This window comes from Drosophila obscura, unplaced genomic scaffold (genome assembly GCF_018151105.1).
Source record: "Drosophila obscura isolate BZ-5 IFL unplaced genomic scaffold, ASM1815110v1 contig_191, whole genome shotgun sequence".
NCBI lineage: Eukaryota > Metazoa > Arthropoda > Insecta > Diptera > Drosophilidae > Drosophila > Drosophila obscura.
The window spans coordinates 156288-223075 of NW_024542780.1; the positions used below are offsets into that span (position 1 = coordinate 156288).

The 66788-nt window shown below is 43.8% G+C and overlaps 1 protein-coding gene and 1 pseudogene across 1 annotated transcript; both read left to right on the forward strand.

Moving 5' to 3' along the window:
- The first annotated feature begins 30641 nt into the window (after positions 1-30641).
- LOC121404247 lies at positions 30642-38620 on the forward strand. Its single transcript, XM_041593527.1, has 2 exons — positions 30642-30654; positions 37566-38620. Exon 2 carries the CDS (start codon positions 37581-37583, stop codon positions 38457-38459), a length of 879 nt encoding a protein of 292 aa, XP_041449461.1. The 5' UTR covers positions 30642-30654; positions 37566-37580; the 3' UTR covers positions 38460-38620.
- On the forward strand, positions 32294-37572 carry LOC121404246 (annotated as a pseudogene).
- Positions 38621-66788: the final 28168 nt, after the last annotated feature.

The window sequence follows — 66788 nt, forward strand, 5'->3', positions numbered from 1 at the left end:
CGACAGTGCATCACCCGATCCGGGATAATGCAGTGCCCATTGCCCGGCCGGCACCCTCGGGGCGGGTTCAGCTGGAGGATTTTCGCCGGCAGATGGAAGTACACAAAAAACCACGCGAACATTCCTTACCGGAGTAGAGCTAGGAGGCCAGGAAACGACATTATCATTTTTAATAATGGAGGGGCTACCAGACACGCCACTACTCGGAATGGACTTCTTAAGGGACGCAGGAACCATCATTACATGCGGAAACAGTACCGTAGTGATCAGTGGAAGGGAGAAAAAACAAAGACACGAAGAGAGGGCAAGAAACTCACAACCGGAACCAACGGACAAGGAAATCGAAAAATGGATATCAACAGAGGTCCAGAAATTCGACAACCTCGGCGGAGTAAGTAACATAACAACTCATCGGATATTCCTCAAGGACGATAGACCGGTCAAACAGAGGTACTACCCAAGGAACCCAGCACAAATGGAGATCATCAACAGGGAAATAAACGAGCTGAAACGTCAGGACCTAATAGAACCGTCACGAAGTCCATACAGCTCACCAATAGTCTTAGTCAAGAAAAAAGCAGGGGATTGGAGACTATGCGTCGACTACAGACTACTAAACGAAAAAACCGAGAAGGACGCATACCCGGTACCACGGATAGACTTCATATTAAACCAACTAAGAGAGGCGAAATTCATCAGCACACTAGACCTAAAGTCAGGCTACTGGCAGATTCCGATGGAGAGGCAAAGCCGACAGTACACAGCCTTCACAGCCCCTGGGCGAGGCTTGTACCAATGGAAGGTAATGCCGTTCGGACTCACCACAGCACCCGCAACGTTTCAAAGGGCATTAGATTCGGTTATAGGACCAGACATGGAGCCGTTCGCTTTCTCATACCTAGACGATATAATCGTCATTGGGCGAACGAAAACAGAACACATGCAGAAGCTTCAGGAAGTGCTGAACCGATTAAGGAGAGCAAACTTGCGCATCAACGCAGCGAAATGCCACTTCTTCCAACAGAAGTTGAAATACCTGGGACACATGGTGAGCGAGGAAGGAACACACACAGATCCGGACAAAGTATCAGCCATCAGAGAACTGGTTGCACCAACAACACTAAAACAACTACACAGTTTTCTGGGGCTAGCATCGTGGTATCGAAGGTTCGTACCGACCTTCACCGAGAGAGCGAAGCCACTACATGAACTACTGAAGAAAGGACAGAAATTTACGTGGGGAGAAGCCCAAGACAGTGCTTTCAACGATCTGAAACACTGTTTAACAGAGGCACCCATTCTGGCCTGCCCAGATTTCCGAAAAACCTTTATCCTACAAACAGACGCAAGCGATTGCGGACTAGGAGCGGTTTTAACACAGGAGGATGCAGACGGAGAACACGTAATCTCATACGCAAGCCGCAAGCTAAAAAGCGAAGAAACTAAATATTCCGCTACAGAGAAAGAATGTCTCGCCATCTACTGGGGAATTCACAAAATGAGGATGTACCTCGAGGGATACCAGTTCGTAGTGATAACGGACCACTTAGCCCTGAAATGGTTAAATTCCATCGAAAGCCCATCCGGCCGAGTAGCAAGATGGGCGTTGGGACTACAACCATTCACATTCGAAATACGCTATCGGAAGGGGAAGCTCAATGCAGTGGCGGACGGATTATCCCGCTTACCACGCGAAGAGGTGAGAATCACAGAGCTGGTGGAATGCGCTTGGTACGAAGCAAAGTGGAAACAGATACAAACAAACCCGAAAACAGCAGAAGACTACACTATAAAACACGGACGATTATACCGACACATACCAAGCCAAACGGATGAAGACATCCAACCATGGAAGCTGTGCGTGCCAAAACAAGAAAGGCATAGGGTATTAACGGAAAACCATACGAACCCAACGGCAGGCCACCTAGGGATACGACGCACAAAAATAAGGATCCGACAACGATATTTTTGGCCAGGGATAAGCAGAGATGTAACAAAGTTCATCAGAAAATGTGAAAGCTGCCAAAAATTCAAAATCTCGCAACAAGCAGCGGCGGGAAAAATGCTAACAAAAATCGCAGATGCCCCGTGGGAAACGATATGTGTCGATTTCGTAGGACCCCTACCAAGAACATCACACGGGAACACAATACTCATCGTATTCATCGATAAATTTTCGAAATGGATAGAGGTGACACCAGCGAGGAAAGCAACCGCCGATACATTCATAAAAGCGTTCCGAGAAAAAATACTAGCACGAGGAGGAACACCAAAACAGCTGATATCAGACAACGGCGTGCAATTCACAAGCAGAAAAACCAAACAGGTAATGCAGTTATGGGGAATTAAGCAGCAATTCACGGCACCATACACGCCCCAAGAAAACCCGACCGAAAGAGCGAATCGAACATTGAAAACCAGGATAGCACAGTACGCGGGGGAAAACATAATAAATGGGACGAGCACTTACCAGAAGTTACACTCGCGATCAACAGCAGTCGATCAGAATCAACAGGATTTACGCCAGCATATTTAATGTTCGGACGGAGAGCTACGGCTACCAGGAAATCTGTTTGACGAGGTAACATTAGGATCAGGGCTCACAGAACTAACGACACAAGAAAATGCAGAAGCGCGACAAAGCGCGGAAGCATTAGCCAGACAAAACATGGAGGAAGCAGCAGCAAAACAGACGAGACACTACAACTTAAGAAGACGAGACTGGAAACCAAAGATAGGGGACATAGTATGGGTTAGAACTCACCCACTCTCAAAAAAGATCGACAAAATAACAGCAAAACTCGAGCCAAAATACAACGGTCCTTGTAAGGTCCTCGAACTCTTGTCCCCAGTAATAGTAACAGTCAAAGACACCTCTACTAACAAAAAAAGTCGAGCGCACATATCACATCTAAAACCCGCAGCAAAGAAGAGCAAGAAACAGTCACAATAACGACACCTCTCTTTCTTTGCAGAATCATGGACAAATTTAATAATAGCGCACGGAAATTCAAGCAACAAATGGAAGAAAGTAAGGCGAAACAACGCAAGGTGGAGGTCATACCAGCGCCGCCACAGCTAGGAGGAAGGATGAGGGTGTCCGGCACCAGAGTTGTGGCACCACGAAGAACAGCAAAAGCCAGCGAGACCACGACCAGTCCAGCAACCATGGCACTAGAGGCGGCAGGGACCGAAGGGACCAGGAAGAAAAGAATAAGCTGGGCCAACAACACCAGACCCGAGCCGGCTCAACCAAGGGCCACTGAGCGGATCAGCTGGGCACGACAAGTAGAGCTGGAGGAAATAGACAACGATATATTGGACATCGGAGGACCAGCCAAGAGTCAAAACGCAGAAGTACGGAGGACGGATCCAACACCAAACACTGCGTCTCAGGGTCAACCACCACGAACAGCAGAGGCACAGACATCCGGCCAGGCGACAACACGGACCCACACAACATGCCTAACGGCCACCATACCCAGCAACTGGGAGGTCCCCCAAGGGTGCAAACTCAGCAAAAACGAGAAGGAACGTGTGAGTCGCTTCTGGGGACGCGACTCTACTTATACCCGGTACTCAGTCTGTATATACATTTTTGAGCTAATGATTTTTTAGAATTAAAAAAAAAAAAATTTTACATTTTACATTTTTTTGCTACATCTGTTATCTACATCTACATCTACAATGTATATTCCACATCTAACATGTAGATTGTACATGTACCATTTATATTCTACATCTCCTCCGCTAGGGGTTGCTCGCGCACTGAACGCGGCAGAGTGTGCGAGCGAGAAAGAGAATCAGAAGCGTCAGCAGCGCTGGAGAAGGAGAGGGAACCAACAGAAAATTCATTTCTTCATTCTGGCTATAATTATGATCCGATCTGATTCAGATTCGGCAATCTGGTAGATATGGGCATTCTCTACGATACTGCGTTTTTAGTTTTATCGTATCTTTAAAAATGTGCCTGCCACAGATTTTCTTTCTTTGTGGGGGCGGAAGGGGGCGGGTCGAAATTTTGAAATACACTTGTAGCAGTGGGATATCACATGAGTCTGGAAACCAAATTTGGTTGCCCTAGCTCTTATAGTCTCTGAGATCTAGGCGCTCATCGAGACAGACAGACAGACAGACAGACAGACAGACAGACGGACAGACAGACATAGCTATATCGACTCGGCTATTGATGCTGATCCAGAATATATATACTTTATGGGGTCGGAAAATTTTCCTTCTCTGCGTTACACACATCCACTTTTACCACAAATCTAATATACCCCTTAACTCTTTTTTGAGTACGGGTATAATCAAGTGGCGACCGTCCAACGGGCGATCGACGACCGGAAAAGCCACCACCAAAGACGATTCAAGCTGTGGAGCGAGGAAATACCAGACCAGGCATGCTGGGTGAAAATCGGCCGATCGGGAGACGTACGACTAGGCAGCTGGTTCAACGCAGAGGGGACATCCGGACGACCCACCCTAGAAGGGGAGGGGGGAGTGTGACGCCCAGCTCAAACCAGCGCCAAGCGTCACAAAAACAACAACATTCCGCGGAGTATTATGATTTCTTTTCCACTGTTATTATTTCATTTTCATTTCATTTCCACTGTTCAATTACTTAGACATAAGAGAAACAACATGAAGACTAATTTAATTAAAAAAGAAAACAAGCAAAAACAACAAACAACATGACTTTTAAATCTTCGCGCCGACAATGTGACCAGCGATCAGAACCACACGACCACACTACAAAATTCAAATCTACGCGCCAACAGTGTGCCCAGCCCTCCGAACCAAACGGCCACACTAGCAGCTGATCATAACAACGCGTTAGTACCAGAGACCGGAGCCAACAGCTGACTTTTGGCAATAAAAGCAGCCGCAACAGAGCCATCACCACCATTCCTGTCTTGGACTGCCAAGGGTGGATTCGCTCCCCGAGGCTTTGGTAAGCATTGAATGGTGTGGTTCTTAGAGCGTACGATTCCTCTATAACCCCACTATCCCTGCTTTATACCGTCCATTTCTTTGGAATGCATTGATCACCGTGTTAGAGCGTACGATTCCTCTTCCCGGTAATCTTTGCTGTTTTTCTCCAAATTCATTCTCGGAGTGCATTGTCCTCTGAATTTCCCCTCCCTACTCAGAGCGCATTTTCCTCTGTCTCCCCAACATTCTCCTCGGAGCGCATTGTCCTCCGCACCGATCACTTCTCCTCGGAGCGCATTATCCTCCGCAACGACCACTTCTCCCGGAGCGCATTGTCCTCCGCACCGATTACTTCTCCTCGGAGCGCATTATCCTCCGCACCGATCACTTCTCCTCGGAGCGCATTATCCTCCACAACGACCACTTCTCCCGGAGCGCATTGTCCTCCGCACCGATCACTTCTCCTCGGAGCGCATTATCCTCCGCAACGACCACTTCTCCCGGAGCGCATTGTCCTCCGCACCGATTACTTCTCCTCGGAGCGCATTATCCTCCGCACCGATCACTTCTCCTCGGAGCGCATTATCCTCCGCAACGACCACTTCTCCCGGAGCGCATTGTCCTCCGCACCGATTACTTCTCCTCGGAGCGCATTAGCCTCCGCACCGATCACTTCTCCTCGGAGCGCATTATCCTCCACAACGACCACTTCTACCGGAGCGCATTGTCCTCCGCACCGATCACTTCTCCTCGGAGCGCATTATCCTCCGCACCGATCACTTCTCCTCGGAGCGCATTATCCTCCACAACGACCACTTCTCCCGGAGCGCATTGTCCTCCGCACCGATCACTTCTCCTCGGAGCGCATTATCCTCCGCAACGACCACTTCTCCCGGAGCGCATTGTCCTCCGCAACGACCACTTCTCTCGGAGCGCATTATCCTCCGCAACGACCACTTCTCCCGGAGCGCATTGCCCTCCGCACCAATCACTTCTCTCGGAGCGCATTATCCTCCGCGGCGACCGATCTCTACCAGGCACGACCTGCACGCTGCGAGCAGCCACGTGCGGCCCTGACGACCCTGAAGGAGGACATCGAGGACGATCCAGTGAACCATTTGAGCCATATATCAACTCTGTATGCCTAAGCTAAATAAACATCAAAAAACCCTACTTTTGCTACCCTACCCGTGTCGCCTTCTTCTTGAACCTAGAGCCTTTTCTTTCAGCTACCACATCCAGAGATCAAACAAATTTCTGTGAACCCCGGCGCGGCGAGCATACCCCGGTCGAAGCGCCGTCACACTTTGCAAGGCCCGCAGATTGGCATTTACAGTATCTGACAATGACCGGAGCTGGGACACAGACGAGGTCTCAATACGCTGCACACCCAAAATGTCGGTGACATGTGCCTGAAATATTAAACGCTTGAAATTGAATCGTTTATTAAGAATGTCTAGGGCGATGGGATAGCTGGCGTGGCTGAATTCTAGCGAAGTGATTGTGTCTAGAGCAGGTCCTTTCAGGCAGGATCGTAGGTGCTGCAGCTTCTCCACATTCGTTAGGTCAGAATCCTTGTCAATTATGGAGGCAAACATGCCCCAAAACTCAGCATATTGCGCGTAGCCCCCGCTGAATTCGGGAAGCTTTAATTCCGGCAGGCGAGGCCGACTCTGCACTATGACTGTAGCTGGGGCCTCACCAACATGATCCGTCCGCATTATTGAGCATGCGAGCATTGTGGTCTGCCGCTTGTTCAACTCACGCTTCATGCGAATTTCCAGCATGACCACGTATTCGTCAAACTCCTCCCTCAAGGGACTGCCAATCTCATCGAGATCAATCCTGTCCAGGGCATTATGGTGCTCGTTGAACGAAGCGACCAGATCCGCTAGCAACTTTAGTCGCACATTTAACTCCTCCTCACTGAGTTCGCCAATCCTCTCCTTGCCGACGGCAGTTTCCATTCTCCGTGCTGCTGCTACCATGGATTGCACCTGGCGCTTGTTGAATGCAGCTTCCGAATCGACGAACAAAGGTGAGGGGGGCGAGATTGAAGGGGTGCTATTAGAAGTCATCGTGTATGCTCAGTAAAAAGCTGGGTTTAGAGTCACTGAGCGAGGGTAGAGGTTAACAGCCGGTGAATAACCTCGAGCAGTTTTACATGAACTGTACAATCGATCGCAGCGTTCAAAACACACGGTTTTGCAGTTTTGCAGATCAGCAGCGTGAGCTAACAGTTTGAAACGCACTGCACTTGTGCATCCGACAACAACAAAGGCATGCACGCTGAGAGCACGAAACCGAAACAAAACAGCAGCAAGCAAGCAGACCGCAAAGCAGATGACGCGAGAACCGTTTCTGTTGCTTGTGCACATACGACAAACCGAAAAAACCGTGGTTCAAAGCAAATTTATCCAACAAAAATGTTATGTTTTTTGTGATAAAATCTAACGAGTTTATGTTTCTATCACGTCGGGGTCACCAAATGTTGAGCTACTGAGCTTCAGTAGCGTTGTTTTGCAAGATTATTTAAGAGACGATGATTGTTCAGTTAATATGTTCACAGTTCATTGTACTTAAGTTAATATATATGTTTTATCCAAAACTAGCGAAAGGTGTTCGGATTTGATAACGAGAGTTAACGATGGGTCGATTGAAGACGCGGGGGCCGGTTCAAGACTGTTGAAGTTATTAGGTTTATGTAAGGTTTAGTTTAGAACTCTGTGGCCGGCAGGTCACTGTGCCAGACAGCAAAACGTTTAACTACGGTGATGATCGAATCTAAAGTGTCTTCTGCTTTCTCTGACGAGCCTCCCCCACAGCGGCTGTCGAACGCCGACAGAGAGCAAAGCACCAGATAGAGCATAAGCAAAGCAAACAAAACGGTAATAAAGAGAGACGTTACATTTAAGAGATGTTACATATGGTCTCAATGCTCATTGTGCTGCCATGGGCCGGCGCTTAGCCAAACACTGTCTACGGTAAAACGATGGAGAATGTAGAAAAGCGACGTGAGGTCGCATTAATTAAACATTATAATTCAAGACAAAATTCCGCAGGGTTTAGACAACGCATAGCTAGACATTATTTTCACAGTGTTGAAATCTTTGGTGAAAATTTAGCTGCCATTGAGTCCACTAAATCAAGAATTTTGTATGATAAACCCATATACATTGGAGTTTATGTACTAGAACTTTAAAAATGGTTAATGTATGACTATTTCTATAATTTTCATTCTCTAAAATGCCCATCATCAAAAATACTCTACATGGATACAGATTCATTTATTATATCTGTTCGCAGCGGAACGCCATCTGAATATATTAGATCTCTACCTCTTAAAATCACGACATTGAAGTCACACACTATTATTTTTAAATATCATTGTAAATTTCACCACTAATCTATCGATAGGTTTATATAAAAAAGTTCGAGAAGTAAAACACAGTACAAGCAGTCAAAAGGCTCTTTTGGTTTTTAATGTTTATAAATTACAAAAGGGGCCGAAGTGGGGTGCAAACCAGCATCTCCTCAAAACATTGGTGACCCCGACGTGATCTTGCTTCTCGTCTTGCCGCAAATCTCACTTTCGTTATTCATCACTCTCTTGCCGCTGCAGCAGAGACACTAAATACATGTACAGAAATATGTACATACATATTTCGTACACGGGCTCGAGTGAGCGCTACTCTCTATCGATCTTATCGCGTTATTTAGCAGATCGGCTATAATAACCAAGCTGTTTGGTGCATATCAGTGCCAAGCACAACCGTTTGCTTAGAAAAGAAGCCGTCGAGCCGATACCTACATACTTACATACATACATATGTGAATGCAAGTGCCGCTACAATCGATCTCGCAATACATACACATACACAAGCCGCAGCACGCATAAAAACGGTAATCGCATTCTCGCACTGCCCACTCTGTGACATTCGCAGTGGTCAAGGGCAAAGCTCTCCTCCATAAGTGGAGTTTGGTGACAGGCCGGAGTACATCGAGCACTCAACAAAACGTACCAACCTAACATAACCTCGCCAACAACAGAATGGAAAATTCGACAAGTGAAAAAGACTTTTGCAAAGCCAAACGCGCTTCTGTTCAACGTCAACTATTAGCAATGAACGAATTCTTCAGCGCCGGTGAGATGATCAGCTTTGACGAGGCGGACTTGATGGTGCGTATAGAATCTGTGGAGAGCATGAAGGTCGAGTTTGAAATCAGTCAGTCAAGGCTAGAAAAATTAGATTTGCTCGAGCTTTCAACGGACTCCCGCTCAGACTTCGAAAAGGTTTACTGGAAGATCAAAGCCACTCTCGCTCGTCAACTGGATGTACTCACTAAGGGACATATGACGGACGCCAACTCAACAACTATACCACGCTTTACTGAAAGTACGCACACACTTGCTCACTCTTTCAACCGTAGGTCTCGCCTGCCGGAATTGCAGCTGCCCAGGTTCAGCGGCTCCTACGAGGATTGGCCGGATTTTTACGCCATGTACAAGACTGTCATAGGCAGCAATGAGGACCTGAGTAAGATTGAGAAATTTCAGCATTTACGTGCGTGTTTAGATGGTGTTGCTCTCAACACAATCAAATCGTTAGAGCCTGTCGACGTAAATTACGACAAGGCGTTGGAGTTACTCATAAAGCGTTTTGATAATAAGTTGCTACACTTTCAGGGCCACGTGCGAGCTATAATCGGGCTGTCAGGTGTTGAAAAGGGATCAGCAGAGGCGTTGCGTGAGTTGAGTGACAAAATTAACTCTCATCTTCGGGCGCTTAGCACCATGTCAACAACTGAGGAGCTGGCTGATGGATTACTTATACACACAATATCGCACAAGCTCGATCAGCACACCCAGGAAAAGTGGCAGGAGGCGCTTGCAACGGATAAGCTACCCAGGTGGACGGATATGTCGGCGTTCTTAGAAAAGAGATGCCGCATGATGGAAAACTTGAAAGGCGCTACGGTACCTACACCTAGCCACCAGGTGGGCAGAAATCTACAAAAGTCGAACCGTAACACATTCATTGCATCTTCATCCAACAATTACCAGCAAATTTGTAATTTTTGCGACTCAAAAGAGCATTTTCTTGCAAAATGCCCGTTGTTTTTGAATCTGTCCCCAAGTTTGCGCCACAAAGAGTCTTAGCGATTGCATCTTTGCCTAAACTGCTTGCGCAAAGGCCATGGCTTGCAGCAATGTCGCTCAGGTCACTGCAGGCACTGTCAACAAAAACATCATTCGTTGCTGCACATGACCCCACCACAACTCAATCATCTGCCCTGTGTACAACAAGCTTGCAGTCTGCAACCACGATCCAGCCTCACGCATCGTCTACAGGAAATCCATCATCTTCAACTCTCGTCAGCACTACGCTTGAATTCACACCTGAAGCCACGAATGCCCAGCCTGCAGACTACGTGGTGCTTCCAACCGCCATCATATTTGCCAAGAGCCACTCAGGTTTATTCGTACCCTGTCGTGCATTACTTGATTCTGGATCTCAGCTCAACTTTATCACTGCTCGTCTAGTTAAGCACCTCCAACTCAAAACTCATCATGTTGCCGTATCAATATCTGGTATAGGTGAATCAACCCTATCTTTTAACATGTCCACTGACATCTCAGCGCAGTCAAGTGATAGGAGCTTCAGCACATCATTTTCAGCAGTCGTTACTCGCACTATAACGGATTATCAACCCCATTTTGGATTAGACATCTCTGGGTGGAATATCCCCAAAAACATCTCGCTCGCGGATCCAACGTTTTTCAAATCTCAGAGAATAGATTTATTACTTGGTGCCGGACTATTTTTCGATCTCCTCTGCATCGGCCAAATTCGAATGGCGGATAACCTACCAACTCTCCAAAAGACCAAGCTCGGATGGATTGCGTCTGGCGGTCTCTCTCGCGTACACAAAAAACACACATCCCTATCAGCCCTTTACAAGGAACCTAATCCATGGGAGGATTCACTGTCGGATATTGTAAAACGATTCTGGGAAGTCGACAATTGCTGCGGTACAACCCCTGCGCTCTCTGATGAAGACGCGCTATGTGAGCAGCTATTTCTCCAAGGTTACACGCGAAATAAGTCAGGGCAGTATTCAGTTAGGCTTCCAGCAAAGCTCAGCTTCGACACGCTAGGAGACTCATATCAACGTGCTCTACGACGTTTCAAGTCGCTGGAAAACAAACTGGCCAAAAATCACCAGTTGAAGGAGAGCTATTCTGCATTCATGCGCGAATACATCGACTTGGGCCACATGTCTTTGGCGTCCAAGCAGGCAATTCTATTTACCCCACCACTGCGTAGAAAAGCCAGATAGCTCAACCACCAAATTACGCGTCGTTTTTGATGGATCAGCCAAATCCACATCAGGCGCATCTCTGAATGATCTCTTGCATACAGGCCCAGCAATTCAACAAAAATTATTTAACATTTGTAGCAGTACTATCCCCTAATACCACTGTACATACATATAATACTAGCCATTAAGCCCACTGTAATCGTGTTCTCAGCACCAACACATATAGAGACACTCTCAATGTAAAAAGAGCGCAAAGAATACGAAGGAGAAAAGGAGAAGAATAAAATGAGAGCGAGATCATTTTTGGATCGAGCAGAGACGAGAAAGCATGCGTTGTGAATTGCTGCCCAGACTACAATTTCAGAAGTGGTTCAGAAGCCCACTAAAGTTAGAACTCCCACTCAATTAAAAGCTACTGACTAAAACAATAAAAATGGATAATCTCGACATCAACAACTATACAATTATCGGATTGAAGACTTGGTGTGCTCGATTAAATCTGCCCACAGAGGGTAGTAAGGCCAGCTTGATTGCAATGCTGAATGAAATTCCTGCATTTGAGCGTGGACCTGGACCAATAATCGACAATCAAGGCGCAGTTCCAAAACACAAAGAAAATAACGCAATCAACTACGCATTAAAAGGCACTGGCGAAATTTCTGGAGACTCCGACAACGGCACTGTACCCACAGCTTCAGCTAGCAATGTATCAGACAAGGACGGATATACTGACCTGCTCGTTGAGTTCGACGCACACAACGAAACGTTGAGGAAAGAAGAAACGCCGATTGAAGCAATAGTGCAGACCACAAAAAAGATGTCGTTGGTATTCGAAAAAGACAACAAAGAAGAAATCGGAACATTAATAAAAGTTGGCAGCTCCAGCCCCACTCCGATAAATAGTAATTTTGCAACACTAGAACAAACCATCGAAAACCTGCAACACGAAAACGAACAGCTGCGCAAAAAATCAGCTGTCCCATTTAATGTAATAAAAGAATGCGTTCCTGAGTTCAATGGCGAAGGTGATATTGATGTTTGGCTAACCTGCATAAAAAATGTTCAAGCCGTTTTCAAAGTTGAAGATGACATTATGCGCTCACTCATTTGCGCACGCATTAAAGGCAAAGCCAGTGCTTGGTTTTTCGCATTGCTTCAATGTTTTGTCTCGGCAGAGGCTGGCATTCCAGCACCTCAAACCCACCTAGATGCGTCCTTCCTTGGCTGACGTTAAGATCTACACAGGACCCAAGTCAGATGTAAGCCAACCAGGGAGCACAACTACATCGTCACAGGCCATGAAATGTTACAATTGCCATAGCTTGGGTCATTCCGCAGCCGAATGCCGCAAGCCTGTACGCCCAGATGGAGCTTGCTATGCCTGTGGTGAATACGGGCATGTGGCCAGAGATTGCAAGCTGTATAAGAAGAACCTCAAAGAAACTAAAAACGATTACGTAAGATATTTTAATATAAGATTTCTTCATTTTTCTGACAAAGTATATTACATAGAGTGCCTTCTAGACTCGGGAAGTCCGATCTCATTTGTTAAACAATCAATAGTTCCTGAAGGACTTTAAATTCGTAACACTGAAGACCATGAAGATTATGTTGGAATAAATAATAGTAAATTATTCATTTTTGGAAAAATATTTTGTAACATTATAACTTCAAATAAAACTGTTAATATTGAAACAATGGTCGTGAACAATGAGTCTACAAGGTACAACATGGTACTAGGTAGAGATTTCTTAGAGCTATTCAATTTACAATTAATTTCAGTGAACGATACTAAGACCAGATTGATCGATGTAAAATGGTATGATAACTATGAACAGCCTGTAAGGGTAGGCATCAAAGAAACAACAAAGAGTATAAGACAACGTAAAGTCGCAACAGAAGAGTCAAAAGTAGAGCCAAAAGTAGAGTCAATAGTAGCGGAAATAGTAGAGCCAAAAGTAGAGTCAATAGTAGCGGAAATAGTAGAGCCAAAAGTAGAGTCAATAGTAGCGGAAATAGTGGAGCCAAAAGAAAAAGTCAATGTAGCGAGCTATCACAAAGTTAAATCAAACAATAAAATTAATATTACAAATTCAAAGCCAGAAGTAGCGAAATCGAATCCTTTTAAAAACAATGTACATATACAAGGCAATGAAAACATAGACGTCAACGTAGAAGGCGAGCCAAACGATTTTGATAAAGAAATGTTAGCCATCAATGTTGTGCAAGAAGGCAACGCTACTTTCAAGGTGGGGAAGAAATTAATTATAAAGTAAGAGAACAATTCAAACGTATGTTCGAAGAACAATATTTGCTAGCCAATAGATCACCAGAACCCAAAGTAAAAACTGTAATGAAAATCACGGTAGAGAGTGATAAACCATTCAATTGTCCACCACGGAGATTATCATATATGGAAAAAACAGAAGTACAAAAGATTCTAGATGAAAACCTAGAATTAGGTTATATACGTCCCAGCGAATCAGAGTTCGTGTCACCAATAGTTCTAATTAAAAAGAAGACTGGTGAGCTAAGATTATGTGTAGATTATCGTAGGCTGAACAAAGTAACTATAAAAGACAACTATCCAATTCCCCTGATAGATGATCTGATAGAAAGGTTAGCGAACAAGAAGTTATTTTCCAAACTAGATCTAAAAAATGGGTTTCATCATGTATTCATGCATGAGGATTCTATCAAATACACCTCGTTTACAACGCCTTTAGGACAATTTGAATACACAAGAATGCCATTTGGGCTAAAGAATGCATCTCCTACGTTTCAAAGATACATAAATAAAATTTTTTCTGATATGGTCAAAGATGGTAGAGTAATCATTTATTTAGATGACATAATGATTGCTTCAGAAGATATCAACACCCACTTTAAGATACTTAAAGAAGTTTTTAAAAGAGTAGTAGACAACAGTTCAAATCTTCGACTTGATAAATGCGAATTTTGGCAATCGTCTGTAAACTATCTAGGCTATACAGTAACAGGAAATGGCATATGTGCAAATGAGACGGGCATAGACGCCATAAATAGTTTCCCGGTACCCAAAAAAGTGCACGAAATTCAAAGCTTCATTGGTTTATGTTCTTACTTTAGGAGGTTCATCAAAGATTTCGCATTAATAGCAAAGCCATTATATGATGCAACAAGAAAGGATAGAAAATATGAGTTTGGAGAAGTAGAGATAGAAGCATTTCAAACGCTAAAAAATAAGCTGATAGAAACTCCGATTTTAGCAATTTATAATCCGCACGACGAAACCGAGCTGCACTGCGATGCAAGCTCTTTAGGTTATGGAGCCATTCTTCTTCAAAGAAAGAATGATAGTAAATTCCATCCAATATTTTACTTCTCCAAGAGAACTACAGATGTCGAGTCGAGTTATCATAGCTTCGAGCTAGAAACATTAGCGATCATAAACGCACTCAAAAGATTTCGTGTCTATCTACAAGGTATTAAATTCAAAATAGTGACCGACTGTAATTCATTAACATTAACGTTAAATAAAAACGAGAAGGAACGTGCGAGTCGCTGAAAGCCAACTGAAAATTAATTTCGTCATTCTAGCTATAATTATGATCCGATCTGATTCAGATTCGGCAGTCTAGTAGATAGGGTCATTCTCTACGATAATGCGATAATTTAAAAATGTGCCTGCCACAGATTTTCGGCCTTTGTGTGGGCGGAAGGGGGCGGGGCGAAATTTTGAAATACACTTGTAGCAGTGGGATATCACATGAGTCTGGAAACCAAATTTGGTTGCCCTAGCTCTTATAGTTTCTGAGATCTAGGCGCTCATCGAGACAGACAGACAGACAGACAGACAGACAGACGGACAGACAGACATGGCTACATCGACTCGGCTATTGATGCTGATCAAGAATATATATACTTTATGGGGTCGGAAACGTTTCCTTCTCTGCGTTACACACATCCACTTTTACCACAAATCTAATATACCCCTTAACTCTTTTTTGAGTACGGGTATAAAGAGCTAAACCCTCGTATAGCGAGATGGGCACTCGAATTGCAAAATTATGATTTTGATCTCGAACACAGATGTGGAAAAAGGATGCAGCATGTAGATGCACTCAGTCGTAACAATAATATTTTAATATTAGAAACAAATACTTTCGAAGATAATTTAATAATATCACAAAGTAGAGATGAAAAGTTAAGAAAAGTCAAAGACATGTTATTAGAAAGGGAAAATGAATATTATGAAATGCGCAACGGTGTAATTTATAAAAAACACAACGAAGGACTCTTATTTTGTGTACCAGAGTCAATGATCGAAAGTGTTTTATACAAGTATCACGATGAAATGGGACATGTAGGTGTTGACAAAGTAACAGATTTAATAAACAAAAGCTATTGGTTTCCGCAAATAAGAAAAAAAGTCGATGTACATATCAAGAATTGTGTGAAGTGTATAGCCTTTTCATCTAAAACCGGAAAAAAAGAGGGATATCTACACTCAATACCCAAAGGCACAACGCCGTTCAATGTCGTCCACATTGACCACTATGGTCCCATCAAGAGTAGTGAATCTAAGAAAAAGCACATACTCTTGGTTATAGATGCCTGCACAAAATTCATAAGGCTTTATCCTACAAAAACAACAAGTTCAAAAGAAGCAATAGATGCTTTGCAAAATTATTTTAAGGCGTACAGTCGCCCTACGCACCTAGTTTCCGACAGAGGCTCTTGCTTCACCTCCCACGAATTTCAATCATTCATAGAATCACAGAACATCAATCACATAAAAATAGCAACAGGGTCTCCGCAAGCTAACGGGAAAGTGGAAAGAATTAATAGAGATTTAGGACCAATGATTGCCAAGATTCGAGACGTAAGAAAAAATGAGCAATGGCATAAAGTTTTGGACAAAGTGGAGTTTGCAATGAATAACACAAAAAATAGAAGCATAGACGAATACCCGAGCGTTATGCTCTTTGGTGTATTACAAAAGGGCAATAGTATAGATAGTTTAAAAGAAAACATAGTCGAAGAAAATCAAAGTAGCGACCAAAGAGACTTAGAGTATACAAGATGCAAAGCAGCAATAGTTCAACAGAAAGTTCAAGAGTACAATAAAAGTTAAGTTGATACAAAGCGACAGAGACCCAGACTATATTCTATTGATGATTATATTATGATTAGAAATTTCAACTCACAACCAGGAACGTCCAGTAAACTAGCTCCAAAGTTCAAGGGACCGTATAGAATTTCAAAAGTTTTAGATAACGATAGGTATGTTGTGCAAGATATAGAAGGATTCCAACAAACTCAAATCCCCTATTCAGGAATATGGGCTGTCCACAATATTAAACCATGGGTTTATGATCAAAATGTAAACAAAGAGTTAAATGATGAAGAAAATGTAAACAATGAGTTAAATGATGAAGAAAATGTAAACAATGAATTAATTGATGAAGAAAATGTAAATAATGAATTAAATGATGAAGAAAATGTAAACAATGAATTAAATGATGAAGAAAATGTAAATAATGAATTAGATGATGAAGAAAATGTAAATAATGAATTAGATGATGAAGAAGATGTAAATAATGAACAAAATGTAAATACTAAATTAGAAAGTGATGAACACGAAAGTAATTTAAATAAGAATGAAGAGGATGTAGCTGATTCAAGGAATAAGATCATAGCAAGCGAAATGCAAAGAAAAAATGTAAGAAAGAAAAATGTTAGAAAAATGGCTGAGAGCAGCATAATAACAAGAAACATGGCAAAGAGAATCAGGAGATCCTCACTGTCAGGATAGGCCGAATTGTAGCAGTACTATCCCCTAATACCACTGTACATACATATAATACTAGCCATTAAGCCCACTGTAATCGTGTTCTCAGCACCAACACATAAAGAGACACTCTCAATGTAAAGAGAGCGCAAAGAATACGAAGGAGAAAAGGAGAAGAATAAAATGAGAGCGAGATCATTTTTGGATCGAGCAGAGACGAGAAAGCACGCGTTGTGAATTGCTGCCCAGACTACACATTTTAATTAAGTTTCGATTCTTAAAGATTGCCATGTGCGGTGACATCTGTAAGATGTACCGCTGCGTCCGAATAATGCATCCAGACAAATTCCTGCAATGCATCTTATGGCGTGATCATCAAAATGAAAATATAAGGACGTACACCTTGGATACAGTAACGTATGGAACCAAACCCGCTGCGTTTCTAGCAATTCGAGCGATGCAGCAGCTGGCCCACGACGAAGAGCCTACCTTTCCACTAGCTGCAAAAATAGTTTGTCGCGACTTCTATGTAGACGATTTAATCTCTGGAGGGGACTCAATAGAAGAAGCCATTCAGATCCGACAGCAAGTAAAACTGCTACTGGCAAAAGGTCACTTTCCAATCAGAAAGTGGTGCTCAAACGAGCCTGATGCATTAAAAGGAGAAAGCGAATCTGATTGTGAGCAGCTAATGGAGTTCAAGGATGCACCAACATTGCAAAGACGCTTGGTTAAGCTTGAAGCCCTAGCTCTGATAGCCTGCTTTTCAACTTTGCTGAAATCGTACCTCAAGGATCAGTCACAAAGCGGAGCATATTATAAATGATAGCTAGATATTACGATCCGCTCGGATTGATCGCTCCCATCGTTACCAGGTTAAAGGTATTTCTCCAAGCACTGTGGAAGGAAAAGGTCAATTGGGACGAATGCCTGTCGCAGTCGCTGCACTCCGAATGGATTAAACTCATATCGCAGCTCTCATTTGTCAGCAGCTTGAAATTTTCTCGTTTTGTATTGATGCCGCTGGCTACGTATGAGCTGCATGGATTTTGCGACGCCAGCACAGCCGCTTATGGTGCATGCGTATTTGTCAGATCCGAAATGCAAGGGGTATTTTCATCACATTTGCTATGCTCTAAATCAAGGGTCGCCCCGTTAAAGACGCTGACAATCCCAAAGCTTGAGCTGGCAGCCGCACTTTTATTATCAGAGCTCATCGCGAAGTGCATTCAGTTCGAATGCAAATATTATTGCTGGACCGATTCAACAGTAGCGCTTGCATGGATTCGTGAATCACCTTCAAATTTTAACGTCTTTGTATCCAAATACAGGAGCGGACAGGGGGCATGACCTGGCGTCATGTACCCTCTCAGCTGAACCCTGCGGACATCTTATCACGTGGATGCACACCGCTGGAACTTATGGACTCACAGCTATGGCATAATGGACCCCCATTCATACAGGCCGCTAGCTCGACTTGGCCTCAAAACGTCGCCTATCCCTTTGAGCTTCCAGAGCGACGCCAGAAAGCGCTGGTACTATCAACGAAGACGGACCTATCGGCATCTTGCAAATTCAACAACACATTTGCCAAGTTACAGCGTACAGTCGCATACGTATATCGATTTATAGCACTAAAAAGATCTGATTCGACGAATTCAAAAGGCCCACTCACTCCAAATGAGATAAAGTGCGGAACGCATTTACTTATAAAAAACATTCAACTTACGCACTTCGCAGAGGAATACAAAGCACTCAGCTTAGAAAAGCCGCTTCCAACAAGAAGCAAACTTCGTTCTTTGTGCCCACTGTTGGACGCTGAGGGACTCTTGCGCATCGGCGGGCGCCTTCAGAACTCAGACTTGGAATATGAAGCAAAGCATCCGTTATTGTTGCCTAAACGCCACCCGGTTACAGCAGCTATAATCACACATTATCATTTGGAATTTCTTCATGCTGGTCCGCAATTCCTTCTAGCAACACTCCGCCAGCGAGTAAAGTGAGCAAAATATCACTTTTACCGCGTCGTTGGAAATTATCTTCTCTCATTCAACGAATTCCAAACTCTCATCTGTCAAATATCCGCAATGCTTAATTCAAGACCGCTTTGCTCTATTACAGAAAACCCGAATGATTTTGAGATACTCACGCCTGGACACTTCATCTGGGGCAAAGCTAATGCCACTATCGACGAGCCAGACATAACGCACCTAAGCATAGGTCGCCTCAGCCGTTGGCAGCGAATATGTCACATGCAGCAATCATTTTGGAAGAAGTGGAGTACATCGTATTTGTCGTTGCTCCAAGAGCGCGGGAAATGGCGATCGTGCAAGCAAAATCTTCAGGCCGGCAGCATCGTGCTGCTCAAGGAGAACAATGCACCACCGCTCAGGTGGCCGTTTGGTCGAGTCGACAGCGTCATCACTGGTGACGACGGCATTGTGAGAATAGCAATTATTCGTACACAAAATGGTCTGGTCAAGAGAGCCATTGCCAAAATCGCCGTTCTGCCAATCGAGACCACATCGGTTGAAAGCTTGTATCTTCCAACGGGGGGAGCATGTTCGCAGCAGAACGCCATCTGAATATATTAGATCTCTACCTCTTAAAATCACAACATTGAAGTCACACACTATTATTTTTAAATATCATTGTAAATTTCACCACTAATCTATCGATAGGTTTATATAAAAAAGTTCGAGAAGTAAAACACAGTACAAGCAGTCAAAAGGCTCTTTTGGTTTTTAATGTTTATAAATTACAAAAGGGGCCGAAGTGGGGTGCAAACCAGCATCTCCTCAAAACAATATCATCAAAAGAAGATTTTTATGGGTTAATTAAAGACAACCCTAGTCGCTTTGATACCTCAAATTACCAAGAGTCAAACATTTTCGGGATAAATCGGGCCAATAACAAAGATCTAGGTTTAAAGAAAGACGAAAATGCGGGTCGTATAATGACCCGCGAAAGCATACTCTTATTTAGTTGCCAAAGATAATAGCACTGACCATAACGTCAAAAAGATTAAAGGAGTAAAAAAGTCGGTAGTTAAACGATTATCGCATGCTCAGTATATTGAATGCATTAAACATAAAAAAACATATTATGGACAGCCGAGAGTAATCAGAAGTAGAGGTCATAAAAGTTATACTGAAATTGTAAATAAGATAAATCTAAATTATAAGGATGACAAAAGAATTATATTACCCGATAATATTTCAACGTTAGCACATAATCACTTTAAAATTGTAAATATTACAGATCCTAGTAATAATGCGCATATAGTATAAAAAAATGTAAATTAAAAATATTTATAATTATTATGTAATTTTAACTATTTTGAATGTTATAAAAAAATAAAACGTGAGAAAAAATCAATTTTTCTTTCTGTTTAATTATTTTAATAACCTTTTTTAATCTATCCAGGAATTGTGTGTTTCATCAAACCCTAACCATTTAACAAAAACTTGATCCTTCTTTCGTCGGATTATTTTTTCCACTAAGAAAGCATTTTCATCTTTCACTTTTTGAAGTTCTTGTTCATAAAATGATCCTTTAATCATTTCCCCCATATAGTCTTTCAGTTCATATGCTGCTGGACTGGTAGACTTTACTTTTGATATTTTAAAAACCTCGGTTGTCCAGTTCGGTTCATATCCCTTTGTAAAAATACCTTTATATTTACTTATTCTAACAGGATCATCAATGGAACTCTTGTGTTTAGGGAAAACCTTACAAATATTTTAAGCTGTTTTCAATATAAACTCCTCATTTTGCTTGTTGACATCTTGACATCTTTCAAGTTATGAATCCAGGTATGATTTCCCTGCATACTAAAAATTTTCCACATACGATTTTTTAATGTTCTATTAAAACATTCGCAAATAGATGCTTTTAGGTGTGTATATGTATGGTAATGGTTTATGTTATTTGTTTTCATAAGCTCAGTTAAGGAAGCATTAAAAAACTCCTTTCCTTGATCAGATTGAATATTTTTAGGTTTATGGTTAGATAGTTTTAATATTTTCTTCATTGCTGATAGCACATCTAATGCTGTTTTCGACTTAACGGGACCTGCATATGCATACTTTGAGAATGTATCAATCACGGTTAGCAAATATCTAAATCCTTTATTTTCCTTACAATAGGGTATCATTTCAACTAAATCGATTTACCAAGTATCATTAATGCCAATCTGAACGAATTTACGTCGGATAAAGTTTTTTCTGGCAGGCTTATGTATTTCATTCACAACTTGTTGCTTACTCATTTTTATTTTTATTTTTTATTATTGTTTCTGGATGATTGCGTATTCAAAAGTGATTGATTATACTCAAGAATATCGCGTTTTATTTGAATATACATTTTTTTTTTAAGTTCAAAGCATAAACGCGTTAAATCTATTTGAACATTTTTATCATAAGTACCGTCTAAGTCAGAGAGTTGAATATCAAATTTTTGTAAAGCAGCACATTTAGGAATAATATTATTATAGTACAGGAATGTAATTTGTTGTTTAAGTATCGTATTCCAACATAAAAATGTTGTAAAAAATATACCTACTCATAAAAATGATCTCCAGGACTCGCTATCAAATTCAATCTTATTTCCAAACTGATTTATTATAAAAACATACTGCTTATCGGATTTTCTGAATCTAAAATTACATTTAATAGTGGTCAATAGGGGATGATCCATAATTGTATCAGGCATCAAGAAATCATACTGATCAAGTTTAAATTGAATATACTCCTTGTACGTAATCAACTGCATCCATTTATCTTTGTCTAGTCCAATGAAATTGTTTTTGCTTTGTTGCATCCAGATCAATGGTGTGAACTTTCTTGTAGTTGAAAACCCGCATTTTAGTTTTAAATTATGTACTATGTATTCGAGCCCGAAAATGACTTCGTGGTCTTGCTTCTTTCTGGTAGACCTAATTCTTTTTGATTGAATGATTTTTTTAAGCTAAGAACTCTTGCGGAATTGGGCTGTATATAAAGGGGATAGATATCACTGACTCAGTTTCTTACAAAATCTTAGGCCGACATGAACTCGATCAACAGGAATTCAAGCGTGATAGTTGATTTTCAATATCTCTTTGGGAATAATAAACAACTTTTATTAAAGAACTGGCGTTTATGCAAACCGGAACAGTAACGCCAAACTTCTTTCATTTCAAACCACCATATAATCTAAATGAATTGGATCATGAAATGATTAAACCGCAGAACATGTACCGTCAGTCCATAAATGGATTGGACTGGTCAGATGGTGAAATATCGTATTTAAGTTTAGGTGGAATACTATCACCACTTAACAGATTTAGCACCGTAATAGTACGTGGTGAAATTAAGAAGAAGTTCTTGTCTAAGTATTTAACAAATAAAATTATTGATATTGATATAGGAAAAAGTCTGACCTTATTTCCAAATTTTTTTACCAACTGTAGAATTCACAAAAAAGTTCCTCTTAGATGTGCACTAAATAATGTATTCAAGCTTTTTGTTATCTTGGAAAATTCGAACTATGATGTATACTGTAATGGTGACTCATATGTATAGAATATAAAATTCCAGTATGGATAAAGCGCTTGCATAAAGTAGTTGTTTAAAATGGATCAACGCAAAAGAATATACACAGAAGTTGTTTACTGCAATTATTGTGGTTCTAATACTCATTATGAAAAGAACTGTCACAAAAAAACGCGATCAGGAGAAACCTAAATAAATTGTTTTAAAGGATAGAAAATATTATATAAATCTTCTATATATATATAAAAGAAAGTCGTGTCTGTTACAACACTTATAACTCGAGAACGGCTGGACCGATTGCCATGGTTTTTGATTTGTTGGATTTGTTTCCGTCCCGAATAGCAGAATACATCTTAAAAACTCGATATGCGCAATGAATAGATGCATTTCAATAGATTTTGATTTTTTTATTACAAATATCGAGTTTTCATTGATTTTCTTTCTCCATGTCAAACATTTGTTGTCCAATCCTGTCAAATAGTCAAATTCCCGAAAATAATACCTAAGATTTATTCTACAGTATTCTACATAAAATCATCGGAAAGGAACGGAATTTAGGGAATAAAAAATCTGTTTGGTGGTATATTTTAATAACAATGCCGCGTCCTAGAAGATCTAATCTAATGCAATTAGGCAACGTAATAATTCGGCCAGATCAAATAGATGACATCATATGTGCGGAGATTCCTGCTCCTGAAACCGATCCAGACCTACATGATGTTGTAGTCACGAATATGATTCATGGACCGTGTGGCACTATCAACCGACAATCACCGTGCATGGTCGACGGCAAGTGTTCCAAACGGTATCCACGAAAATTGACGGCAGAGACCATTACAGACAACGATGGTTATCCATTGTATCGGCGTCGATCACCCGATGATAATGGTAGAACTATCACAACTAAAGTGAAAGGAAACGATTTCCTAGTTGACAACAGTTGGATTGTTCCATATTCGCCACTTCTTTCCAAAACATTCAAAGCACATTGTAATGTTGAGTATTGCAATTCGGTCAAGTCAATTAAATACATTTGCAAATATGTCACGAAAGGGAGCGACATGGCGGTTTTTGATATCCAAACATCCAATACCAACGATGAAATCACGCGCTATCAAGTTGGTAGATATGTGAACTGCAATGAAGCAATTTGGCGTATATTTTCATTCCCTATTCACGAACGTCATCCCACTGTTTTACATTTGGGGGCGCATCTAGAGAACGGTCAGAGAGTATATTTCACAGCGTCGAATGCTGCTCAACGTGCCGAAACACCTTCAGCGACAACACTGACCAGTTTCTTTGCGATTTGTCAAAGCGATCCGTTTGCACGAACTTTGCTTTAGTCAGAAATGCCACGTTATTACACTTGGAACGCTACATCGAAGAAATTTCAACGTCGGAAGCAAGGCGATGCAGTTCCTGGTCATCCAGATATGCGTTCTACTGATGCTCTTGGTCGTATTTACACAGTTCATCCGAAGAATGATGAATGTTTCTATTTGCGGTTGTTGCTGGTACATGTTCGAGGGCCAACATCATTTGAATCACTACGAACTGTTAATGGTATTGTGTGCCCCACATTTCGTGCAGCATGTCAAGAGCTAAATTTGCTTGCAAACGATACTCATTGGGACACGACAATCGCAGAAGCAATTATTTCTGCATCTCCAAGTCAGATACGCACATTATTTGCTATCATCATTTCAACATGCTTCCCATCGAACCCACGTGATCTGTGGAACAAATACAAAGATAACATGTCAGAAGATATTTTACATCGAATTCGCGTCAGCTCAAGAAATTCCGATCTTGAGGTGAATGAAGAGATCCATAACCAGACTTTGCTCTTGATCGAAGATATGTGTTACCTCACGTGCGGCAGTTTGTTAGTTAGGTTAGGAATGCCAGCGCCAGATCGCGGAATGAATGACGCATTTAATAGAGAATTGGAACGTGAACGTGAATATGATCCACATGAACTAATCCAATTAGTTCAAACGAATGTACCTCTGTTGAATCCTAAGTAGAGGGAAGTCTATGATACACTGATTAATGCAATTGATGATGGAAATGGCGGCTTATTTTTTTTGGATGCCCCCGGTGGAACTGGGAAGACATTCCTCATGTCATTGATTTTGGCCACTGTCAAAATTGCGTTAAAATTGCCATTAAACCTTCAAACTACTGAACAACCGACATGTAACATTTCGAAACACTCCGCAATGGCCAAAGTTTTAGTAGCATCAAAAATCATCATATGGGACGAATGCACAATGGCGCACAAACGCGCATTGGAAGCACTAGACCGAACATTAAAAGATCTGCGCAATGACTCGAGATGTTTTGGTGGTGCAATGATTTTATTATCTGGCGATTTCCGACAAACACTACCAGTCATTCCAAGATCTACTGCTGCCGACGAAATAAACGCTTGCCTCAAAGCATCAAATCTGTGGCGATATGTAAAGAAACTTCAACTGTCTGTAAATATGAGAGTTGCATTGTTGAACGATATATCTGCTGATGATTTCTCGAAGCAATTGCTGACTATTGGTAATGCTGTTGACAAATCGAGCGGTTTGATTTCATTTCCTCCAAATTTTTGCAATTTCGTATCATCAAAAGACGAGCTTATCAACAAAGTATTCCCGGATATCATTGCTAACCACAAAAATACTAAATGGTTAAGTGAGCGAGCAATTTTGGAAGTTTAAAAATAAAGATGTATATGACCTCAATATTATAATTCAAAATCAAATCGTAGGTACTCCTATATAAATATATTATTTTGTATCATTGTTTTACGTTCATCAAAGCCTAAATTAGTTCAGCTAAAAAGTAACACGACATTCATTGACTGTTAGGCGGTACGAAGTTTGCAGGGTCAGCTAGTTTTCAATAAATAAAACTTATTAAAAAAAACATCAGCTTTGTTTAAACAATTTATACATCTTTTTACAATGCTAATTTGTGCTCCTTCAGGGTCTGGAAAGACAACGTTTTTAGAAAATTTAATAAACAAAAGGAATGAAATGCTATGTATGTCAATTGATCGAATACTGTGGTGTTATGGTGAGGAACACGCTAAGCCAAATTTCAATAACAATAAAGGAATTCCTGAAACAATTGAAAATGAAGCTAATGAACCCATTCTTTTAATATTAGATGACTTGATGATGGGTGCATTTAATAAAAATGTATGCGAGCTTTTCACGAGAGGATCTCACCACAGGAACTTATCTGTAATAGTAGTTACACAAAACAACTCTAAACACAAAATACATTGTTGCATTCAAAAACCCCAGAGATAAGCTGCAATTTCAATGCTTTGCAAGACAAATTTATCCTGAGAACTCTCAGGAACTATTTAGAATATATACAGATGAGCCACATGGTTATTTACTTATTGACCTTACTCAGGGAATAAATGATCTCCTGAGATTTCGAACAGATATTTTTAATTCTGTGTATACAATTTGCTCTGCTGATGAAAATGGTTTACAAAAAGAATCTAAATTGATTGAAAGCGAACAAACATATATTGTATTTGCTCAAAAGAGCCAACCACAAACTGCGAAATGCTATTATAAGTAATTGTGATATTGAGTTAGTGAAAGCATTATTGGAAATAGTGTTGAACACATTACAAGGAAATCATAAGATATCAAAATCTCAACTATATGCTCTCAAAAAGTATAAAAATGCATTACGTTATGTTTCATGTCCAAAACGTTCAATCAATTCCAAGAGAAAAGTTCTAATCAGTTCATTGCTTTCGGGGGGCCGGCGAAAATCCTCCAGCTGAACCCGCCCCGAGGGTGCCGGCCGGGCAATGGGCACTGCATTATCCCGGATCGCGTGATGCACTGTCGCTTGCTCTGTCCGGGGTAATGCAGTGTCTAGCCAAGGCCGGGTCCAGGTCCTCCCGACCAAAAAATCGGGGGAACTGAACCATGGCCATGGCTGGAGGTGCCTGGCGGGTAGGCATAAAACGCTAGGGGGTGGTTCCCCCGATAAACATCAACTACGTATGGACCTTCGGGCCTAGTATGGAGCGGACAGACGGTCAAACACGGGTTGGGTGGAAAGCGTGACTGCTACCACCGGCGGGCACGGGGAGGAGCAATCCTCTCTGCGTGTCGCCAGAGGTCACACCTCTGATATGGCGGGAGCAGGTCATGTCAGTTGCAATGCCACTGCCACAAAACGGACTCACTCCAAGCTGAGCCGCACAGGTGCCTTAGTCGAGACAGACTCGGACCTGGAGAGCGTGCTCTCGGTCAGCAAGACGGAGGAAGATAGCCTTCTCCGCTCGCCTGAACCAGGTTCCAGCTCCCTGCGTAGGGAAGGGCCGAAGCGTTCTAGGGAGGGGATGAAGGCTAAGGCCCAATACAAGGCGGCGCTCAAGATCCGAAGCCGGCTCCAAGGCAGAGAAGACATCTCCCAAGAGGAGAAGTCCAAGCTAGCCTGGGCCGATCAGAAGGTAGAGGAGGGCCGCCTACACTTTGCACAAATGCTGCAAATGAAAGCGACGAAGGGGGAATTTGCCAACAAGGTGGAGGAGATTCTCGCCACCAAAAGGCAACGCTCGACCGAGAGCGTCAGTAAGGACACTCCGGCGAGCAAGCGGCAACGCGGACCCAAAGGGGTGGGACCTCCACCCAAAACGGCAAAGAAGCCCAAATCCAAGGCGAAGGTCAATGAGGTGACCAAACGACTCCTGATCGTGGCACTCATTGACCGGAGCGATGAGAATGGCAAGATGACGGAGGCGCGGTGGAAGATGGTGCACGCGCAGCTCGTGAAGTCGCTGTTCGGAAGAATGGAGGAGGACCCAACAGCCCCCATGCCCACGTTTGATGGTGCTGGCGAAGGTACTCTTCCCCATCGCAATCCAAGGAGACCGTGCGCTGAGGCTGCTACAGCGGCAGAACCCAGACGTGCCAACGGCGAACTGGAGGATCTTGCACATTGGGAGCCCACTACCCAACGGGGCCCAGAGTGCGATCCTCCAAATCAGCAAGGAGGCAGAGGACCTGCTGTACCCCAGATTCGGGAGGATGGCGTGGGGCCACCCAGAAGACAAGGACACGCACACCCTGCAGGCAGGCGAGGTGGAGAAGGACCTCGGTCTGGAGTCCATCGTGGAGGCCGCTCAGGGTATGGCGCTGGACGACTCCGAAGAGGAGGAGGACGGAGACCTGACAGTAATAGTCAACCCGTCGAGTGTAGTTGAGCCAGCCTCCCATGTCAGTGAGGGTGCTGCAGCTCAACCTACATAAAAGCAAACTCGCGTCGACGGAGCTCTTCATCGCCATGGAGCAAGGGCCCGTCGACATAGCTCTGGTCCAGGAGCCATGGATTGCCTCTGGCAACGCTGTGGCCGGACTAAAGTCCTCTAACTAAAACCTTTTCCACTCACCATCGGTAAGCAGGACCAGAACCGCCGTACTCGTACGGAAGGGCATCCATGCTTACCTTTTGTCTCATTACAGCACTGATGACCTGACTGCTGTGATGCTAGAAAGCGAGGAAAAGCACCTTATGGTAGCTTCCTGTTATATGGCACAAGACAGGCCAGCTCCACCGGAAGAGCTAAGGAGTCTGGTGACGGATGCCAGCCCGAACGACCAGCAACTTTTCTTTTTGGTACGAACGCCAATGCCCACCACAGCGTGTGGGGAAGCCCCGACATCAACGACAGAGGTGAGTCACTTCTAGACTTCATACTATCAACTAACCTAGATGTAGCAAACGTAGGGGAGGAACACACCTTCGTAGGTCGCACCTCGTCCAACGTACTAGATCTAACACTCGTAACGGGAAAGAGTACTTTGGTATCTGGCTGGAGAGTCCTTGAAAGACCATCCTTCTCAGACTACAAGTACATTCAATTCAAGTGCGAATTTAAACACTCTCCGCAGATAACTGTTTATAGAAACCCCGGAACACAAACTGGAAAAAGTTTAAAAAAACAGTTACTTCGAAGCTCGCGACTCGCCCGGGCACAGTGAAATCCCCGGAAGACATAGAAACGTCCCTAGAGACCCTGTCCAAGGAACTACTGGATGCGTACCACCGCTGGGTCACCGCTTCCATGGTGAGGGGGGCGCATAGAGGCACACCACAAGGTGGGGTCCTGTCGCCCCTCCTGTGGAACCTGGTGGTCGACGACTTAATAAAGAGATTCGAGAGGAGAGCCCCAAAAATAACAGCCTATGCAGATGACATAAGCATAATTATTACGGGAGTATGTCCATCGACCCTCAGCTCCATAATGGAATCAACACTCAGGGAGATATGTGAGTGGGCAGGAATAGTAGGACTCAGTATCAACGCGGACAAGTCGGACCTCATCCTCTTTACCAAAAGATACAAGGTACCGGCATGGATCCCCCGAAAATTGATAAAACCAGGCTGACCCCGAAAGCACAAGTCAAATACCTCGGCATAGTACTGGATAGCAAGCTGGCATAGAGGCCCAATGTAGTGGAAAGGGTGAAGAAGGCCACCATTGCGCTATACGCATCCAAGAAGACGCTTAGCAGCACATGGGGCCTGTCACCTGCTCTAATGCACTGGATCTACATCTCGGTGGTGCGACCGACTCTGCTGTACGGAGTCTTAGTGTGGTGGCAAGCGACAGAAAAGAAGACGTACAATAAGCTTATGGAAAGGACCTAGCGGCAGACACTGCTCTGCATTACGGGGGCGCTGAGGTCAACCCCAACAAAAGCTCTCGAAACCATAATCGACCCCCTGGACATCCACGCTCAGCTGACTGCAGGAAAGGCGGCACAACGCTTAGTAGCATCAGGCAATATGTCTCTACAAGGATTCGGGCACAGTTCAATTGGCCGAGACATGACCAGTATATCTGACTACATGATCCCCCAAACTGGCCTGGATGTAAAAGCAACCTCATACATGGGGCCCGACGATTGGAAAAGGGGTCGGGACCAGACTCAACACCTCAACATCTACACTGACGGCTCCAAGATGGAAGGAGGAGTAGGAGCAGGCATATACTGTACAGACCCTGAGATAAGGCTGTCCTATAAGCTACCGGACCAATGCAGCATGTTCCAGGCGGAAGTCTTCGCCATACGGAAAGCGGCAGTGGCTGCTCAGTCTACGGATCGTCCACACGACGTGATCAACCTGTTCGTGGACAGCCAGGCGGCGATAAGATCCATGCAGTCATCGGCGGTCAGTTCCAGAAATGTCTTGGCAAGCAGGGAGGCACTAGATATCCTAAGCACGACAAAGTCAGTGCGGATCTACTGGGTTCCCAGCCACCAAGGCATCGATGGCAACGAGATGGCGGACGGTCTGGCTAAGGACGGCGTCGGGCTGGAAAACGACAGAACTGAAAACGTGCCTGTCTCCCTTAGAACGCTCCAAAGCGATTTAGAGAAACGGGCCGACACACAGGCAAGAAGCAGGTGGAGCAGAACCACCACCTGCAGAACCTCAAAAACCATGTGCAAGGAGCGCAACAGGAAACTCAGCCACTACATACTGCACCTCCCACGGAAGGACTGCAGAATGTTGGTGGGAATACTCACAGGTCACTGTCTGGCCGCGGCACATGCTGTCAAACTAGGCATCACCAACAGTGGCCACTGCAGGAAATGCGAGGAATCCGGGGCAACTGGCATCACTGGAAGATGCCTCCAAGAGGACGCCAGGGGAACTGCTAGCCTTTGCCAAAAACACCTCGATCCTTAAGGACTTCAAAACCTCATAAATATTTTCGAAAGGGTCATACACCCCCATCCGGACAACTAAGGGCCATATTGGCCTATGCGTGGCCCCGTGAGGGCCGTCTGGGTTAACCTAACCTAACCTATTGCTTTCGGGGATTTTTGGAAAAATATTAAACAATGCTTATAAATACGCATCAATTAAGCAAAGTAATTTTAATGCGTCCGAATGCTTATTGTTGAGAGTAGCAGCAGCGAGTTGGCAGGGGGCTGTTGTTAACAGCCGGAGCGCGCTCTCTCTTGCCTGGCGCTAGCGAGTTGGCGGGCAGCCAGCTCACTAAGCGGGAGTTCAGTATGCTACCCACCCCCGTACATTCCGGTACGCGTCGATACATAGAATCGTTTTATATTCACACCCACATACATACACACATACAATCAAACAACCGCGCCGTTTCGAGTGCCCAATAAACCAATTTGTTAACGATCATACTGTGCCTATTCATTGCGGGACACTTTGGATCTGCTGAGGGCTTATCTGCAGCACTAGGAAGCGCCCTACTACAAACATTGGTCCTTCGAGCCGGATTCTTGCTGAATCGAGATTGTCCCAGCAAGCATCGGTGGATTCCAGAGAGAACTGCAGATAAGTACGCTCATATTGTGCCGCCAATCGATTCCTTCCGCGATTGGCGTTCCGCACTATTCACGTCCGAGTGTCCACTTATCCATATGTACATATATTCTTATGTACATATTGTCCGATCTCACTAACACTTTCCGTTACTCATCCGAAGTGATTTATTGGCGTTGTTTATTGTATTTATTGTGTATATCGAATTGGATATTCTTACAATCTTATTTTCACTCAATACTTCTCATAAATAATAAACCTCATTAATCCCGGTGGGAAAATACCTAAAAAAAAAAGACCGATTACTCCACATCTACATACCACACTTAGTATATGTAGGCACGAACGCGTTCGTCCGATACGCGGTACCAGCACTCCGCTGCTTATGCAAATTTCGCAATTACCAAGAAATTAAGCATTCCAGGCGCCCCTAACGTGACCCACAGCCCGAGCAATTTCCCCCACATCCGGGATAAATTCATCCAACAAGAGGCACAGCTCATTTCCGCAGTCTTTTTTGCATTTTTCCGCGCCAAATTCCAAATTGCAAAAAAACTAGAGGTGACAAACCAAAAAAAAAACCTAGTGGTGGCAAAAATAAAAATATCGCTCACGGGCCTCGTATCCATCGAGTAGTTAATATTTTTTCGCAAATCACCTTGTCCATCGCCCACTACGACTAAATCCATTCCAGTACCGATATTTAAACATATCGTAGTCTAGTGCGGATCCCGATTGTGATTCTTTTGTGCGCCAAAACCGCGGGGAACAGGAAAAATATCCTTTTTTCTTGCGTCATATCATCCGATAGTTTTCCCGAACACTTCCGTTTTCGCTCTAAGATCGTCTTACACATCACCCACTACGACGAAATAAAATCCAATACCGATATATCAAACATCGTAGTCTAGTGCTGATTCCGTTTTCGACTTTTTCGTGCATTAAAACCACTGCCAATAAGAAAATATCAATTTTCTTGAGGAATATCGTCCGATAGTCGTGCTCGACAGGAAAACAATTCCTTGTTGTTCTGCCTCTGGTGTGGTGTCCATTTCCGCTTTATCCGCACAGTCCTCATTTGGCGTTCATTTGTGCTTCCGCGTGCGGTCCTTCTTAGTATGCCAACAGGTGTGGAAGACAACAAGAAGTTTTTGGCGGTGCCTACGCCTGGTAGATCAAGGCCATCTAGCTCATCCGTGCCATCAACTCCGACCTCGGGGACTCAAAGGGCAAGGTCCTTAGGTACTCCAAGGGCTTCCACGAGTGCCACGGCGGCGACGACCAAATCGGTGCTGTTTCCTTCGCCGATCACGACTAAGGTGCTTTCGCCTCCATACCCGCAACTAGTCGATCCTCGCTCCACACTTCCAATGGCGCAGCCGATTGTCACCTCCGCACGGGCCAAGTTTGTGGCAGCCATCGATAGGCTGACCACCTTGGAGGCACGGCTCACCACTCCAGGGACCGCCACCCCATCCTCCGCGGTCTCACAGGTCCGTCGTGACCAGCTCAAAAACATGTGGGCCAAGGTGGATGCTGAATTTGAGGCATGTTCGCTGGCAATGCTGTGCGAGGCCCCTGAAGACCAAGAGGAAATTCAGAAAATGTATGGCGAGTGCTATGAGGGCTATGAGCGGTGCGTGGCGGACCTCATAGCCCAAATAGACCGCCCAGACCTCCGACCTCCCGGGCCGCAGACCTCCCAGGGCGGTTGTCGGCTGCCCCCCTGTGACATTGAAGTTTTCGCAGGGGATTACGTTCGCTGGCCGACGTTCCGCGACCTATTCACAGCGATTTATATAAACAATCCGAGGCTGTCCCCGGTGGAAAAGCTGTACCACCTCACTACTAAAACCCGTGGCGATCCGAAAGCCATAGTAGAAAAGTCCCCACTTACCAATGACGGTTTCGAGGCAGCATGGTCAGCCCTCCGTAGTCGATATGAAAATAATCGACTCCTGGTGACCAACCAGATAAATATCCTGCTATTGCTGCCTCGCGTGGGTTCCGAGACTAGTCGTGCCTTGAAAGAGCTTCAGAGCACCATTCAAGGTGTTCTAACTGCTCTGGCCCACTCCAAGGTCTACACAGACAATTGGGATAGTATTCTGGTGACCATCTGTGCATCCAAGCTGCCAAAACTGACCCGGGCTCTGTGGGAAGCGTCAGTGACTGACAAGAAGGAAATGCCTCCATGGACGGAAATCGACTCCTTCCTGACACAGCGGTACCTGACGCTAGAGGCCATGAAGAGCGACCCTTCCCAGGCTAGAAGCGATCCGCATCAGCAACCGTCCAAAGGCAGTCAAAATCCGCAATCCTCCGGAAGCCACGCCAACCCATTCCGGTCTCAAGGCAGTCCTCCTCCGAGGAACTTTCACTCCTTCAAGACCCACATTAATCCGAAGCAGTGCGATCTCTGCTCCAAAGAGAATCATCCGGTCCGGCTCTGCCCGCACTTCCTCCAAATGGACGTTGAAGCACGTTCAAGCTGCATCAAGACGAATCAGTTGTGCTTAAACTGTTTTGCCCGAGGTCACCAGCTCCGAGAGTGCACCAGCGCCCACAATTGTTTCACGTGTGGAGCCCGTCACCATACACTGCTGCATCGCGGTACTCCTGCCTCCAGTGAGTCGTCCACATCCGCGCAAATTTCCAATTCGTCCGACGCTCAGCCCACCGTGCAAAATTATTTCACCTCGGGCACCAGGCCCGTTCTTCTAGGCACGGCAATAATTAACATTTGCCACCTGGGGACAAATTTCCGCGCCCGCGCTCTAATCGACTCGGGCTCCGAGGCTACGTTCATTACGGAACGGCTTTTTAACATCATCAAACTACCATTCCGCCTTATTCAGGCACAAGTCTCAGGCCTGAGTCAGTCGGTAGCAGCTCAGTCCAAGAAGCTCTGCCACTTTTCCATTCGTTCCCCGACTAAGCCGGGCTTGCAGTTGAAAGCCGCGGCTTACGTATTGCCGGAACTAGCAGGCAATCTCCCGTCATATCCAATTCCGCTAAGTGCGTTGCGAGATTTGCCGAACCTGCCATTAGCTGATCCCACCTTCTATGAGAGCTCGCAGATAGATGTCCTGATCGGAGCCGATATCCTTCCCTCCATCCTTCTGAGCGGTTCACAGACCGACATTTGTGGCTCTCTCCTTGGGCAGTAAACGATTTTCGGGTGGTTGCTTACTGGTCCGGTGCCCAGTGCCCCCCCGAACCGAATCGCATCTTTCTCCACACAAGTGTCCAACGTCCTCGATGCTCCATTAGACAAGCTCCTCACAAAGTTTTGGGAGGTGGAGGATCTACCAACCAAGTTAGTAGGAGAGTCCGATTCCTATTGCGAAAGCAACTTCCTACAAACCACCACGAGGGCAACAAGCGGAAAATACATGGTAACCCTACCATTCCGCGACCCGGGTCATCTCGGGTCTGGCCTAGGGTATTCAAGGTCCATCGCACTAGCCCAGTTCTTAAGGAACGAGAATCGGCTGAAGAGAGATTCGCCGTTGCACGAACAGTACGTTTCCGTAATCCAAGAATACTCAGATCTGGGCCACATGACAGAGCTCCCTCCGAGCCACGACTCCAACAACTACTATCTCCCTCACCACGCAGTAATCAAACCCGATAGCACTACAATGAAGCTTCGTGTGGTGTTTAACGCATCCAGCCCATCCGCGAACGGAACGAGCTTGAATGACCTCCTTCACGCGGGCCCGGTCCTACAATCCGATTTGACCCTTCAGATTCTGAAATGGCGCTACTTCCGATATGCGTTCAACGCCGACATCACCAAAATGTACCGTCAGATTTGGGTGGATCCAGAACACACTCGTTTCCAGAGAATCTTGTTTCGAAACGCAGAGGGGGAAATTCGTGATTACGAATTGAAAACCGTCACCTTTGGCGTCAACTGCGCCCCCTTTCTCGCCATTCGAGTCCTTCAACAGCTTTCCAACGACGTCCAATCGCAATTCCCCAGGGCTAGTCATATCATTCGGCACTTTATGTACGTCGACGATGTCCTCGCCGGCGCTGACTCCACACAGGAGGCTCAGCTAGCCATCCGCGAATTACAGGCCGCCCTCAGTTCGGCAGGTTTTCCGCTACGAAAGTGGACAGCCAACCACAAGGACGTATTGGCCGAGATTCCGAGTGACCACCTCCTCCACACTGATTTCCTGGAGATTGACGCACAGAGCACGGCAAAGACCCTCGGCATTCGCTGGAAAGCGACCTCCGACGAGTTCTTCTTTGTTCCTCCGGTGCTCTCGCTTGAGTCATCCTACACCAAGCGAGAAGTCCTCTCGCAGATAGCGAAACTGTTTGATCCTGCAGGGTGGCTGGCACCGTTCATCGTCCGCTCCAAGATCTTCATGCAGGAAATTTGGTTGCAGGAACTGGAGTGGGATGAGAACCTTCCGAACGAACTGTGTCAATACTGGCAAGCCTTCCTGCGTAGTTACTCCTGTCTCACCAAGATCCGTATCCCAAGGTGGATTGGTTCCCAGCCATCCGTTAAGGTGGAGCACCATGGGTTCTGTGATGCCTCAGAAAAGGCTTACGGCGCCGCGATTTATGTTCGCGTTGAGATGGGCCAGCGTATCGACGTGCATCTACTGGCAGCGAAGACACGAGTTGCGCCCGTAAAAACCGTATCGCTTCCCCGGTTAGAGCTGTGCGGGGCCGTGCTTCTAGCCGAAATGGCGACGGCTATCCTGCCAAGTATGCCGACGACAGGGTCTACCTGTTACTACTGGACAGATTCCACAATCGTTCTCGCCTGGTTGAACAAGCCTGCATGCCATTGGACCACCTTCGTGGCCAATCGAGTGACGAAAATCGCTCAAACCACCGAGACCCAAAAGTGGTCTCATGTGCGCTCCGAGCACAACCCGGCGGATTTAGCCAGTCGGGGGGTTCCTCTACAGGATCTGGTTGACAACCATCTCTGGTGGCATGGGCCCTCGTGGTTACAGCAACCACGCTCTCAATGGCCGCTCCAAGATCAGGAAACCCCCGTCATAGACCTCGAGCAGCGGGCTGTGAAAGTCCATTTCACAACCAGCCCACCCGAAGACTTCCTCGAGCGATTCTCCACGCTTGAAAAAGCTCTACGAGTCCGCGCGTACGTCCTGCGTTTCCTAAAGCGCTGCCGAAAACTACCGTACGCACAGGAGATCCATCCTACAAGCGGGGAAATTAACGAGGCTGAACGAACTCTTATCCTAGAAACTCAGCGCCGAGAATATTCTCAAGAGTATCACTCCTTACGTGAGAAGCGTCCAGTGCCTCGATCAAGTTCTATCCTGAATTTGAATCCGTTTATGGATCAACATGGGGTCATACGCTCCTGCGGCCGTGTATCTACGGCGCAAGGGCTGAAGTATGACGAGCGACATCCCATAATTCTTCCGTATAACTGTCGTTTGTCGCGACTCCTCACGCAGTTCACACACCGGATCACTCTTCACGGGGGCAGCCAATTGATGGTGCGACTTATCCGATCCAAGTATTGGATTCCACGGATTCAGAAGCTGATGAAGGGTGTCGTGAACTCTTGCAAAGTGTGCCTTATCCACAAAAGGAAGTTGCAAACTCAACTGATGGGGGATCTCCCCAGGGAGCGAACTTCATTCTCCCGACCGTTCACGCACACCGGAATTGACTACGCCGGTCCCTTCGAAATCCGCAACTACACAGGGCGGGCGTGCCTTATTACCAAGGGGTATGTGTGCGTGTTCGTGTGTTTCTCCACGAAGGCTATTCATTTGGAGCCTACGTCCGACCTCACCACCGAGAAATTTCTCGCTGCCTTCGCGCGGTTCGTCGCGAGACGAGGCTGTCCACAGAGGATCCACTCCGATAACGGCAAGACCTTTGTGGGCGCAGCCACAGTACTGGCCCGTGATTTCCTAGAAGCATTTAAGGACTCTGTGATTGATGCGTATAGTCACCAAAGGGTCTCGTGGAAATTCATCCCACCAGGGGCCCCACATATGGGGGGACTTTGGGAAGCCGGAGTGAAGAGCTTCAAAACCCTGTTCTATAAGGCCACGTCCACTCGTAGATACACCTTCGAGGAGCTCTCCACGCTTCTCTCGAAAATAGAGGCGTGCCTTAATTCCAGACCGCTCTCGCCTATGTCCGAAGATCCGACGGAGTTACTGGCCCTAACTCCCGGGCATTTCCTTACGGGGGGACCCTTAATGGCGACGGCGGAGCCAGAAGTTAAGGGTGACCTCACCTCGATCATAAATCGATGGCAACATCTGAAGGCACTCAACCAACAGTTCTGTCGTAGGTGGAAAGAGGAATACCTCAAGGAACTCCACAAGCGGACCAAATGGCAAACGCCCACGCCCAATCTGCAGATTGGTGATATGGTCGTCGTCAAGGAAGACAACTTGCCGTCTAATGAATGGCGTCTCGGACGAATCCATTCCGTGTACCCCGGCGCCGACGATCGGGTCCGTGTAGTCGACATCCTCACTGCACGGGGGGTCCTCAAAAGGCCCGTCGCAAAGGTCGTTCTTCTGTCCGTAGAACCTCCTCGCTCCATCCAACATTAACGAAGAGCGTGCGCGTCCCCCGCTTCCTATCCCGTTACTAACCCGTCTCCTATTCTTTGTCTTCTTCTTTCGCCATAGTTTCCGTATTTAGAGATGGCTCCACGGTCTCGTAACACCCGCACTTCGGAGAGTAGACGTTCTCGAGGTAGTAACTCCTACCGTTGCCGAGTCTGCTCCGGAAGCCATCCGCTCCGTGCCTGCCGACGCTTTCTTCGCCTGGACGCCGAGAAGAGACTCCGAGCCGTCTTGATTAACAAGTACTGCGCTAATTGCCTGGCTCATCGGCACTCCGGCAGAGACTGCCGCAGTACCAAGGGCTGCAAAGTGTGCGGTGGGAACCACCATACGCTACTCCACAACCGTGCGTCCCAGCGTTCAGGCCGCGCTTCCGGACCAGCCCCTCCGGCGGCTCCAGCCTCTAGCGTTGAACGACGCCGTCGTCTCCCCGAAAACCGCCCCGTCGTGGAAGATCCGGCACCATCCGTGGCTACGCTCCTCCAGAACCGGAGCATCAACGTTCTCCCGACGGCCCTGGTGGTCTTAGATACGGGTTCCAGAACTTTTGAGACAGTGGCTCTTATAGACCCCTGTACCCCAGTAAGCAGCATCGACGAGTCATTGGCCATCGCCTTCAAACTGCCCTCCACGCGGGTTGGCACCGAGAAGGTGTGCACTGCGACTGTCCGCGCCAAGAATGGAAACTTCCAAGTGGACGCAGTGCTGAAGGTCGAGCCCCGCCTGCGCGTCCGCACGCCACTACGCCCCGTGACCGAGGCGGTGCGAACCCGTTTCGACGACATTCGCCTCGCCAACGAGCGCTTCCATCGCCCATCCACTGTCTCCCTCGTGCTCGGCGCCGACGTTTACCAGAAGGTGATCCAACCCGGGTTCCTCGCCCTAGGAGAAGGTCTTCCCGTGGCCCAAAGCACCGTATTCGGATGGATTGTTTCTGGGGCGTGCACTCAGCCATAGAGGTTCTCCATTGCAGTCCTGCAAGGGGGGGGAGGATGTTGAGAGTAGCAGCAGCGAGTTGGCAGGGGGCTGTTGTTAACAGCCGGAGCGCGCTCTCTCTTGCCTGGCGCTAGCGAGTTGGCGGGCAGCCAGCTCACTAAGCGGGAGTTCAGTATGCTACCCACCCCGTACATTCCGGTACGCGTCGATACATAGAATCGTTTTATATTCACACCCACATACATACACACATACAATCAAACAACCGCGCCGTTTCGAGTGCCCAATAAACCAATTTGTTAACGATCATACTGTGCCTATTCATTGCGGGACACTTTGGATCTGCTGAGGGCTTATCTGCAGCACTAGGAAGCGCCCTACTACAAACACTTATCAAAAACTAATAAAAGGTGAAAATGAAAACGATTTAATAAATATAACATTTTTACCTATTTTAAATGATAAGAAAACTAATGACTATAATAAAAGGATCAAAATACGTCAAGAATTGTGTTACTATCAAAATAAACGAGAAGGAACGTGCGAGTCGCTTCTATAGACGCGACTCTACTTATACCCGTACTCAGTCAGTATATACATTTTTGAGCTTATGATTTTTTAGAATTTAAAAATAAAAAAAAAAAATTTTACATTTTACATTTTTTTGCTACATATGTTATCTACATCTACATCTAAAATGAATATTCCACATCTAACATGTAGATTGTACATGTACCATTTATATTCTACATCTCCTCCGCCAGGGGTTGCTCGCGCACTGAACGCGGCAGAGTGTGCGAGCGAGAAAGAGAATCAGTAGCGTCAGCAGCGCTGGAGAAGGAGAGGGAACCAACAGAAAATTAATTTCTTCATTCTGGCTATAATTATCATCCGATCTAGTTCAGATTCGGCAATCTGGTAGATATGGTCATTCTCTACGTTACTGCGTTTTTAGTTTTATCGTATCTTTAAAAATGTGCCTGCCACAGATTTTCGTCTTTTGTGGGGGCGGAAGGGGGCGGTGCGAAATTTTGAAATACACTTGTAGCAGTGTGATATCACATGAGTCTGGAAACCAAATTTGGTTTCTCTAGCTCTTATAGTCTCTCAGATCTAGGCGCTCATCAAGACGGACAGACGGACGGACGGACGGACGGACGGACGGACAGACAGACATGCCTATATCGACTCGGCAATTGATGCTGATCAAGAATATATATACTTTATGGGGTCGGAAACGTTTCCTTCTCTGCGTTACACACATCCACTTTTACCACAAATCTAATATACACCTTAACTCTTTTTTGAGTACGGGTATAAAAATCAAGCCTCTGAAACTGGAAAGGCTGTAATAAATGAGTTTGGTCGAAAACCTTTAAGAAACATTATCCAAGAACAAAGCAAAATTGCATTGCAAAATCTGTCAAATAAAGAAATAAATAAATTTACATGATTCCAAAATGGTGAAGGTAAAAAGAATAAAAAGAGAAGGTCTAGGAAAAAACGAGCTCATTTATCATCTAAACAAGGACGCAAACATACGCAGTCGAGACCAATAAAGAAAAAATCATCCAAGAAATTAAATATAAAAGTAATTTTTTCGAAATCAAAAGGAACACCCATATAGAATGTATGAAAAGCGAATTGGATCTGTTTGAACCACATCCCACAAAGCTGTTTTCTGAGAAATGAAGAAGTTTCATACAACCCCATAGCATCGTTGGACAGTGCTTCTTCAATTGAATTCGTGTGCTTAGGAAATGGTGAAACATATCGAGACCTGTCAAGTGTTTACTTAAGACTTGTTGTACAGCTAAGAAAAAATGATAATGGTGTCATTGAAGGAAACAATGTTGGAGTAGTTAATAATATTTTGCATTCAATGTTCAGAAGTTCATCAGTCTATTTAAATAATATATTGGTTTCATTATAGATCGTATTTGCAAACGATTTTAAACTATGGTAGTGATGCCAGTGAAAGTCACTTAGCTACTCAAGGGTATTATCCTAATTATTGAAAATTTAATATCTGGTCGATATGTTAACACCGATGGGAACATTCTGCTCAAAAATATATTTCAAAACAGTAATAAGGTTGAGCTGTTCGGAAAAGTTCATGGGGATATATTTAATCAACCAAAATTACTCATAAATAATGTTGATTTGAGGATAACTTTTAACATTGAAAAAACAGCATTTTATTTGATGGAAACTGATACTGAGTCACGTCTTAAGATATTGGAAGCACAACTTTTCATGAATCACATAACTATTAATCCAAGCATTTTATTGGCCCATCATCATGTTTTACAAACTAAAAATGCCATTTATCCATACAGCAAAGTTCAAGTAAAATCATTTACAATATATCCAGGAAATAATACGCTATCAATTGACAACGCAATTATTGGACAGCTTCCTAATTTCTTAGCTTTTTGCATGGTAAAAAACAAATCATATTCAGGAAATCGAACATTAAATCCCTTCAACTTTGATCATTTTAAAATTCAACGCTTTAATCTAATGGTAAATGGAGTGCAAGTACCATCGCAGGCACTTGAATTTGATTTCTCGAATTCTGAAAATGCTCAAAGCTCTAGAGGATATAATATGTTATTCAGATCAAGTGGCATAAGACATTATGATCGAGGCTTGCAAATCACAAAGGAAATGTTTGAAAAAAACAGTTTTATATTAGCATTTGACTTAACTGCAGATCATCATAATTCAACTGTATGCTCAAATTTGATTTCTCAAGGGTCCATACGAATTGAAGGACGTTTTTCTGAGCCTCTTACAGAAGCAGTTACTTGTCTGGTGTACTGTGAATATGACTCAATGATTGATATTGATAAACATCGAAATATACAGGTTCTTCTGTAAAAATGAATACATTGAAAATCGATAATTTGTTTTCCAAGCATTCAAAAACAAAAACAATTTTTAAAGGAGTTTATCCCTCTGATAGGCTCCCAAAAGTAATTTCTAATATCCTGCTTTAATAATAGCTAACACAGATTCTTCAAACCGTCCAGGAACGCATTGGGTTGCATTTTACTTTGATAGTAAGCATTCAGCTGAATTTTTATACCCGTACTCAAAAAAGAGTTAAGGGGTATATTAGATTTGTGGTAAAAGTGGATGTGTGTAACGCAGAGAAGGAACATTTTCCGACCCCATAAAGTATATATATTCTTGATCAGCATCAATAGCCGAGTCGATATAGCCATGTCTGTCTGTCCGTCCGTCCGTCCGTCCGTCCGTCCGTCCGTCTTGTTGAGCGCCTGGATCTCAGAGACTATAAGAGTTAGGGTAACCAAATTTCGTTTCCAGACTCATGTGATATCACACTGCTACAAGTGTATTTCAAAATTTCGCCCCGCCTCCTTCCGCCCCCACAAAGGACGAAAATCTGTGGCAGGCACAATTTTAAAGATACGATAAAACTAAAAACGCAGTATCGTAGAGAATGCCCATATCTACCAGAGTGCCAAATCTGAATCAGATCGGATCATAATTATAGCCAGAATGAAGAAATTAATTTTCTGTTGCTTCCCCTGCCCACCCTCCGGCAAACGATATCACAACTCATTTTCCTTCTCTCTCGCACACTCTGCCGCGTTCAGTGCGCGAGCAACCCCTAGCGGAGGAGATGTAGAATCTAATTGGAACATGTACAGTCTACATGTTAGATGTAGAATATACATTGTATATGTAGATGTAGATATCATATGTAGCAAAAAAATGTAAAATGTAAAATTTTTTTTTTTTCTAAAATTCTTAAAAATCATAAGCTCAAAAATGTACTGAGTACGGGTATAAGTAGAGTCGCGTCCCCAGAAGCGACTCACACGTTCCCTCTCCTTTACTCCTATGGTCAATATCCTCAGAAGAAAGAATTTTTAAAATTATTAAGGAATAATTCATTAAAGTTTACATTCAATAAACAACTACTTCAAGGATATTTTTCAAGTACATGTGGTCATTACTGTATCCTATATGGAATTTTTAAAGGCAAAAAGAAAACCTTTAATTTTTTTTTTTTAAAACAATTTAAGAAAAATGACTTTAATTATAATGATAAGCTAATAATGAAAATGTTTAAAAAATTAGTTTAAAAGTAAAAATAAAAAACAACGCATTTATATTTTCAAGTAAATATTTTATTTTTTGGAGTGGGATTCATTTTATTTAATCTATAATATTTAAGCATGAGGTCTATAGCTTGGGATTTCTTTGCCGGTAACGTATGACAAAGGCATGTGTCAGGTCCATCGGTAGCATCGTCATCGCTCCAGGGGCACAGCTTATAGTGAAACCCGAACTTGGAGTATTGGAGCTCCTTTTCCTCCAGATCCACCAAAATAACATGAGGTTTTCCAGGATTTTCAAATGCTCATCGAAAATCATCTCTTCGAATTGAATAAGAAAAAGTTTTATTTGATGGGCGTGCATGATTCAACTGGCTTCTTGTAACTGATACTGGTGATCGTTCAAGGAGCGTGGTTCTTTTATATCCATGCCTTTACTCCTTCATCATTAGGATTTTTCTTTTCATAAATATTGTAAATAAACCGTGCTATACCATTTATCTCTTTCTAACTCTCAAATGTATTTATGTTTTAACCTGTTTTCTTATTTTGTATTTACATGAATATCTAGTTGTCTCTTTTCTCTTATGTATAAGAGAGGCAATCCATCCATTGATCTCGTACGGAAATCCTATACATAGATCTTCAACATTGGTGTATCCAATCGCCGGTTTTATCTCGTTAAGTGTTTCTAGGAACGCCTATGCATGTACATGTTTAATGAAGTTTTGATTATCCTTTTATATATCAAAAATAAAAAATGCTTACATACCATTATAAAAATGAAACTATTCAAACTATTCAATGTTTTATACTAAATTATTTAATCATGATTACATGATCTTTTATACTCTCATTCGTCTTTTCTTCTAAAATGAGATCTATGCTGATTGGTTGTTGCGCTGGGTATATAGTTGTAATTATGTAAAATCCAGATGTGAGAATAGGATTTCAAATATTATATTTTCTGTCTTTATATACATACATACATACATGTATACGTATGTACATAACCATTCAAATGAAAACATTATATATATAAAAATGGACCGTGTGCTAGGTTTTTACATTTTACATATGCTCATAACTCGAAACCCTATATAAGAACATCTAACTCTTAAGATAATTTAGTTCATTTGCTATTCGAAATGAGTGAATTTCAATTCGAGTTGTGTTATATGAAAAGAAGTTTTAGGTCCCGCAATGGACTGAAACAATACGTATTAAAAATTCATAACTTCACTTATCAACGAAAAGGAACGTGTGAGTCGTTTCTGGGGACACGACTCTACTTATACCCGTACTCAGTCAGTATATACATTTTTGAGCTTATGATTTTTTAGAACTTTAGAAAAAAAAAAACATTTTACATTTTACATTTTTTTGCTACATCTGCTATCTACATCTACATATACAATATATATACTTTATGGGGTCGGAAACGGTTCCTTCTCTGCGTTACACACATCCACTTTTACCACAATCTAATATACCCCTTAACTCTTTTTTGAGTACGGGTATAAAAATCAAAATCATCATTTTACCAATCTTACTTATGTCCCGGCGATTTATTAAAGCATAACGAATATTTAAAACAATTACACAATAAATTAAATATTAAGAAATAAAATAGATATGTACATTTCACTTGACTTCTCATGATGTTTTAATATGATGTGAAATTCAACCAATAAATACATTCAATAGTACCTGCGTTCTACCTAAAATCTACTTATTCTTTTTGTGTAATCCTCCTTTAGAAAAACCATGTTGTAAACGAATCCTATGAGTCTCTTGGTGGAGTGAAATTTCACCAATCAAAGTAAAAAAAAAAAACTACCCATTGAAAATAAATATTGTTTTAAACTTATATTGTATTTATTATATATTATTTGTAGAAAAATACATAAATTAATTGTATTAAACATAAATAAGAATATTATTAAAATTACGCCATCTAGCGGTCAAGATATGAACTAACTTTGTCAAAAAATCCAGGATCAATAATCCTGGACAGCAACCATCAAACAAATATCCCTCTCTCTGCTTATGTGATTGGTTCCCTACAACGATTCAAACATCCCTCAAGCAAGTGCTTTCAAATGAATCTGCGGCACTACCTTTTTGGGGTCCTTTATCTCTATTGGTTTTATGGTTTAATGGTGCTAATGGTTTTTTTTCTGTAAAAGGTCTTCCTAGCACCTTGACTGTTCGTTTACTTTCATTTTAATTTCTTTTGTCTGTGTGTATGCCGAACAGTGTCCTATAGTTACATGCCTATATAATAGTTACTATCGATATAAAATATTTTTCCAGGGAACAGATTGAGAATAAATTAATAAAAGTTCAATATATACCCACAGATAAGCAGCTAGCGGACATATTCACTAAACCATTGCCTGCGGTTCGTTTTGTCAGCTTGAGAAGCCTCTCAGCTGGCTTCAAAAGCCAAACTGATTTTTTTTTCTTTCGATTTTTTGATGTTTTGAAAACTATGATAATTGTTTTGTTTAACGTAATATTTATATATATAAGAAGATGATCTGATTGGGTTTTACTGGGTTTCCCCAATCCTTGCAACAAATGTTGGATCTCAGTTGTATTCCCCAGAGTGCTCGTGTCAATTAGAACGTTTATGATTTATAAGTACTAATTGGATAGTTATTTTGTTTGAATTAAATTTTTGATTTTTTTTTGTGGACGTGAGGAGGTGTGTTGGTATTAATATATTTATGCATTAATTAATATTACATAATATACACTTATCGAATAAGTCAGGTCGACCCATGTAACGGGAGACATAATAACAAAAGACAAAGCATTGTAGCTGAGTCAACAATAACCGCTTCTGCAGAAATTTCTGCCAACGATACGATCGCTCTTCACAGGTTAAAAACACTGGTGAAATTGCTGACTATCACAATTGCCCAATAACACAATATCATATTAAATCAAAATTAATTCAATATTAATTCCAATTCCCTTTTACCATATTCTTACTAGACTCAGCACTTTCTGTAAATTCTGTTACCTATAAATAGTACCTATAAATAAACAACAACGAGAACGCAAGAACTCGCGCACCCAATGACCGAAAACCCGGTGGCTCAGAAGACATAATCAACCACCACCGCAGCAAAACAGAAGTAACGAACGCTCTCAAATGACAAATTCGAAGACGCAGCGCAGGTCAAAAGACGCCGACCGAAGAAATACGAGAATGCAGCACGCGCGCAGCCAATGACCGAATACCCGCTGGCTCAGAAGACGTAACCAACCACCACCGCAGCAAAACCAAGTAACGAACGCTCTCAAATGACGAGTTCAACACCCAACGAAATGAAAACTCAGCACACGCGCCACCAAAATCCACGAAAATGGGAACAGCAAGAGACCAAAATAAAGAAAAATAAATATCAACCTCAGCATACGCGCGGTCAGCAGTCAGGAAAATCAAAGACTCAGCAAACGTGCCATCGGACGTCAAGGAAACGCGATCACCCCACGCAGCAAAATACAACCAATAGCATGGAAAAGTGCCGATCAACCCGCAAAGCGAAACCCGAGCCCGGCTCAGAGAAATGGGCCATGCATAACAGAACTGGCCCTATCCAGAAAGGGAAGGCACTATATATATATCTGAGTTCTCCCTGTACTAAATCAGTTCGATTTGCAATTCGATCAGAAGACGATTCAGCTACCCAATGCCACTTCAACGCTCCCGCCGAAATACAACCAACATCTACAAGAACAGCAGCCAGCCATCAGCCTACCAACGCCAAAAAATATCCCTCAACGACCCGCAGCCAATATAATATGGACACCACCTGGATTTTTATCACCCTGATCACGTCGGCCCAGGCGCTCGTAAAACTACATGGCTATACAAATGCCGATTACATCCCCATAGTGGATGGAGATGCCGTCATCTGGGATAGCTACGGATACCACGCCACACGACAAACGTAATCCAAACAGAACAGGCCGCCGAACTATTCGCCTTTAATCGGATGACCGAAGTAATTACTACCGACTTAGGCCACATCCGCAACTTAATAGCTACGCTGAAAATCCGACGACGCCGAGAGAAACCAATTGGTGGAGATAATTCTGGCTAAAAACAGGATTATTATCACCGATCTGGAAAACCTCATCCTCAGACTAACTCTGGCACGGATCCATCAGTCCATACTAGCCTACATCCCTACTAACCAACATCAGCTTGGTGGAACTTTTAGAAGTATCAAAAGTGAGCGTCTTCCAGATCAGCGACCTCACGTTCGTGATAAAGTTCCTCCAATCCAAACGAACGTGCCGAGCTACTTATATTCCCAGTACAACACCAACGGAAGACGGAAAATACTGGACTTCGGGGAGAGAAACATCGTAGCAGAATGTGGAACAGAAGCCGTCAACGTTGGCGACTGCGGGGCCACCGTCGGCGCAACATTCTGCCGGGAATATCAAGGGACCACCTGCGCCCAGCAGATGGTGGCAGGGTCTGTCGCACATTGCGCAACGCTGCCGGGGCATCTAGAGGCAATCAGCCACGTGGATCATGGAACGACGCCCAAATAACCATTCTGGAGGAGACCGGTGCTCAACAGAATATCTCTGGGACCTATCTGGTGACGTATTCCCACCGGATCGCGCTAAATGGGACCTGGTATGTAAACCATCTATGGGACTCGAAGCGAAGAGCCGTGGTGTCCGCGATGACACAGGTGAATGTGACGTCGCATCGAGAACAACTGAGTCTACCCTTCTTGAGGGAACTCAGCCTGAAGAATCTTAAACACATCGGCCACCTACAAGAAGTGCTGACGGTGAGGAGCGCCACCGCATATATTCTCACGGTAAGCATCGCATTTCCACTCTGCGTAATCATCTGGGTCCTACGTCGCCGACTGTGAACCCAAGACCGATGCAACACAGACCCAGAGGCCGCAGCCCATGAAACCGACGCCAACCACGTGCCAAAAAACACCGTGGGAATTAACCGGCCCCCCGAAGCTCGGAAGCAACCCACGCTACACCAAAGCGATGGGGGCCGACACCCAGGTAACTCCTGTAATAAGTCTTGCTAACAATATTCAATAAATAATTTCATAAAACGAAATATATTATTCAGCCAAATTCCTCTTCCACGGTACAGGTGCACACGGATCACCTTACCTGGGAGGTAGGGCACCTACTGGGTGGACTTTCTGCCCTTTCCGAACGCCGATGCATCACCACCAGGCGCCCCCTGTTCTGCCTTGCTAAGTGTTGGGATTAATACGAAAACTATTCTAAGTTATTGTAAATATCGGCTGACGCAATCGATAGCCGTTCTTCGTATCTACATGCAAAAGACACATCAGAAGAATGTGTGTGTGTATGCGTGGTGGGAAGAAGAGGAGATGCTGATAATACACACATACATGTACGTTGATCGGCTTGTGCCGTTCTCTTCTTTTCTTTCATTCCATTTGTAAAACGTTTTGTGACAAGTCGATGCAGTAGAACTGAACAACAAAATTAATTTGTAAAAGATAAAACGGGTGTATTTTCTAATAGGTTATGTGCCCAGTTTACGTTATTGTCTGCTAAATTAATGAGTCCGAAATGGAAAAAGGAAAACGCAATATAAAGCCATTCGATGGCGAAAAATACTCGATCTGGAAATTTCGTGTGCGCGCCTTGTTAAACGAAATGGACGTGCTAAGTGTGGTTGACGTCGACAATCTAGACAAAAGTTCAGATGAATGGAAGAAAATGGACAAAAGTGCGAAAAGCGTTATATTGGAATATCTCAATGACTCATTTCTTAGTTTCGCAAGTGTTGAATTCAGTGCTAAACAAGTATTTGCTAATTTAGATGCAATATACGAACGAAAGAGTTTATCGTCGCAGTTATCTCTGCGAAAAAAATGGTTAACCTTGACATTGAAAGGGGACTGTCAACTGCTGTGTTGCGAAAAGAAATATATAATTTTGAATTTAACCCTTCTTGTACCGTACAACGAATATCGGATATTTTGTAAGTGTGACCGAAGTCAACACATTATGTATATTTTTGATTTAAGATGAGTTGGCAGTCATTATCTAGATGTCGACTGAAAATTGTGGTGTATAAAGATTGACGAAGCTGTAAAAAATAAAATTGAATAAAAAGAAGTTGTCGGTGCACTATAAATTCTTGTTGGTTTATAAGAAATAACCCAACGACGACCAGAAATAAACATAAAGCCTGTGCATACGTGGTGCAAGGTTTGGTTGACGGAAATTATAGAATTCGGTCATTTGAGCCGGATTAGTAACCCTCTGCCTCTTTGCTAGGTGAATATGAACACTAACATGGTCCTTCGAGCCGGATTAGTAACCCTCTGCCTCTTTGCTAGGTGAATATGAACACTAACATGGTCCTTCGAAGCCCACGGAACGGCATATGGATTGCGTAAAACAGACGCGCAATTTCATCAGATGGGGAAATAGATCTGTATGTATTCCAAGCCTGATCCAAGACATACACATCCGCACATACACTTTGACGACGACTAGTGTATGTGTACCGTATGTAGACAGACGTGCAACAGAAAGAGACAACTACTGCGTGTTTTTTTGGTGATGCTCCCGACAGGAGACAGAAATGGGAATACATACATACATACATAAAAACGAGAAGGAACGTGCGAGTCGCTTCTGGGGACGCGACTCTACTTATACCCGTACTCAGTCAGTATATACATTTTTGAGCATGATTTTTTAGAATTTTAGAATTTAAAAAAAATTTTACATTTTACATTTTTTTGCTACATTTGTTATCTACATCTCATCTACAATGTCTATTCTACATCTAACATGTAGTTTGTACAAGTACCATTTAGATTCTACATCTCCTCCGCTAGGGGTTGCTCGCGCACTGAACGCGGCAGAGTGTGCGAGCGAGAAGAAAATTAGTTGCGTTGTCGTTGGCGGGAGGGGGAGGGGAAGCAACTGAAAATTAATTTCTTCATTCTGGCTATAATTATGATCCGATCTGATTCGGCAATCTGGTAGATATGGGCATTCTCTACGATACTGCGTTTTTAGTTGTATCGTTTCTTTAAAATTGTGCCTGCCACAGATTTTCGTCCTTTGTGTGGGCGGAAGGGTGCGGGGCGAAATTTTGAAATACACTTGTAGCAGTGTGATATCACATGATTCTGGAAACCAAATTTGGTTTCTCTAGCTCTTATAGTCTCTGAGATCTAGGCGCTCATCGAGACAGACAGACAGACAGACAGACAGACAGACAGACAGACAGACAGACATAGCTATATCGACTCGGCTATTGATACTGATCAAGAATATATATACTTTATGGGGTCGGAAACGTTTCCTTCTCTGCGTTACACACATCCACTTTTACCACAAATCTAATATACCCCTTAACTCTTTTTTGAGTACGGGTATAAAAACAAACACCGAAATACGTACAAAAAAAAACTGGCGGAAAAAAGAAAAATTGTGACGACAACTGAAATCGACAAATCTGTTCAAATCGACGAACAAAAGATCGTAGAAAGCGATAATGGGACAAAAAAAGAAGATAAACCACACTCCTCATCCCGACAAGACACCGCAAGTGGAAATGGATGCTACCATCAAGCCGAGGACAAGGTCAAAGGTAGCGGCATCAACACCGATGGAATCCAACGTAATCAAAAAGGCTGCAGACAAGCAGTCCGAAGGAGGCCGATCACCACGTACAACCAAAAGTAGCCAAAACTCACGCACATCGTCTAAGGTGCAAAATTTGATGAAACAACTGGATTTGAATACAAAACAGCAGCAGCTTGCCCAGCAAATTGCGACACAGGAGCAGCAGCGCCAACAGCTGGCACTTTAACAAAAACATCTGGACCTGGAACAAGAGCTGCTTGAGATGCAGCTACAAGAAGAAGAAAAAGAAGATGACATCGACCACGGCGACGACAATGATGGCAAATACGCTGAGATCCGTACAAGTGAGTGGGTTAGCACAACACGTAAGCTTAAATCTGAAAATGAAAGTCTTAATAAGTCAGGAAATAATAAGGATGTGGAAACATTCATGGTAAGGCAGACAATAAAACAAGACCTACCGACATTTGCAGGGGATCCATTAGAATGGCCCATATTTTATTCCGAATTTGAAAATAGTACAAACGCATGTAAATTTAGCAACTATGAAAACATAAGTCGTCTAAGAAAAGCATTAGCAGGTCGTGCCAAAGAATGTGTACAATCTCGTTTGTTGTTACCAGATAATGTGTTGACGATAATAGAAATCTTAAAAGAGAGATTTGGCGACTCGAGTCATATTATAAGACAACTGATTGATAAAATTAAGAATTTTCCATATATAAAAGACGATAACTATGAACGACTAATCTCATTTTATGATATAATTACAAATCTAATTCATACATTGTTGTCCATCGAAGATTTAGATCATATTCGTAACCCGTTGTTACTTGACGAAATATTGGAAAAATTACCTATGTCACAGCGAATTGCATTTATGAAACACTTTCAAAAATAATAGTTTTTCAAGCATGGCTAAGTGAAACCATTAGGGCTGCAACCATGATAGGCCTGGGGCAGCATAAGTCCAAAGATAGTACTTTAACAGTTACAAATCATCCAAATAATGCAACCAAGAAATATAGAAAAGGATTCTGTAATTATTGTAAATCGACTGAACATTATGTTACGACATGTGGAAAATTTAAAGACTTACATATTGACAAACGATGGAAGCATGTGTCTCAAAATAGCTTGTGTATATCTTGTCTGGGTAAAAACCACTTGATGAAAGATTGTAGACGCAAAAAGCAATGCAAAATAAATAATTGCAGTTATAATCATAACAATTTGTTACACAAAGATAAAGCTAACCGTCAAGAAAATCAACCAGATAAGCCAAACTATAATGATCAGTGGAACTAAAAAATAGAAAGCAATTGTAATATTTATGAAGGGCAGACCAAAGTTTTGTTAAAAGTAGTACCTATTTGTTTAATCGGACCCAAAAAGACAATTGACACGTATGCTTTTCTTGACGAAGCATCGACTATATCCTTGTTAGACGAACAAGTAGCCAATGACTTAGGACTGGATGGCCCAATCAGACCATTAAAGATGCAATGGACCAATAGTGAAGTCTACGAACAGGAAGATTAAAAAATGGTCAGTGTACAGATCAAGGGTAAAAGTCAAGGGGCTAAAACTTTCACTATGAGAAAAATTATAACAGTCTCGAATCTAAACTTACCTTTACAAACTCTGAAAATAGACGACATGACCGACAATTTTAAATTTTTGAAAAACTTCATTGACTGTTCATACGAAAAGGCACATCCAAAAATGTTGATAGGACAGGACAACTGGTCTCTTATAGTTTCACGCAAACTACATTACGAAGCATTTAATGGACCAGTCGCGAGCAAAACCTTGCTGGGCTGGGTTATTCATGGAGTAGTAGCACCAGACAGACAGAGAATTGAAACCAATTATTCTTTTCATATCAGTAACCAAGTTTTAAAAGACCAGGAATGTGATGATTTGGATGTTTTACATAACCTCGTCAAATCTTACTGGTCAATCGAGAGCGAGTTAACTGTTCAGAACGACTATCCCTTGTCACTTGACGACAAAAGGTGCTTAGAAATTGTAGACAAATCTCTAAAGCGTGTAGAAGAAGGATTCGAATGCGGTTTGTTTTGGAAACAAGAAGATATACGACTTCCAGAGAGTTACAACAATGCGTATTCTAGACTAATGGCCTGTGAAAGGAAAATTGACAAAAACCCTATATATGGAAATAAATATGAAGAAACAATTAAATCACATATTTTAAAAGGATATATAAAAAAATTGGACTTGTCTGAACTAGATGTTCAGTCACCTGTGACTTATTATCTTCCCCATTTTGGCGTACAAAATGTAAATAAGCCAGATAAGTTGAGAATTGTGTTTGACGCTGCATCTAGGAGTCATGGGTATTGCCTCAATGATTTTTTGCTATCAGGACCTGACCTTTACAATCAATTGTCATCTGTTCTCATGAATTTCCGTGAACACAAAATTGTTTTTGTAGGTGACATAAAAAAAATGTTTCTACAAATAAAAGTTCAGCAGATAGATCGACCAGCCCAGAGAATTTTGTGGCGTGAAAATAGGCGACAAGGTATACCAGACGTCTATGAAATACAAGTTTTATTTTTTGGAGCTAAATGCAGTCCAAGTATTGCACAACAAGTTAGGAATCGTAATGCAAGTGAATTTAAGAAAGAATACCCTAAAGCCTGTCAAGACATAATAGAAAAACATTACATGGACGACTACTTGGGAGGAGCAGATGACATTATCAGTGCCATACAACTGATTAAAGATGTAACATATGTACATCAGCAAGGAGGGTTTGAAATGTGCAACTGGATTTCAAACTCTTCAGAGGTTTTAGACCATATAAGCCCGACAAAATGCCACAAAAAATCGATATCTCCCAAAAAGATTAAAAATTTAACAGAAGAGCGTGTTTTAGGCCTGATGTGGGATTATGAAAAAGACAGTCTTGCTTATAACTTAAACTTTACAAAATCTCTTAGTGAAATTTTGAAATTGGAAAGGCGACCGACGAAACGTGAAGTACTTAAGATTACGATGTCAATTTTTGATCCTCTCGGATTTCTTTCCAATTTGCTCATATCGAATAAAATACTGTTACAGGCAATCTGGGATAGTGGCATCAACTGGGACGACCCTATCATAGATGAACATTTTGATTTGTGGAAAGAGCTAGGTAATTCGTTTGATAAAATTAGTAACTTCAGTGTACCAAGACTTATAACAAAACTTCCAATAAATGACTGTGAAGTACAATTGCATACATTTTCCGATGCTTCCAAATATGCTTATGCATCATGCGCATACGTACGATTCCAAATTGACGACAAAATTGAATGTAGTTTAATAGCTGCAAAATCACATGTAGCACCACTCAAACCAATGTCAATTCCGCGGTTGGAATTACAAGGAGCTTTATTGGGAGCAAGAATGAGTAAAATGATTAAAGAAACTTTGAATTTAAAAATAGGCAGAACGCATTTATGGACAGACTCGGAAATTGTTTTGTATTGGCTCAAGTCGAGCAGCAAACGCTTCAAAACCTTTGTTTCCCAACGCTTAGGAGAAATACAGGAGATATCAAATGTAGGAGATTGGAAGTATGTTCCATCGAAATTAAACCCAGCCGATGAGGCAACCAAAATCACTAAAATAGATTTTACAAACAACAATTTGTGGTTGACAGGTCCACAGTTTTTGCATAATAATAGTGATCACTGGCCAGTAGGAAAGATTTCAGTTGGGTCACAGGATATCGATCCAATTGACAAAGGGTATGTTAATGTCACTTCGCTTCTGAGAAATGATATTGACTTACCAGACGTTCTTCGATTCTCGAACTGGTTGCGGTTCTTAAGAACCACAGCTTGGACACTACGTTATGTAGACCATTTAAAGCTCAAGAGACAAAATTGTAAGGAACTGACAGCCAAGGAAATATATAGGGCAGAAATTTTAATATTTAAAAAAATGCAACTTGATAGTTATCAACGTGAAGTTGAAAAATTGACCAAAGGTGAATCTGTTGATAATTCAAGTAGTTTAAAATCACTACTCTTAAAAATGTCAGATGACGGCTTAATTAGACTCAAAGGTAGACTGGACAATCTTAATGACAGCGACTATGACTTCAACTCGAAAAATCCCATTGGTCTAAGCAAAGATCACCTGATCACAAATCTTTTAGTATACCATTATCATAAAAAAAATTGTCATATTGGGGTAGAGACAGTTCTATCAAATCTTAGACATAAATTTTGGATCACAAAGTGTCGAAATACACTAAAAAAAATTATACGTAATTGCCAGTATTGCAAAAACAAAAGAGGACAGCCACACAAAGCTATAATAGGGCAACTTCCAAAATGTAGGATAGAACCAACGGAGAGAGCAAGTGGGCGTAGATTATTTTGGTCCGATAGAAATAACAGTAAAAGGGGAGTCATGTCAAGCGATATGGTGTAATATTTACATGTATGGCCTCTCGCGCAGTACATCTTGAGGTAGCCGAAGACCTTTTATGCAACGCATTTATGCATTTATTTCGTCAGTTTGGTTGTCGACGTGGTTTTCCAATTGAAATGTATTCGGATAATGGAACAAATTTTAAAAGAGCAAGCAAAGAAATTCAAGAAGTTATAACTGACTGGCCCATCCCCTCGGAGAACTACCATCTTGCCGCGATGAGGGGGCTTAGTAAGCGTAAGGAACCCAAGAGCTTTACCGGCGGTAGCGTAATGCTGCCAGAAGGGCCACCCAAGCCGGGCAGGTCTTGGGGGAGCGCCGAAGCTAAAAGTAGTTCACCCTGGCGGTAGGGATAAAACGCATCCGTTATGGGGGAATGTCCAATAGCGTAAAAACAGTTAAGGGGCAGGGAGTCGGAGACCCAGTACCGGCGGTGATTGGGAGTGCGAGCGCAGGCCCCCCGGCGTCGATATCCTGTGACTGCAGGAAACCCGAGATGGCAGTGGAGTGCTTGGCTGCCAAATCGTGTAATGCCACAAGCAACAGAAGGATCCGCAGACAGAAAGGGACGATAGAGGATCTGGAACCGGGAACCACAGACGGAAGCTTCGTCTTCACTGGTCCCTCAGTGTCGGAGGCAGAGTTGGCTACCGCCTTCTCTCGACTCGGATACAACGAGGAGCCGCAGAAGGCGGAGCCACAAGTCACGGCTCCCAATATCCAGGTCGACTCGGGTCCACTACCTGTGACGGATGAGAAGACGGAGGCTGAGACCCTACGCAAACGGCCGTCGGGATACAGGGCATCGGCAAAATACCTCCGTGGTATTAGCCAAAGACCCCCCGATACGCTGACGGCGAGGGAAAGGAGCCTCAAGAAGAAGCACGAGCAAAACGTGCGGAGGTACGAGCGGCTTAACGGAGTCGCTCCTACCAACGGAGACAAAGCCCCCCCAAGCGCACACGCGGCGGTGACTGAGGACCCCAAACCGTCGACTTCAGCGTCAGCATCAGCTGGCACGAAGACGAAGGTGGACCAACCCTCAAAGTCATCGTCTGCGAACGCGCGAGGGAGAAAGGGGAAAAAGTTGTCCGGGAAGCAGAGGGGGAAGACCACACCTCTGACGAAGAACACGGCGAGTGCCAAGGCACCACCAACGCCCTCTGTACAGAAGGCACCGGTGGAACCGACTGGTCGAGAGCCAAGGTTCAAGCGACAGAGAACGGACGACTCCACAAAAGCTTCCGAGTCGAAGAAGGCGAAACCAGAGGACATTCTGGCCAGCCTAGGATCGCCGGCCGAGCTGCAGGTAGCCATCATCGACCAAAGTCACCCCGAGGGGAAGATATCGGACGTCAATTGGCTGAAGGCAGAATCGGAGATCCTGACCGCCATGAAGGATGCCAATGTGCGCGCAGATAACCCGTTTGTCTGCGAGTTCAAGGGTATCAAGTGGTATAAGGGAGCCAAAGCAGTGGCCTGTGGCAATGCAGAAAGTCTTGAGTTTCTCAAAACCACGGTCCAAGGTTTTGGTGAACTTTGGCCAGGAGCGGCACTCCGCGTGGTCCCGACGGATCAGATTCCCAGGAGAACGATCATGAAGGTATGGATTCCTCCCCCGATTAAGGCGGATGAGGACACACTCGTTCTGATCAAGGCACAGAACCGGATCCTGGAGACATCGGACTGGACCATCACAAGAGCGATAGCGCGAGACAAGGGGAACGGCAAGGAACTCTGGATCAGCATTGGTCAAGAAAGCCTGGCCAAACTCCTTGCAACGGACTGCCGCATATCCTTTGGTATGGGCACCCTGGCGGTAGCAGTACCGCGACACCCCAGGTCCGCTGAATAGCATGAAGGTGGTGCAGATTAATCTGCATCACTCAAGTGTACCATCGGCGGACCTGCTGCGGTTTATGGAGGAGAAGGCGGTGGACGTGGCCCTCATCCAAGAGCCCTGGATCGTAAGTGAAAGGGTTCGGGGACTGAACGGTCGCGGATACCGCCTTCTCCACGCCACACCCGCGGGTAAGCCAAGAACCTGTATCGTGGTAAGGAACGAGCTTAATGTTCTGTTTTCTTCCAGGTACAGCACTCCGGACCTAACGGTGGCACTATGTGAGAGGGAGGACGGGAAAAACCTATACCTAGCCTCTGCATACCTGCCGTACGAAGAGGAAGACCCACCCTCGGAGGATGTCAGGGCCCTGATCCACCAAGCGCGGAGGGAGGGACTTGATATTGTCTTAGGCTGTGACGCGAATGCCCATCACTCCCTCTGGGGAAGTACGGGCACAAATTCTAGAGGAGAGTTTCTGTTCGAGTACATTCTGTCCACAAATCTTGTTGTGTGCAACCGGGGAGACCACCCCACCTTCCGCAACAGGAACCGTGCAGAGGTTATAGATATAACACTGGCCTCGAATAGCGACTCCCTTACCATCGATGACTGGCAAGTGTCCAGTGAGTGTTCCTTTTCGGACCACTGCAGGATAGTGTACAGCATCAAATGGAACAAGGAGAGGCCCAAGGCCTACCGCAATCCCAAGCGGACAGACTGGAACCGCTTCTCCGCAACCGTACAGAAGGTGCTGCCTAACCCACCGGAAGGGGACATAATTCAAACGGAAGCACTAGAGAAAGCTACGCAGACCGTCACTAATGCTCTACAGATGGCGTTTCTCAAATCCTGCCCGATCAGCCGACCCCCAAAGTCCAATCACAACCCGTGGTGGACACGGGAGTTGAGCGAAGTCAGAAAGGAATCGAGGAAGCTCTTCAATAAAGCAAAAGTGACAAACACACAGGAAAGTTGGGACGCGTATCGCCGCAGCTTCAATACCTACAAAAACACCTGTAGGAGGGCGAAAAGGGAATCATGGGCAGCCTTCTGCGATGCCATAGATGGTACCACTGAGGCCTCAAGGCTTCGACGCGTACTGTCGAAGGCACCCACCACACCAGGCCTGCTCCGCAGCCAGGACGGTACCTTCGCAGAGAGCAGCCAAGAATCCCTGGAGCTCCTCATGAGTACTCACTTCCCGGGTTGCTCAGATGTCACCGGTGACGAATCCAACGCCACCAACGACACTGAGGATCATCCAGGAGAGGAAATCGAGGATCTCATACGAAATATAATGGCACCAGACAAGATTATCTGGGCCATTAAATCATTCAGTCCCTACAAGTCACCGGGACCGGATGATATCTGACCAGCCATGCTGCAAGCAACTTGCCTGCACCTACTACCATGGCTGAAGAAAATATTCGAAGGATGCCTCCTAACTGGGTAAGTCCCCCACGGGTAGAGGGAGGTGAGAGTGGTCTTCATCCCCAAGGCCGGGAAGATAAACCACATCTCCCCAAAGGACTACAGACCCATCAGTCTGTCGTCATTTTTGCTTAAAACGATGGAGCGACTAATGGATCTATATATAAGAACCAAGCTAGACAAACAAGTGTTCAGTGGAGCTCAGCACGCCTACATCAAAGGTAGATCAGTTGAGACCGCACTACACGAAGTTGTTGGGCATATCGAAAAGAATCTAAGCTATAAGGAATATGCCTTGGCGGCCTTTCTAGATATAGAAGGGGCCTTCAACAACGTCAGGATCGAGTCAATAACGGCCGCATTGGCCAAGATTGGCACACACCCGACGGTAACCGGATGGCTAGACAGCGTTCTCAGGAGCAGAACGATAAGCGCCAATCTAGGCTCCTCCTCGTCAAGAAAGACGGTCACACGAGGTACTCCGCAAGGGGGAGTTATATCCCCTCTACTGTGGAACCTGGTCCTCAACGACCTCCTTCTTCAGCTGGGGAGGAGCGGATATAAGGTTACGGCCTATGCAGACGATCTAGTAATACTGGTAACGGGTAAATTTCTGCCCACAATCAGTGACCTTCTAGAATCTGCACTGGGCACTACCGTCAGCTGGGCACGCCAGAACGGTTTGGGGGTCAATCCTCAAAAAACAGAACTGGTGCTGTTCTCACGAAGATATAAGATACCGAGTTTCAAACTACCAGCAATCGGTGGAACGACACTCGAGCTATCGAGCGAAGCCAAGTATCTTGGTGTCATCCTTTACTCCAAGAATGAGTAAAATGATTAAAGAAACTTTGAATTTAAAAATAGGCAGAACGCATTTATGGACAGACTCGGAAATTGTTTTGTATTGGCTCAAGTCGAGCAGCAAACGCTTCAAAACCTTTGTTTCCCAACGCTTAGGAGAAATACAGGAGATATCAAATGTAGGAGATTGGAAGTATGTTCCATCGAAATTAAACCCAGCCGATGAGGCAACCAAAATCACTAAAATAGATTTTACAAACAACAATTTGTGGTTGACAGGTCCACAGTTTTTGCATAATAATAGTGATCACTGGCCAGTAGGAAAGATTTCAGTTGGGTCACAGGATATCGATCCAATTGACAAAGGGTATGTTAATGTCACTTCGCTTCTGAGAAATGATATTGACTTACCAGACGTTCTTCGATTCTCGAACTGGTTGCGGTTCTTAAGAACCACAGCTTGGACACTACGTTATGTAGACCATTTAAAGCTCAAGAGACAAAATTGTAAGGAACTGACAGCCAAGGAAATATATAGGGCAGAAATTTTAATATTTAAAAAAATGCAACTTGATAGTTATCAACGTGAAGTTGAAAAATTGACCAAAGGTGAATCTGTTGATAATTCAAGTAGTTTAAAATCACTACTCTTAAAAATGTCAGATGACGGCTTAATTAGACTCAAAGGTAGACTGGACAATCTTAATGACAGCGACTATGACTTCAACTCGAAAAATCCCATTGTTCTAAGCAAAGATCACCCGATCACAAATCTTTTAGTATACCATTATCATAAAAAAAATTGTCATATTGGGGTAGAGACAGTTCTATCAAATATTAGACATAAATTTTGGATCACAAAGTGTCGAAATACACTAAAAAAAATTATACGTAATTGCCAGTATTGCAAAAACAAAAGAGGACAGCCACACAAAGCTATAATAGGGCAACTTCCAAAATGTAGGATAGAACCAACGGAGAGAGCAAGTGGGCGTAGATTATTTTGGTCCGATAGAAATAACAGTAAAAGGGGAGTCATGTCAAGCGATATGGTGTAATATTTACATGTATGGCCTCTCGCGCAGTACATCTTGAGGTAGCCGAAGACCTTTCATGCAACGCATTTATGCATTTATTTCGTCAGTTTGGTTGTCGACGTGGTTTTCCAATTGAAATGTATTCGGATAATGGAACAAATTTTAAAAGAGCAAGCAAAGAAATTCAAGAAGTTATAACTGACTGGCCCACCCCCTCGGAGAACTACCATCTTGCCGCGATGAGGGGGCTTAGTAAGCGTAAGGAACCCAAGAGCTTTACCGGCGGTAGCGTAATGCTGCCAGAAGGGCCACCCAAGCCGGGCAGGTCTTGGGGGAGCGCCGAAGCTAAAAGTAGTTCACCCTGGCGGTAGGGATAAAACGCATCCGTTATGGGGGAATGTCCAATAACGTAAAAACAGTTAAGGTGCAGGGAGTCGGAGACCCAGTACCGGCGGTGATTGGGAGTGCGAGCGCAGGCCCCCCGGCGTCGATACCCTGTGACTGCAGGAAACCCGAGATGGCAGTGGAGTGCTTGGCTGCCAAATCGTGTAATGCCACAAGCAACAGAAGGATCCGCAGACAGAAAGGGACGATAGAGGATCTGGAACCGGGAACCACAGACGGAAGCTTCGTCTTCACTGGTCCCTCAGTGTCGGAGGCAGAGTTGGCTACCGCCTTCTCTCGACTCGGATACAACGAGGAGCCGCAGAAGGCGGAGCCACAAGTCACGGCTCCCAATATCCAGGTCGACTCGGGTCCACTACCTGTGACGGATGAGAAGACGGAGGCTGAGACCCTACGCAAACGGCCGTCGGGATACAGGGCATCGGCAAAATACCTCCGTGGTATTAGCCAAAGACCCCCCGATACGCTGACGGCGAGGGAAAGGAGCCTCAAGAAGAAGCACGAGCAAAACGTGCGGAGGTACGAGCGGCTTAACGGAGTCGCTCCTACCAACGGAGACAAACCCCCCCAAGCGCACACGCGGCGGTGACTGAGGACCCCAAACCGTCGACTTCAGCGTCAGCATCAGCTGGCACGAAGACGAAGGTGGACCAACCCTCAAAGTCATCGTCTGCGAACGCGCGAGGGAGAAAGGGGAAAAAGTTGTCCGGGAAGCAGAGGGGGAAGACCACACCTCTGACGCAGAACACGGCGAGTGCCAAGGCACCACCAAAGCCCTCTGTACAGAAGGCACCGGTGGAACCGACTGGTCGAAAGCCAAGGTTCAAGCGACAGAGAACGGACGACTCCACAAAAGCTTCCGAGTCGAAGAAGGCGAAACCAGAGGACATTCTGGCCAGCCTAGGATCGCCGGCCGAGCTGCAGGTAGCCATCATCGACCAAAGTCACCCCGAGGGGAAGATATCGGACGTCAATTGGCTGAAGGCAGAATCGGAGATCCTGACCGCCATGAAGGATGCCATTGTGCGCGCAGATAACCCGTTTGTCTGCGAGTTCAAGGGTATCAAGTGGTATAAGGGAGCCAAAGCAGTGGCCTGTGGCAATGCAGAAACTCTTGAGTTTCTCAAAACCTCGGTCCAAGGTTTTGGTGAACTTTGGCCAGGAGCGGCACTCCGCGTGGTCCCGACGGATTAGATTCCCAGGAGAACGATCATGAAGGTATGGATTCCTCCCCCGATTAAGGCGGATGAGGACACACTCGTTCTGATCAAGGCACAGAACCGGATCCTGGAGACATCGGACTGGACCATCACAAGAGCGATAGCGCGAGACAAGGGGAACGGCAAGGAACTCTGGATCAGCATTGGTCAAGAAAGCCTGCCCAAACTCCTTGCAACGGACTGCCGCATATCCGCACCCTGGCGGTAGCAGTACCGCGACACCCCAGGTCCGCTGAATAGCATGAAGGTGGTGCAGATTAATCTGCATCACTCAAGTGTACCATCGGCGGACCTGCTGCGGTTTATGGAGGAGAAGGCGGTGGACGTGGCCCTCATCCAAGAGCCCTGGATCGTAAGTGAAAGGGTTCGGGGACTGAACGGTCGCGGATACCGCCTTCTCACGCCACACCCCGCGGGTAAGCCAAGAACCTGTATTGTGGTAAGGAACGAGCTTAATGTTCTGTTTTCTTCCAGGTACAGCACTCCGGACCTAACGGTGGCACTATGTGAGAGGGAGGACGGGAAAAACCTATACCTAGCCTCTGCATACCTGCCGTACGAAGAGGAAGACCCACCCTCGGAGGATGTCAGGGCCCTGATCCACCAAGCGCGGAGGGAGGGACTTGATATTGTCTTAGGCTGTGACGCGAATGCCCATCACTCCCTCTGGGGAAGTACGGGCACAAATTCTAGAGGAGAGTTTCTGTTCGAGTACATTCTGTCCACAAATCTTGTTGTGTGCAACCGGGGAGACCACCCCACCTTCCGCAACAGGAACCGTGCAGAGGTTATAGATATAACACTGGCCTCGAATAGCGACTCCCTTACCATCGATGACTGGCACGTGTCCAGTGAGTGTTCCTTTTCGGACCACTGCAGGATAGTGTACAGCATCAAATGGAACAAGGAGAGGCCCAAGGCCTACCGCAATCCCAAGCGGACAGACTGGAACCGCTTCTCCGCAACCGTACAGAAGGTGCTGCCTAACCCACCGGAAGGGGACATAATTCAAACGGAAGCACTAGAGAAAGCTACGCAGACCGTCACTAATGCTCTACAGATGGCGTTTCTCAAATCCTGCCCGATCAGCCGACCCCCAAAGTCCAATCACAACCCGTGGTGGACACGGGAGTTGAGCGAAGTCAGAAAGGAATCGAGGAAGCTCTTCAATAAAGCAAAAGTGACAAACACACAGGAAAGTTGGGACGCGTATCGCCGCAGCTTCAATACCTACAAAAACACCTGTAGGAGGGCGAAAAGGGAATCATGGGCAGCCTTCTGCGATGCCATAGATGGTACCACTGAGGCCTCAAGGCTTCGACGCGTACTGTCGAAGGCACCCACCACACCAGGCCTGCTCCGCAGCCAGGACGGTACCTTCGCAGAGAGCAGCCAAGAATCCCTGGAGCTCCTCATGAGTACTCACTTCCCGGGTTGCTCAGATGTCACCGGTGACGAATCCAACGCCACCAACGACACTGAGGATCATCAAGGGAGGAAATCGAGGATCTCATACGAAATATAATGGCACCAGACAAGATTATCTGGGCCATTAAATCATTCAGTCCCTACAAGTCACCGGGACCGGATGATATCCGACCAGCCATGCTGCAAGCAACTTGCCTGCACCTACTACCATGGCTGAAGAAAATATTCGAAGGATGCCTCCTAACTGGGTACGTCCCCCACGGGTGGAGGGAGGTGAGAGTGGTCTTCATCCCCAAGGCCGGGAAGATAAACCACATCTCCCCAAAGGACTACAGACCCATCAGTCTGTCGTCATTTTTGCTTAAAACGATGGAGCGACTAATGGATCTATATATAAGAACCAAGCTAGACAAACAAGTGTTCAGTGGAGCTCAGCACGCCTACATCAAAGGTAGATCAGTTGAGACCGCACTACACGAAGTTGTTGGGCATATCGAAAAGAATCTAAGCTATAAGGAATATGCCTTGGCGGCCTTTCTAGATATAGAAGGGGCCTTCAACAACGTCAGGATCGAGTCAATAACGGCCGCATTGGCCAAGATTGGCACACACCCGACGGTAACCGGATGGCTAGACAGCGTTCTCAGGAGCAGAACGATAAGCAGAACCGAATACTCGGTGGCGCCTTCTACGAAGATCTGGACAGCCTGGCAAACATGCCTCTAGAGAAACTGGTGCTCTTTATAGAGGCCTCGGGATGGTTCGCGAAACCTCCCTAGGCACCGGACAATATCCCATGACGAGTGTGGGCATCACAATGGGCAGACTTGCCTCCGAGTGACCTCGACTTCAGTCGAGCAGCCCTATAAACCTAACCTAACCTAACTGACTGGCCCAAAGATGAATTGTTGCAGTTTCTGACCACCAAAAATTGTTCATGGTTTTTTAATCCACCCTTGAGTCCGCATATGTAAAAAAGTATTTATGCTTTCTACTGAAAGAAAGATTTCCTAAAGAATACACATTGAAAACATTGTTTTGTGAAATTGAGCATATGATTAATAGCCGACCACTGTTATATGTACCATCCGACTCCATGGACTCGGTACCATTGACTCCAAATGACATTTTAATTGGACCCGATTTTAGGGATTCATTTTATTCAACAGCCACTGATGGAGATTTGAAGGTGTTAAATATGTGGAAGGCGTCTCAAAGACTGGCCGATATGTTTTGGTTAAAATGGAGAGAAGAATATAGACAATATCTTTTATACAGTCGTAAATGGACAAAAGACCAAAGTATGTTAAAAGAAGGTGACGTTGTTTTGATAACAGATTCTGATTTACCTAGAAATATTTGGCCTAAGGGCATTATTGTAAAGACATATCAAGCAACGGATGGATGCGTTCGTATTGTAGATGTTAAGATAAAAGATAAAAAATTTATAAACGACCTATAGTAAAGTTAATCAAGTTAGATGTTAAGACGAATGTGTAATTGAATAATTAGTTGCTGCAATACTTGGGAGGAGAATGTTGCGAAAAGAAATATATAATTTTGAATTTAACCCTTCTTGTACCGTACAACGAATATCGGATATTTTGTAAGTGTGACCGAAGTCAACACATTATGTATATTTTTGATTTAAGATGAGTTGGCAGTCATTATCTAGATGTCTACTGAAAATTGTGGTGTATAAATATTGACGAAGCTGTAAAAAATAAAATTGAATAAAAATAAGTTGTCGGTGCACTATAAATTCTTGTTGGTTTATAAGAAATAACCCAACGACGACCAGAAATAAACATAAAGCCTGTGCATACGTGGTGCAAGGTTTGGTTGACGGAAATTATAGAATTCGGTCATTAGAGCCGGATTAGTAACCCTCTGCCTCTTTGCTAGGTGAATATGAACACCTACATGCTGAATCATTTAAATACATTTGATGAGTTGATATGCGAGTTACTAGCTGCCGGAGCTAAATTAGATGAAATGGAAAAAGTTTCCCATTTGTGGTTGTCATTGCCATCTAGTTACGATGGCGTTATCACGGCCTTCGAGACCCTGTCAGAAGAACTATAACCACCCAAATGTGAAAATAAACGAAACCAAAGATAATAAAATTAATAAATACAATAAAATGAAAAATAAATACAATAAATTCAATAAAGTAAACAATATAAATTACTAACCAAAACCCTACGAAAATTGTAAATGCAATTATTAAAAAGAACTGTTTTAATTACAAAAGATTTTAGAATTATAAAAATAGTGAAAATGATAAACAAGCGCAAATGGTAGTAGCTCATCCAGAGCAGCGAATCGCGTTCATGTTCCGAAGTCCGAAAGAAGAAAATTTATGTTTTCTTCTCGATTCTGGAGCTTTGGACCACCTCATGAACGATGAAGGCTTGTTTACCGAATATATTGACCTGGAGTCTCCGATCAAAATAGCTGTGGCCAAGCAAGGAGAGTTTATATATGCCAAAAAGAAAGGTATAGTGAGACTCGAGAATTCATTCATCAGTGAGATAACTCTGGAGGAGGTGCTTTATTGCCCAGATGTCCCAGAAAACTTGCTCTCTGTAAAAAGAATGCAAAATGCTGGAATGACGATTGAATTTCATCCAGGAGGTTTTAAAGTTCATAAGAATGGGCAAAAAGTTATGACTGGTAAATACACCGATAGAGAAAAAGCCCGGAAATTTTAATATTTTCACTTAGATTTTAATATTTATGCCATTGATTTTCATCCAAGAGTGGTTGTATTAAAATTGAATATTTTTCACTTAAATTTTGATATTAATATAGAAATATTTAAGTTTAATATATTTCATATTTAAATTTAATATGTTTCATATTTAAATTTAATATGTTTCATATTTAAATTTAATATGTTTCATATTAAAATTTAATATGTTTAATATTTAAATCTAATATGTTTCATATTTATACCCGTACTCAAAAAAGAGTTAAGGAGTATATTAGATTTGTGGTAAAAGTGGATGTGTGCAGCATGTGCAGCATTGATCAGCATCAATAGCCGAGTCGATATAGCCATGTCCGTCTGTCCGTCCGTCTGTCCGTCTTGATGAGCGCCTAGATCTGAGAGACTATAAGAGCTAGAGAAACCAAATTTGGTTTCCAGACTCATGTGATATCACACTGCTACAAGTGTATTTCAAAATTTCGCACCGCCCCCTTCCGCCCCCACAAAAGACGAAAATCTGTGGCAGGCACATTTTTAAAGATTAGATAAAACTAAAAACGCAGTAACGTAGAGAATGACCATATCTACCAGATTGCCGAATCTGAACTAGATCGGATCATAATTATAGCCAGAATGAAGAAATTAATTTTCTGTTGGTTCCCTCTCCTTCTCCAGCGCTGCTGACGCTACTGATTCGCGTTCAGTGCGCGAGCAACCCCTGGCGGAGGAGATGTATAATATAAATGGTACATGTACAATCTGGCCGCCAGTATTGAGCAACGCCCTTTTTGAGCAAAGGAGAGAGATCAATTAGAACAGGAGGTTTGTAGGGTTAAGCAAGCGAGAGTCAGAGTCAGTCGGTGCCAGAGTTTCGCGAACTACACACACACACTACACATTAAGTTACACACATGTAAAGAGCTGTTAGTCAACAGAAGCAGTCCACTCTATGGGGGCTGTTATACGCACGATAGGCCCTAGCCATCGATAACAACAGAGGCGATACTTACTTAAGAAGTCGAAGCGAACAAGATAACACACGTTCAAGAAAACATTATTTTCAATTAATTCATTCTACATATATTGTTCATCTTATTATATCCAATAAACACTACTATACTACTCAAAAGCCATCCCTTCACAGTTCAGAAGTGGGATGTAGAGCGTAAAAGTTTTAAGAGAAAACTCAAGAAAGCGGCAAGAATCGTCGGCGTGGGAAGTTTGCAATGGGATATGTTCCCTAAGGTCTGTGTGACAAAGAAAATTGCAAATTTCTACG

What these genes read in the sequence shown, in the direction of transcription:
- LOC121404247 (XM_041593527.1), top strand. Translation starts at nt 37,581, where the DNA reads ATGGCTCCACGGTCTCGTAACACCCGCACTTCGGAGAGTAGACGTTCT.